The 72,089-nt window shown below is 36.2% G+C and overlaps 1 protein-coding gene across 1 annotated transcript; it reads right to left on the bottom strand.

Annotated features, from left to right (window-relative positions):
- Positions 1-20,066: 20,066 nt before the first annotated feature.
- On the bottom strand, positions 20,067-65,369 carry LOC149064803 (allatostatin-A receptor-like). Its single transcript, XM_089255200.1, has 2 exons — positions 65,159-65,369; positions 20,067-22,729 (listed from the first exon to the last, which is right to left on the bottom strand). Exons 1-2 carry the CDS (start codon positions 65,180-65,182, stop codon positions 21,494-21,496), a joined length of 1,260 nt encoding a protein of 419 aa, XP_089111326.1. The 5' UTR covers positions 65,183-65,369; the 3' UTR covers positions 20,067-21,493.
- Positions 65,370-72,089: the final 6,720 nt, after the last annotated feature.

Genomic DNA, 72,089 nt, shown 5'->3' with positions numbered 1-72,089 from the left:
AGTAAATTAAGAAGAAAATGATGCTGAATGAAAAATATAAATAATATGATAATAATAACTAATTATTATGTAAATTATTTTGTAGGTCATTTGAATTAAAGACGAAAAAGAAAAAATGCAGTTTTTAAACAATTAGTTATAGCATAACAAACTATCCAACTTGTTACTTCAAAGTACCGTCAGTAGATACAAATACAACGCTACAACAGGCAAAATGCCCAACGAGGTGGCTGATAAAATCAGCCTGATAAAGCTGATAAAGGATCCAGCTGTCCGTGACAAAATTCTAGACTATTTGAACTTTCCATGACACATTTTTATCACTCAAGTGACCCTTGGCATATTTTAAAGGCCACTCAAGTGGCTCATGGCACACTTCCAGATGCTTCAAGTGACACGAGACATATGTTCACATCACTCAAGCTGCCCGAGAAGCAATTCCAGATCACTCAAGTGAGTGGCGCGCGGAATTATTTACACGTATTAAAACGAGAGATTTATGTTAAAGAGGTCTACCCGCAGCCAAACTGAAATATTTATTCTGAATACTTCCTGACAAATGAGCTCTAAAGTTATTTCGTTACGTACGAAACATAGAGGACAAGAGCGACGAATAGTGGATGATTTCTTTTCTATGATTTCTTTTCTTGTAATGATTTCTTTTCTATTCACAGCCACTGCTTCCTTCAAAAGCGAAACGATTATTCAAAAACTGATACACAGGTATGTACCAGTGGGTTGTCGAAATAGGAAACAACCATTATAATTACCGAAGATTATATAAGTGGGTCCAGATCACTTTAGTGAAGTGTTTCTAAACCAATGAAGTAGTCCGCACTCTTCAAAATACAAATACAACGCCACAACAGGCAAATTGCCGAACGAGGTGGCTGACTTAAGAACATCATGGATCCCCGAGCCATCTTTTGGAGGCCCTACCTACTACTGCTACACCACAAATGCACCCTCCCCCCGCGGAACCCCCCAACGAATCAGTACATGCGGGAATGTGCGTGTACGTGTAGTGCAACCTGACGTAAAGTTTGTTTCTGTGTAATGTTTGTTATGTGTAGTGCTGCCATCTGCCACCAGTTGTTCTAACTATGAGTGAAGTGTTATGATTGAATGATTTATCGTTGTAGGACTGTTGCTCTCTGTGGCGAGACTTTTTAACGGGGAGATCGGCTCGCATTTGCGCCTTGAAGTTGGGAACCACAGAAAACCAACTTCAGCCGACCACCACTGTGGGGTTCGAACCCGGATCCCGGATGATGTACAGAAAATGTTTTCTGTACATCATTTATGCAACTATTATTTCTTTTTCAGTGTAAAAATCATGATAAAACTTATCGTATATCATCTCACAGTATCATATTACGATGTAACACAGTTTCCCAAACGTTTTGTTCGTCGTCCCGTTTTTCAGAAATTTTCTCTCACATCGCCCCCCCCCCCCACCGACTCAAGTGAAACCATAGGATCATCCTATGTTAAACCAGTAGCTTTTATCGCTACCCACTATCTATAGGCACTTAATAATCATAAAATTCTTGCAGTTTTGGGTGTTGAGGAGAGTTTTCCTGGATGTATAGCCTCACACACCCGTCATCTACATTTTCTAATGATAGATGTGCTAATGCTGCACACATACGCACATGTAATCTTAATTCATCATTGCTCTTGTAATAATTTACCAGCCCTAATGATTGCACGTGCCGCAATAAACATTGGCTGAAGTAGAAACTGCATCCGAAAATTTTGGTTAATGGGAAGAATCTGTCTAGAGCCTTTATTGATGCAATTTCAAAATCTGCAGTCACTGACTGAGGATTCCATCTGGCTCCTTTTAAAACAGAGTAAATAGCTTTGCATAAGTATCCTCAGTTTTTTTTTTGTTTTTTTTTTCAAGCAAAGCAAAAACTATAGGCATTATTGGGACTTCATCATTCATACATTTCCTTTATAATGAAATTTCGTTATAGCGAAGAGATTTCTCCCGTCTCTTGAAGTTCGTTATAACGGGATTCGACTGTACTACAATGTTCGATTTCAATCAAGTATTTTAACACTTTCTAGTAAAATGGACGGTATTTTTTTTTTAAATGCGAAATTTTTATATTTGAATAGTTTTATTTATTCGGGTTTTTTCCCCCCTTCTTTTCCTTGTGAACGAATGTGAAATTTTTTCATTTGGAATTCCTTATTGCGAATAAATGCGAAATTTCAGATTTTAAAACTTTTTTTTGTTGCCTTTTTTGAAATTGATAAAATAAAACAATGAAATTTGAGGAATTATCGAAAAAACCTCTTGAAACCACGCGTGAAAATAAAACGATAGAGGAAAAAACCACCGCTCAACTTCGCCAAATTTGAATGTCGCCCAGTATTTCACTATGAGTGACGTAATGGCACATCACTAACTTCGACCAATATCACGATGCTCAAAATTTCTATAATGTTGCTAGAAAAGAGTAGGATTTATTTATGCGCACCCTGGACCCTTCCATCGACCACCAGGGGGCGATATTGCCCACTTTGGGAAACACTGTTGTAACATAATAGCACTTGCAAAAAATTGTACTAAATCTATGTCTTCCAATTTTCTGAAATAAAGAATTGGTTGATTGGTTCATTCCCCGGTTCTAATTGATGATTTTCATATAAAAAATTAATATATTATACAAATGCAAAGGCCGCAGCAGACAAAGGGCCCAACCAGGAGGCTGAAAAAAATATGCACATAAAAAATATGGATGTCGAATAGTATATCTGAACTATATCAAAAATACCACAACCCAATAAGAGCAATAAAAAAAACCAATAATTATAATAAAATATAAATGTATTGCGCAGAAAAAATATGTTGTCACATAGATATTCTAGATTAACCTAGCATATATATTTACCGTATTTCTTTTTAAACGCGTCAATTGTTTAAGAATTTCCGACCCCCGGAGGTAAACTACTCCATTTATTCACAACCCTTTTATTACAGGAAAAACTCCCTGCGACACCACAACCTAGAATTGCCACTTACCAATCGATAGCGGTGTCCCCTTATCGAAGCAATTGATTGACGATGTATTAACATAGTAACTCATGGCCCATTTTATCCATCCCGTTGAAAATTTTGAACACTTCAATCATGTCCCCTCGACATCCGATGCGAAAATTTTCTAAAATTCTAGTCTATCTTCATAGCTTAGGCCCGTGTGCCATCAAGAGCACCCTTGGCTCTTCTCTGAACCCCCTCGACCAAGAAAATGTCCCCTCCGAACATGGTCTCCAAAACCTCACGGGATACTCCTATCCAGGACGAACTAAGCCACAGAAAAATGAAACGATCACTTTACAAGACGCGAGGAGACCTTTTACTCCTGTAAATCTGTGCGACTGGACCCAACAATTCATAATCACATTCCCTGAGGACGCTAGGATAGATACCATCTATAGACTTGTACTGTATGCTATCTGGGCCGTGCATGCCTGGTAAATATTCTCTACGGAGTTTCTGACGAATTGATTACATGCAGGAACGTGTTGTTGTGTGCATGCGCGAGGGCCTAACGTACTTATATTGTCAGAGTTATGTTTGAGCACATTTGTGCTGCCATCTGTTTTGAAATTAAAATAGCAACTGCCTGAATTTTCACGTTTTGTAAAAATAGGGATGACGGTCGACGCACTACAGTGACTAGTGTGTAGCTATGAGGGTGTCCTGCTCTCTGCGGCGATGATTAACGGCTATAAACTTTAGGAGTAGGTATGATCACAAGGATAGGGTCCAAAGGATTCATCTCAAAAAAGAAAAATTATGAGAAAATGTTCTACATTCATCTCACACCCATAAAAACAAAGATATTATCGGTGGAATGCAATTGTTAAGGACTCACTGAAAAAATTATTAAAAATGATTACAGTTGGCTACTTATCGCCTATCAAACTTCTTGGCGATGCCTATTAAAAAACTTTTTTTTCACATTATTTTCCTTTCTAGCCTCTAGCTTCTTGTTCTAGGGGAGAGAAAACTAGTAATATCTGTTTCTTTTTCCTGTATGTGCTGTACTTGATCATTTGATCATTTTTTCGCACCACTGTCGAGAACTAATTTTATACCGGGACCTACAATTCATTGCCGATTCCGAACGGCAGGCTTGTTCTTTATACTCATCGAGAGGTTGGTGCACTAAGCCCTCGATGGGGGACTCCCTGCTGTAGCAATTTTACTCCGTGGCCATGTCGCCGTTTTTGTTGTACCCCTGTGTCAGGAAAGTTTTCTGACAAGGACGAACCGGGTATCGAACTCACGACACCTCTAAATATCCTTTGGTACTTGAGGCGAGTATCTTATCGACCTGGGCTACCGCGCGCGCCCCTGCTGTACTTGATCACGTGTTGTTTGAATGGCGTAACTCTAACACTCTAGGGTTGCAGAATTTTTAATTCACTTAAGGCCTCTATATTGGTTCGCGCGTGTGTGGTGTTCAATATGTATTCACAAATTCTCCTGACTGAAACATGATCATTTCGTCGGATTTTTGTTGTTTTTTTTTTGTATTTTTTGTTGATATTTCAATGAGTAGAATCAGTGGTACTTCTTCCAAACTTTTTAAAGACGTCAGTCACCTTCGGGCCCTTTCTTTGTCACCCCTATTCGTATGAAATATATTTTTTCCAGAACTTGATGTGATAAAAATTATCAAGTCACTAAATGTTTGCAGTTTTGGTAATAAAGATATGCGTCAGAAACCTCTCTGCTGATCAGAAAGAAAACCACCAATAATAATTGGTTGGGAGAGACAACATCTAGGTTGCAAAATGCATCCAATTCTCTTCATAAACTCTCTCGACTTTTCAAACATGCAATATATTAGGATGTTTTAGGATGTGCATTTATAACAGACAGCTTATTCAAAAGTAGAAAAAATGGAACCATCTCAGTAGGTAATCTCGAATTTAAGGCACTATGTTTAGTTAAGACAAACGAGCCGACTCATTTAGGTATAATGTTCACTCATATCATTGGGTTTGGATATCGGATATCTTTGGCTGTAATAATATCAGTTATTCAAACCGAATTAGCATATTGAAGATGCGATCAACACGGATCACCGCGCCGTGTGTGTGCATATCAAACAACCTCAGTCAGCTCACAGATATTAGCGTAGATCGCGTCTTCGGTTTCTCTGAAAGACATTATTCTATTACCGTGGTCTCATCTGGATGGCGATATGAGCAGTTAAGATATAGCCGCTTAATATGGAAGTGTGGTCAAAAATAATTCAAGAGTTGAAATATTAATTCATTTCGTGGCTACTTCCGACGAACCATGACCAGAACAGAGAGAGAGAGAGAGAGTTGAGTCCTCTTCTCTTCTCTCTCTCTCTCTCTCTCTCTCTGTGGTTTTAATTTGTAATCAGATTGTATTTCTATCTTAAAACTTGATTTTATATTTAAAAATTACCTACAATTTAAATGAGATTTTGACATGTTTATACATATTGGGGAAACGCTGGTATCGGAGAATATGATCCAAGTGTTTAAAACTTTCAACGGGGTGGATAGGACGGTCCATGAGTTATTGATACGCTGTCAATCAACTTCTGCGATAAGGGCACACCAGTACCGTTTAGTAAGGGACAATTCCATTTTGTGGTGTCGCAGGGAATTATTCTCTAATAGGGTTGTCAGTAAATGAAATAGCGTACCTTCGGTGGTCGTAATTCTATCACTATTGACACGTTTAAAAGAACTGCGATAAACACAGCGGGATTAAAATCGAGAAGCTACCCATACTTAGAATTAAGACAACCATAATTTTTTTTATGGGCAGTGTATTATATAGTATTAATTATTAGTTTTTTTCTTTTGTATGATATATGCTTTCATATTGGGTTGCTGTATTTTGTTTCGTATTTGCCATCCATATTTTTTATGGGCATCTGTTTTCATCTCTTCGCTTGGCAATTTGCCTGTTGTGGCCTTTATGTTTGTATTTGAATGTAACGATTGAAAAAATATGAACGCGCACGCGTTCGAAACACAATGAAAAATATACTTAATTTTTGAAGACCTGCGAACTGATGGTAAGATGCAATTTCAAATTTTAAGAAGTTTCTCTTTTTTGAAGTCATTCGCCCGAAATATATGCTTTCAATACAATGTTGTATACCGAGTGTACCAGAACTCCGCCGCTTGAATGAGAAACTGATAGCACACGTCGGGGTAATTTTTACATTGGAACTCACAAGGAAAGGGTGAAAGTGTCATCCTGAAAAAATTCAAGTACATTCATCTCAAACAGAAAAATAAATAGCGGCGGAGTGGAATTGTTAAAGCCGCAGAAAATTATTAAAAATTACAACAGTTTGCTACTCATCGCTTCTCGCACTTGTCTTCTTGGCGGATATCTAATTTAATTCATTTGATTTTGGCTTTTGCGGCGCAAGGACCAATTTGGTCATGCAGCGCCAAAATTGGCGGATATCGATAAATAAAAATGTAGCTCTCACTTTTGCCTCTTCTCTTTGTTTGTTCTGTACCTAATCATGTGTTGTTTGGATGACGTCACTCTAAGGCTGTAGGGTTGCGGGATTCTTTAATCCATTTTTGGCGTGTATTTGAGTTCAAAATATTAATATTTACAATTTTTTTGAGTGACCCATATTAATTCCTCCGAATTTCTTTTTATATTTTTGTACGCATTCAACTGAATAGAATCAGTGATAATTTTTTCAAAACTTTTTGAAGGCGTCATCTTGGTGCACTTTCCTTGTAAGTCTAAACACGCTTATTCAGGTGATACGATCACACATCACCCCACTTCAGAAGGCACCAAAACATAGCAACCCGTGACACAAAGCAGTACTCACGTTATAAAGACCGACAGAAGAGCTTACACACGTTGCGACGAGGGAAAACAACAAAGCAGCAACTTGTTCTGCGCTTGTTGGAGTTAAATCTGATTACTCTCTACTAACGTGCAAATAAAACACTATACCTCCTGAGGAAATGACATATTTGGAAAGATGGAAAGTGTAAGCTGTTGACAGCATTGATTAGTTACGGTTTCTTAAGAGAGCACAAACGTTGCTGAAGATCGGACCGTTTCTTTCGTACCGATTACGCTGCTCAAAAAAAAAAATCATATTCCTAACGATATTTTAACGATTTTAGGGTTTATATGGGCTGCTCGTTTTGAAACTCATGTTGGTTTTTCTGAATTGGCTCTAATTTTTGAGACGTTCCATACTAATATTTGAGTTTTTCCATTCTAATATTTGAGAGTTTGCATGCTTCCAACATTTTAATGTAATCTGTTGCCACTAGTTTTTGCCTCGAATTTTTAATTTCAATTTTCTCATTCATTTTCATATTTTAATCAATATGTTATTGTATTTATATCGCGATCAGACATCAGCAGTCCTTATTTACGGATTGATTTTAAGTTTATTATTAATTTACATTTCGCACACTTCGAATGTGATTTGTATGCTACTTATGCATCATTATTTAAATTTAATACTCACTAAGGATGATTTTGGGGAGCCGAATCTGCATTGGTTCTGTCAGATTGGTTTCAGTTTTCTAGATAAAGTGTAAATTAAATTTCAATGTTAATACATGAGCAGCGTACAAATCACGTTGTTAAAAGTATGCATCATCTCATGAACTAGAGCAATTGGGCATAACCAATACCGGATTCGAAATCAACGCCTGAAAAGCACTGAAATATTTTCGCCAATGATTTACTGTAGTGATTTGTATTCTGTGTTTATGGTATTTCCATTGAAATTTAGCTTTCGCTTTATCTCAAAAACTAGAGCCAATCTGGAAAAACCGATGCAGATTCGGAATCGGCACCCAAAAATCATCCTAAACACATTGAAATATCTGTGAGAACAAAATCAGTGCTGAGCAGTGTTATTATTTCTGTTTTATGGAAGCAAATTGTAGTCAAAAGGTAGGTTCATCGCAAGTGAAAGAACCTGTTGAAGTACCATGTAATCACTCTTCAGTTTTCGACCATCGAAGTACACACAGTCCATGCTGATCATCTGTGGTAAGAGAAATTTCTCCACACCAAAATTATTCGCTGAGTGAAATTAATTCTTTAGCCACTAGCAACGCAAATATCGCGTTTCGCATATTCTATAAAATTTTGAGGGGTGCGTTATTGGGGCGTTCTCTTTACATAGCGGATAAAAATACCCCGTGATTTTGCACAGAAAAATTCAAAGAGTTAAAAAAATTCGTGCAGGTCTGCCAATTTTTTCTTTTAAAACTGGGAAAAAAATTAATCAGAGTGCAAATGTTGCTTTAGAAGAAGCACTTTGAACGCGATTTTCTCAGATTGCAGTTTTTAAGCGTATCCGTAACATTAAAAAGAAAAACACCTGCACCAAAATGAAATTTTGCACGAATATTTATTTATATAACATATGTAAGTAAAACAACCCTCGATTGTGGATATCTGAAGATGCGTCAGAATTTTATGAGTTATAAAAGTTTGAGGAAAAAGAGAAAAATTAATAAAATCTTGAATTCAACTTTTTTTTAAATACTTCCCAATGGTCAATTGATAAATCAGAGATTTATTTTACAAACACGTTTTCTAATGAACATTTCTACAAAATTTCAGAACTTTTGGAAATCAAGTTCAAAATTTATGTTCCTTGAATATTTTTACACTGCCATTCATTCATTCTTACTTTCATTTCGAAAGAACCAATTAATAGATTTACACGACTTTTTTTTGTGTTTAATTTGCAATTAAACGGAGCATTTTTCAAATTCGTTTCTGGAAAATAAGCATTTTGAAGCTTCAGAGATCATGATATCCCTCGAATTACGCTTCATCATCTATAAGTCATAGAAGTAATCATAGAAGATTAAATTAGTCATAGAAGTAATCTAAATCGATAAAATGTCGAGCAATCACTTGTGAACTCGCAATGAGTTATTTTGTTATTTTTTGTAACTTAAAACTTTATTTATATGATAAGTGATCAAAAACTCGCCGCACAAGCGTTTTACACAGCATAAAATCCACGGACAATTAATACTAATTCGCAACCAGAAAGAAAAACACTCGTCAGTCACGTGAAATGAGCAATAGACACACGAATCCCGACAGTGTTGGCGGATCATAAATAAAAGTCTTATTCTCGAAATGGTGTCAGTAATACAAACCATGGAGACTTCATTAAATGGTTTTTATTTTTCTGGAAAGGTTTCAACTGTTTTTTTTAAACAACATTTTCTTTTTCCCGAAAAAGGAAAGAAGAGTGGAAAGATATCGGAAAATATTTGTAAACTTTGGAATTAAACATAATTCCTTACTTTTTTTTTATTGCTTTCTCCCTGCGTTTGTCAGTCTTCCAATATCTTAGATACAAGACTCTCTGACAACATGTGTTTTTGACAGTTTCGTTAAATGTTGTGTGGTGTATCGATAAGAGATAGAAGGAATCAAATCTTTCAACTTCCAAAAAACTTATCCACTTTTTTTCAAAATAAAATATAGAAAACTAGATTTTTTTTGAAAATTTTGAAGGCTGATACGCCTTCTACGTTGATACATAGAGCATTTATTGACAGCGAAGTTGAAAGCTTCCATTTATGCTGTTTTGTCACGTTCTCAGTTAAGAATTCTTGTATCCTTTTTTTTCTTCGTGTAATCTACAAAATTTCCAGACGTTGAAAGAAACAGACGGAGAACAAGACAAGACAAAACTTCTCCCCATTTGCCAATGATCTTGAAACGTGAAGAAAAATGCGATAGAGTTTCTTCTAAGACTGGACTGGACTAGTTTCTTCTAAGGAAAAACAAATATAGAGTTTTTAATTTTCTACAAGTTGATTTCTAGAATGAGGGACTACTGTCGGAGCCGCTTAATCGGATATCAACGATTCTAGCACATAATATCCGATTATGCGGGGAACAATTCAATCACCATTTTACAACGTTAGTATAGTTTGTGGATTGAAAACTAATGAAGGATCAATATTAATAAAGCTTCTCGAATAAATCAGACATCAAAAATGAAATGAAAACTATGTTCAATTACAATCAACAATCAAAATACCCGATTTTTAATTTTCATAAGGAAAATTAACATCCTCTATTGGCTCAACAGAGGACAAAAATAAAATAATTGAATGAACGAGTCGAAGATAACTTAGTAGGCTAGTACCCACTCTGGAATGCACTTTGTTTTTATCTGAATTTATAAACATATTTTAAATTAATTGCAAATATTTCATTCAATAAAAAAAAAAATTATGTGTATAGTGGTTGATGTGTATTACACTTGACGTGTGAAGCTTAATATTCCATTTAGACTGTTGCGCCTTCTTCGTGGATACATAGAGCATTCATTGACAGCGAAGTTGAAAGTTTATGCTGTATTGTCACATTTTTCGTTAAGAATTCTGTTCCTTTTTTTTTTTCTTCGTGTTTAATTTTCAAAATTTCCAGACTTTGAAAGATACACATACAAGAACAAGACAACAAAACTTTTCTCTATTTGCCAACGATCTTCAAACGTGAAGAGAAAATACGATAGAGTTTCCTCTAACGGAAAGAAGACACCCCCCTCCAAGTTCAATTTCCTAAAAGTTCACTTCTAGAATTAGGGACTGTATGCTAAAAATGATCTGAATAATTTCCCTTTTGATTACGCTGCGCGTGAGTGAAGAAGCGAGCCCCCGCCCTTTACTGCAATGGCTATCAAAAATTTGTGCCATCAATTTTTAGTACGTTGTTGCAGTTATAATAGTTCGACGTTCTTGCATGCAGCCAATGCATTCTCAACCCACGGGCCAAATGCGGTCTTCCTAGTCATCTGATGCGGCTCGTGACTACAAATATAATTTTGTAAACTTGAACTAACACATTTCCTATGTACGGAGGTATATTACGGTCAACCTATGCACTATATCGTGCTGTATTCACTACTACTTTACCGTACACCAACTGTCGCTATACATCAATTTACTACCGATCCAGATGGTTCGGGTTTTAAAAGGGCCATCTATCAGTGGTCACCTCAGGATCGATAGGTGAAGAACTTGTTGTCTATGTTCTTCCCCAGGATCAATTACCATGTACCTACCAGTTTGCCTTCACGGTGATAGACGAGCATTTTACCACTGCACCACTCGAGCACTTCAATTTACACTGTCACGTTCCTTCAATTTTCACTGGTTCATGAAATATATCTGATACTCTCGGCAGTTTGAAAGGTTTAAACACTTGACGAACACCGTACTATGATATTACGCCCTCTGGACTTCAGATTCAGGTTAGCTTGTGCCGTATCTCTACTGTTTTCGAGCTTTACAATAGTGTCAGCAATACTCTCTTGGCATTTCAGACAGTAATTCTCGGCGCGCACGCGGGTGACGGCAGTGAAACCAAAATAATTAAACGGTATTGATCAATTTTAATATTTTATTGACATTAAAATCGGAGTCATCTTGAAATTCATTGTGCGTATTTCCAGTAGCAGGTCCACGTAATTTTTTTTTTCAGTTTTTCTTTTGAGAATCCAGGTATAAACCAGATCCTGGTTAACCAATCCTATTGCTATTCGCATCTATTTAACTTAGGAGAGCGGACTCGTTGTTTATCTTTGAGCGACTCAGAGTGATGTCTTGAAAATCGTTGAAAGAAAGCAGGATAGAAAACACTGATTTGATTGATATATAGCTATGGGCCGCTGCGTGCCGTGATCGGGGGCCCCCTCTGGGTGGATATTTATTTGAAGCCTATTGAGAGAGAGAGAAAGGGCGATTGTTATTAATGCAAAATAAATGTGTATTTTTGTGGTGCCCTGGTTGCCCAGCCTACTTACGGGCCTGTAATACACTGACGTCATACTTTTGTCCGGAGATGGTATGACTAACCCTGATATTTCACGGATCTCTACATTTAACTTCGACGTTATCGACGCCTACAAGGCACAACAATGCCGAAATTTCTGCACAAGTGCCAACACGTTTCATGTACCAGTGTTTTTTAACCCACTTTACAGCTGCGGACTAGTGAAAACAGTCGAACAAAACGTTTCCGCGTATCGGCTAAAATGTGAGAACTAATTTGCTAACCGTCAAGTAATAAATTGGAGAATGAGAATCAATTTGTGGGGCGGCAACAAATAAATAAATGAGAGAAATAATTTGCGGACCGGTAAAATAATGAATGGGAGAAACAGCTTGCGGGTTGGCAAACAGCAGGTAAGAGGGGGAAAAATTGCGAATCATAAGAAAATAAATGAATAGAAATAATTTGCGAGCCGTGCACAAAAATAAATAAATGTAAGAAATAATTTGTGGGGGTGAGAAATATGTAGATACAATAAAACCTCTCTTTTGCACTCACCAGCGGGTCAAAAAAAAATAGTCCGTAAAAGAGGGCTGACCGTTAATCAGGGGTTTGGAATGCATATTTATATTATACGTGGGGGAATCTTTATTTGGCCGTGAAAGAGGGGAATGACTGTTAAGAGGAGTTTCACTGTATAATCGCAGACTTGTTGGATGGCTATTGGTTTTACAAATAAAAACCAATATAGGAGACTTTACAGCAATGGAAATAAATCCAAGATTATTTAGCATCTTTTGAATTGGTCGTAATGTTTCGAAGACCGGCAAGAAATTTTCGTGAACCCCACAAGTTCGCGGACCAGCGGTTGAGAAAACACCGTTTTATACCATTTCTTAGCCTGTTCCGTGGTATCCTTGGTAGGATTGTAATCAGGAACTTACGCAGCGTGCTTTTCATGTACACGTATTTTCAGAGAAAAAAAACAATAAAATGTAATATATGCTTGTATATAACTATAAGCTCCATATATGTAATCATGGAGATAGGATTATCATTTTATATAGGAATCATATTCAACTAAAGTCTCTCATACCCTCATACGACGAACTCTTCTTTTTTCAAATAAAGGATGCAAGTTGAGTCTGTTCAGTTAATAGTTCGCCATATAGACTAGAATTCACGACATGGTATTCAAAATGGAGAAATCGATGAAATACCAATATTCTGATGTTCATTTCTGTATCTCATTCCTCCCTAAGTGTTTCAATCTTGTTCTAAAAATAGCTCGAATTTCAAGAAATGAGATATTTTCCGATAGGGATAATATTCAAGAGATATATTCAACGTATTCCTTTTTTGAATATACACATATGCACGTTTGATCTTTTTTTATACTATGAATAAACTTCGTTCAAATATTTTTACCGGTTTTTCCTGTCTTGTGTTAACTTTTGTCGTAATCTAATAGCTAAATCCTTAACCTAAAAAAATAGGTAATTCTAAACTACTAAAATGATTTGAAATGCTGTCAGACATGATCCTGAAGAAATGTTTTGTAATTTAAAATTGCATCTAAGTCTTACCGTCAAGGAATAAGCTAGTGAATAACAATAAGTAGTATATAAGACGGGATAAACAGTTGAAAAATAGTACTTAATTTTTCACGTATTTATTGAAATTAGAAAAAATATAATATTAACCCTTTACTTGGCAGTGTTGCTCTCGAGCAACGTTTTTCTAATATTTTTTAAGTAAAGACCATCTATATTTTGAAATCGTTTCAGCACTAATGTTTCTAAGCAATTCCTTAACGTTTGAGTTTTACTTGTGAACTGTGCGTTGAAGTTTCTGCAATCGCCAGTAGATGGCTCAAAAGTACACCCGTCTCCTACTTCTTGATAAGGCAATCGAGGACGATTGCTGACCTTAAGATTTAGGAATAGCATATGGGGAAAAGAAATATCGATGTGCATCATAGGAATACAAATACAAGGCCACAACAGGCGAAATGCACAACGGGGTGGCTGAGAAAAGATGCCCGTAACAAACATGGATGTCATAAACGTATTCCCGTTTTAACGAATGCCGTTATAGCGAAAAAATCTCGTTTTAATGAAAACTTTCCTAATTCCTCACGTAAGTTAACATGGAACAATGTAAAAATTTGAAATTCCTTTACAACGAAATTTCATTATTACGAAGTGATTTCTCCGGTCTTTTGGAGTTCCTTATAACGGATTCGACAGTATTTCTAAAATACAGCTACCCAATTAAAAATGAAATTATAAAAACAAAACAATATATATACATGATATTAACATGTATTACGATGGTATAAACAATTCTGAAATACGGATTGTCTTTATAAATGGAAATCCCCTGGATGTCTCCGCATGTCAGACGAAAATGTGGAGCGCATCTGACAGTTTCGCACGTAGTCCACAGAAATCTACTCCCAGTGGATGCAAACGTGCTCACAAAAGTTTGGGACGAAATATGCCGTGCATCCCAAGGCAGACATATTGAGCACCTTTGATTTGGTCTGTAAAAAAACTTTATGATTAGCCATGTCATATAAAATTAATCTTAAGTGTCTAATGTTTTATATTTTTCGTAATATACGCATTTAAAATCGGGTGATTCTTTTTGAAATACCTTGTATGTAATTCATATATATTTTATGTGTTGCCTGTATGCAAAATTGTCAGTTATGAGCGCTATAGAGAGTGGGGGAATATTGCAATGATGAAGAAATTTCGTACAATATTTTCTGCCAGTTTCACGGGTAAATATTAAACATTGTTTTATAAATTTATTAACGATAATATATATATATATATATAAATTTTCCAAATTTCACACTAAAAATATCTGTTTTTACAGAGAGAAATTGACCTAAAAGTGCTTTTATGGCACTTCTACTATTCAACCGTTTATGCACCTCATGATCATTCCCTGTAAAGAACTGCTATTGAATTGGTGCCCACTGGAACGTGTTCAGTTGTGCTTTTATACTACGTGTGAGCAGAACCACCGACTATAAGCTTGAAATTTTTTCATCAGGAAACTAATAAATACTTTTACAGTTCGAAAAGCTTTGAAATAACAGAAAGTAGTTCCTTATGGACATGCGCACCGACAAAGAGCACAAAAGAAGCAGGAACATCAGACATCTAAGTATCCATTTTTATAGGTCTATAAAATATTTACTGCATAAAAATTAGTTGAATTATTAAAAAAGGCCACAAAAAATTGTCGTTTGGCACTTATTTGTTTTTAGTACGTAATTATTGTTTTCTCTCACCTAAAACCATTCAACATACCTTAAAATGTTTTTTATTAAAATTTAGTTAAGTTATTAAAATAAATATGTTATTAAAAGTTATTAAAATTTTGTTCATAAATATTGTTACTCTAATTATATTGTTGATGTATATTTTCAATTAAACACATGCTTGTGTAGCACCAATTTATATCCGCTTTTGCGAAAAAGCAAACCTTCAATACGTTTTTATGGGAGTGAACCATAGAAGGTTGATGTCCATTTAACGTGCTCATGCATATTAAGAAATATCCAAATTTCAGATACTCACGGAGTAGGACTGATTTATTGGTATAAATCAAATTAAAAAAATACAAGCATTGATATATGTCATCGATTTTGCGCTGTTAAAAATCGGGAATCATCTATATTTATGGGACTTGATTATTCATACTCTATTATGCTGTGGATATTGTGCAAGATGCACTAACAGGGAAAGAAAAAACCGAATTCTGCATCACCTATCTTGTAGCTACTATGTGACTCATTTTGCTCGTACTTAAGGAGTAAAGCCTTAAATGAGCATGAAAATTGTCGTGGAAGAAAATCACATCACACACACGCTCATGATGAGTTACTTATTCCATTATTGAAGCTCGCCAAATGCGTGGTTGTAGAGTATCAACCAGGCTTACTTATCCTAAAAAGATTGTATGCCCCTTTTACTCCAGTACGTGGATGCGTGGTTTGATGCCTGCGGCGACTTCTACTGAACACTAACGCATTCTAGCTTTCATAGCCTATATGTCACAGGATAATTGAAAATTTCTAATAATTGTTAGGACAAAACCAGGTTGTTTGAGCAAACCATTGCACATTTTCTAATTAGGTCAAAGTTGTATATGGGTCCATTACAATAAGGCTCAAAACTTTCATTGGAAATTGTTTGATGATTTCTTAATTATCCCAAAAACATGCAAAACGACCAGGTGCCTGCAACTAGCCAGATTTGTCAATTGACCTACGACTAGGGACTTCAGCGCATGGTCCGCGGCAATATTTGGCCCTCAGCGTTTTTTGCCGTGGCCCGCCGATCATTTTCAGAAAATGGTTGAAAACATTAAAAAAAGATTGATTCAAGAATTAATGAAAGAAATAACTTCGTAACGTCTGAAAGAAATCATTCCACAATCAGTAAAAAAATAATTTCATATTAAAATTGAAAGAAATGATTTCAAGAGATATATTGTGAAATGAAAATATATTTTTTTTTTCGAATTTATCGAAATAAATAACTAAAGAATCATTCAAAGTGATTTCAGATTGAAGTTAATCTCAAAATTTATTAATTTAATCAGTGGAACTTTTAATCAAAAACTTTTTCAGAATTAATGAAAAGAAATTATTTCAGAACTAATCTCGAAATTAGTTACTGCTCACAAAACAAATTCGAAATTTTAAGGAAATTCTAGTGGTTTTAGGGTATGTTGGGGCTGCTGATTCCGAATCTGGCATTGGTTCTAGTTTTTGACATAAAGTGAAAATTAAATCTCAATTGTAACGCATAAACAGCGCACAAAGCGCATTGAAAATGTGCGTTAAAAATAAATACAGTAAATCAGTTGTCAATATGAATGCACATACATGATCAGGAGTCATTTAGATCCCATGATAGGGACCCCCCCCCCCCTGATTTTACTATTCTTTCTCTTCCTTGTATTTTAGAATTTTGTCCGGCATGACCCACACTCACCGGGGCAATGAGGTAAAATCGCGTAAGAAACAGACTGGTCGTGCTCGGCACGTTCTGTTTGTATCAGACTTCACGTGTTCTGTCGAGTTTTCAGTGATACAACGCCATCTGTGAGTCAAATTTTGAATTTTTTTTCATTATTAATCAAAACGTTCTACGTCATAACTGCAATGCCCTTTTTTATATCAATTGCTTGATTTTCTTTTAAAGTGTCATGGACGTTTCGTCCTCCCTAACGAGTTTCATCGGATCAACTAGTACAGTCGAATACCCCCCATCGAGGGGTTAGCGTACCAACCTCAGAATGAGTATAAAAAACAAGCCTGCCGTTCGGAATCGGCAATAAATTGTAGGTCCCGGTCTAATTAGCCCTCGTGTGCAGAAAATGACCGTGGTGCGACAAAAATGATCAATGATCAATGATGACAGTCGAATACCGTTATAACGAACTCTATGAGCCCGAGAAATCACTTCGTTATAGTGAAATTTCGTTATAAAGGAATTTCAGGTATTTGTATTGTTCCTGAGTATACTTATCAGGGGGATTAGAGAAACGTTCGTTGTACGACGACATTTTCTCTGTAACGGTATTCGTTGAAACGGGATCCGACTGTATTAAAGAAACCACATTGAAATAATAAATATATTTTATTGTAAATTCATCTCACATATATACAGACTTTTTTTACATAATATACATAATACAATCGAATTACGTAGATGAATGTGCATCAAAACTCATCGGGGTATTAAAAATTCAATGAACAACTTGATGAACTCGAAAAAAATAATAATTATGATGATATTTATAACAAGAAATTATTCGAAAATAAATTCCAAGTCAGCTTCCAACAGCATTTCGCGTAGAGCCCCATTATTACGCAAAATACAGTCAGTCGCTTAATATAAATAAAATCAACTAAAAATCCATCTTTGAAACAATATAGAATTCACAAGAGAATCTTTAACATCGCACATGGAATACCGACATCACAACTGAACAAACACGAACTTTGAACACTGGATACAAGCATGTTTTTAAGAGCATATATGCACATAAATAATGCATGCAAAGCGAATTGAGTGCCGTATAAATTTACTGCAATACCTACGATTAGTTCACGTAGCTTCCTGGTGTCATTAGGTTAAACAGTGCTGATTGGTCATTAGCCTAACATGATGAATACAAACAAGGATGAGTGTGGGTGTGTGTGTGTATATGGGATTATAGACTTTAAATAATTATATTCAAAGTATATGAATCATCGCTTATATATGATAAGCCATCAGTTTTACCTGATTTCGCCCTACTTTGTGTGCCCCGTAGAGTTTGGAATAATTAATGGGAATTAAGTAACTCGAATTCATATCACTATGCGGTTCTCCAAATACTAGTAACAATTAAATGGATAGTAGAGATGAACTTCGTGATAATTAACAGCAGAGGTAGAAGAGATTATCGCAATTATTAACCGAGTTCTCAAGGAAATTATTAAATGTACGTTGTATCTATCTTCTCGCGTTATAATGAGCAAAATCCTGCTATTGCTTTATATGTAGAAAACGAAATCCAATTATAAATTTAACGCTAAAACGTGGAGATTTTCATGAGGTGGGGAAGTAGCGATTATCTTTGTTTTGATATGTTTGCGTGTCAAATACGCTTCTGTTTCGAGAAATCGTGATGGAAGTTTCTAGAATAGTAGAGTAATATTGTAAAATGAGTTAAAGTGAGTGAAGCCAAAATATAAAGTGATTGAAACTAGATTTGAGAAGCTTTTCTATTTGGTATCCACTGATTTTTTATTGTTTTTCATTTTTATTTTATGAAAATAGGGTTCATATATAGAAATGTTGATAAATATTTACATATATACATTATACAGCTGTCCAGGAAATACTTATACCGATGACTTCTTTTCTTCTCAGCCATTGTTCGTAAACAAAAATTACTTCCAGTTACAAAAATGTTTTAAATTAGGTAGATATTCATATTCTGGCCGTTTTACGTAAACAAATTGCTTTTGTTTTTTAAAATTACGAAATTAACTTTTTTAAACGTTTCTTTAGTCCCTATAGACATACTTGGAAAAATGTATTCGACCAAATACAGTCAGTTCGCGATAAGTCGAAGTCCGATACCTCGAATAAAGTACTTGTACTTGTTTAAGTCGAAGTTTCCACTCAGCCTCAGAAATTTTCCTGTATTTTAGTGTTAAAATTTCTCCTTAACTCGATGTTTTGTTCCTTCAAGTTTAAGTTTTCGGGAATGAGAGAAATTTCAAAAACAGTATTCAGCAATATATATAGAATTTAGCATTTAGAAATAGACTTTATCATTTACCAATAGGATTTAGCATTTAGTAATAGACTTTATCATTTATTAATAGACTTTATCATTTACCAATTGGATTTAGCATTTGGCAACAGAGAATTCAGCATTCAGTAATAGACTTTATCATTTACCAATAGGATTTAGCAACAGAATTCTGCATTTAGCAATGGAATTCAGCATATTCATTTGTCTGCTTGCGAAAAGTGAATCACTTTCTCACGAAAGACAAAAAATAGAGAGATGTAAAAATCACTGCATTTTTCTTTTTGGCAGAAAATAATATGGTATATAATTTATTTTATTCGTTTCATTTATACGAGTATCATGTATGCATTCGTTTCTAGTATGAACGCCTAGTTTATTTTTAAATGTTCTCATTCAGTAATCAAATATGATTAAATTAAATAACTTATCTTTTCGAATTTCTTCATCTAAGGTAATTTGATATATTTTACTAATAAGGGTATTCGTAAATAGCACTGTAAAGGTTTCAAAATCTTACTTTACCACACTCTAAAATCGGAATTCCCGATACTATTCGAACTAACGATAACTCGAACTTTTTTGTCATCCGCTGCACATTCGACTTATCGAGATTTAGCTGTAATAAGAAATCGATCGTGTGTGAAACGTGTCGCTGATGTTGGTATTTTGAATGATTATGATTGATATTCCACTGTTTTGAAAAAGAGACAAAAATCAATATATAATCGATAAAGTACTAGTAGATACTTTTCATCATCGGATATACATAAGTAGTCAGTTTCATTCGTTAATTTCTTCACAAACGTGTTACCCTGAGTGACGTTAAAGGAGGAAAAATTAAACCTAATTTTATAAATATAATCTAATTTTTTAAATTTTATATTTTTGTACCTCTCAATGAAAGCTAAAAAATTGAATGAAAAAAATCCCAAACATTTAAATCAAATATTTCGCTCAATTTTTATTATTATGGCGATGAAACACCTTTTTTGTTTGCCAAAAATAGTACTTCAGCGAAAAACTTCTTGACCCTGCGGAAAAAAAAAGTTAATTTTGTCAATTTTTTTTCAAAATTAAAATCAGTTTTTTTATATGAAAGTGCAGTGAAACCTCGATACAACGATACTTTGCGCACAAAGAAAAATTATCGTTATGAAGAGGTTATTGTTACATTGAAGAGCACCATTCCCAACGGGGGTGCCGCAAAACTTGAGCTCTAGTTGGCATTTCTTCAAAACTGACATTGTTAGCACCACTATAAAATGCATTTTATTTATTTATTTATACAATAATGTTGGCCGAGGCCTAAACATGAGAATGCGGTTGATGGTGAGAGAAAAAAGTTTTAGTATGTTTTTTATGAATGTTTATTCACAGCAAAAAAAAACATAACTGATTAGTTGTATTCATTACTTGTTTAAATGATAAATTAAGTTAGAAAACTTAAAATTATATAGTTAAGTTAAAATTCATTTAGTTGTTTTACCCTGTAAAGCTATTTATACCGCACATCACTGAGGTGTACTTCACAGAAAGTAGCTTTATTAACGCTTCAAGAGGTGGGTAGTACGAAATATACCGATGTTATTAGACACCATCGAAAGAACAGAAACTGACGAGGAATTAAAGAAATATATTGAAGGTGGTTTTAAGTCGATATTATATAAAAAATATCGTTGCAGCAGTTTCGAAATCCCTCAGAAAATATCGTTATAGAAGGGTTTATTGTAGTAAAGCATATCGCTGTATCGAGAGGAGTTTAATATTAGACTACACGTAATTCTAAATGCAATTTGAAAGAGATCGTTATAGAGGGATTTATCGTTGTAGCGAGATTTCACTCTGGATCATTACACGAATATTTATTTCATTCGAAACATTTTTGCAACTAGAAGTTTTTGTGTGTCTACTACAAACTTTTGAGAACAAGAAGGTCTGGGTAAAGGCCTCCTGTACACGTTGTATGCTTCCATAGTCCATACTGAGCTGAATACATATTACAATAAGTTCATAGCTTATAGATATTATGTAAGAAATATCAGGTGCGAAAATAACATTACGTGATAAATGTCACTGTCGTATATATCTCTCGGTATATAAACTCCTCTCACATTTTTTTCCTGTCTCATTCAGAGTCGCTGTGGATCGTATCCACATAGAAAGCACCATTTTTATAGCACGTGAGTCTTGAATAACGTTCGTGAGAAATATCATTACCCTGTTTTAAGAAGAAATTGGGAAGAAACAAACGAGAAAAAAGAAGAGCTCGCTTTGTTCAGACGGAGGAATGTACAGATATAGTTTCCTACTTGTCACTTCAAGGTGAATTCAGAAGTTGGTTGAATTGACTTGTCTAGAAGTCCCGTTGTTGACCGTCGTCTCCCTCTCGGTCTTGTCGTTGTCAATGCGCCTCGAAATCTTGTCTGGTTTCTGGTTGCAGGCGATGAATTTGTGGAAAGCTTTCCTGAAATTTTCAGACAGGAACGCGTACAGTATAGGGTTGACGCAAGAATTCATGTAAGCCAGAACGTGGCTAACGACTTGGAAGATAACTTTACTCGTGCTCATCGAGTAAGAGTCGATGCTTTTTAGCACCAGGACGATCTGGATCGGGCACCAGCTAATGGCAAATATCAAGACTACGACAACCACCATTCTCGTGACTTTCTTTTTCGACCGCAGGCTCTCGGCGCTGACGCGACCGCCGGGCGCGACCCCGTACCAGAGTCTTTTCAACATGAACACGTACAGCCAGAAAATAAGTTTCAGCGGGACGATGTAAGAAAACATGAAGAAACTGATTTGGAAGGCGGCGTAATTGTAGCCTTCCCTGGAAAGAAAAATACAAACGGAATACTCTACAGTGTCGTAAGTGAATTTGACTTCGCCATGAGATAATAACGCGGGGATGCACACGATAAATATGACTGCCCACATGACGCATATCGCGATGACGGCGTTCCGGACAGTTCGTATCGACATCGATGTTATAGGGTGCACGACTGCTAGAAACCTGTCCAGTGACATCAGCACCAAGGTGTAGATGCTGGCGTAGGCGCATACGACGATCAGGTATTGCACTATCTTGCACCAAGCGTCCCCGAACGGCCAGAAAGGAAAGGCGTAGTCCCAAGCTGTGAAAGGCACGCAGAACATTATGAACAACAGATCTGCAACGGCCAAATTAATGATTAGGACGTTGGTCGTCGATCTCATCTGAGGGTTGCAAGAAACCACAATGACGACCAACGTGTTCCCTATCAGACCTACGACGACCACGAAACCGAACAGAATCGGCACCACGATGCTCAATATCTTCTCTATATTCTCGAAACCGTCGAAACCTTGGTCGAGATCGTCGGTGGAGTTGCAGCTGGTGATGTTGTCGGTCTTGTTGCAAAGCCTGGCGCTCTCGCTGGATGATGGGCCCGGTTTATAGGTTGTATACATCTGTAGGTTCGACTCACTGGGCTCGACGATCAACGTATCGATGTCGATGTAGTCTTCGGCATACATTCTCCCATTACCCAGAATGGCGTGCATCGTCAGCAGCATCAACACTATCTGAAATAGTAAACGATTTTTATTAAATCTCTGACATGTTACTCACAGTTTACATGAAATCACTGAAAATTACCAGCAAAGCTTATTTGACATTCAAAATCATGAATTCAACAGGATGATTCACAACTATGGTTCAAAGTTTTTGAGGAGAGTTACAAAGTGTCAAATCGAACCATATATTCCCTCTTATATGTAAACCATATTCTAACTTCAGAGCGTAACCAGAGATAGCCTTCACTTTAGTGAAATGTGTGTGAGTTATACCTCAACACTTAGTATGGGCAATTGGGACTTCTTTACTGTAGGGGGCTCTCAACGCTGTAATAATTATAGGCATTGACTATATAATGTCCTCGTAGAAAGAATTGATATATTTCACTATTGGCAATGATGCTTGCGTGACTCGGAGGATATAATACATTTCCCAGAATAATAATAGTTGTAGTTTTCGCAAAGTCAGTTTTGCCGCGAGACGGCAATTCATTGACAGCTTCAACCACTGACTGCTAACAACATTGGTCCGCAAACCAATGTGGATCTAAGGGAATTTCTTGCGGGTCCGCAAACATTTCATCCGAATCATGTGGCCAGTGCATAGTTTTAGGTTCAATAAATAAAATGTCTATATATATTGGTTTTTATTTCTATCTTATTTACCACTAGGTAATGCCTAGGTAATATCCTCCGATTAATTTTTTTATGCCGGCCCGTAAGTTTTTTTTCCTCCCATTTCCATCGATCCGCTGTGGTGAAAAATTAAGAATCCTCACTGAGACAGAGCGGCAGGACATGACCTGGTTAAGAGGAGGAAGAGGTCATGCTTCTGCATGTTAATTTGATTGGTTCATTTTGGTGTTACATAATGACTTTCGAAACTTCACGTGGAGTTTCGGACCATCCTGTACACATTAAATAAATTTATTTTATAAATTCCGAAAACATGTGCATGAAATACTCATGACTATTTCTTCGGGAAGAAGAATTTTCAGGCGTCAATCCTCTTCACGTATATTTTTCGTAACAAATTTGAATGATGTAACGATTTGATTTGCTTGGTAACATTTAGGAAATAAAAAGACAAACGATCATCTCACAAGGAAACGCTCCCAAGCTAAACTCATAGAATTCGACAAAAATTTTACAGGCGTTAGTAGATGGCTCAAAATATGTACTGTGAAAAACTCGCCTAACGCATAAAATGCAACACAAATAGTGTAGATGTCGCGACATACCAATCAGGAATACCCTGGCCAAAGGATTTGGACGAAATGGGGCCCTGCAAACACCATCAATAACAGGCGGCCTCCGCGCGAAGCTCGAGACGTCACTGAAGAAGGTCCTCTCACCTATAGCCATTGGACATACTAAAAAAAAGGGTTAAGATCGCGCATGCGTCTGCCTTCTATATTTAATCGCTACGGGTGACATTCTCCAGTGACTAATAATTTAATTATTAACCTTGCATCTGCTCTAGGTCGAGATATCTTATCCTTGTACGAGAAGAGGTAGGGGCAGAGGTTCTTAAACCCACTCTTGCAAATCACTGACCTTTTCCGCCAATAAGATGAAAGCAAGGGACCCCTCCCCCCACCTTCGCCAATAAAAAAGATCACGAGTACCTTTACAGAATAATATTCAACACAAAAATAGTTTTCTCATCCAAGAGCTCAAGTCCCCCCCCCCCAAGGGGCCCGTTGATTCCTGAATCAAGAACCTTGAATCAGTGAATGAAGTACTCTGATTAAAAAAAACTGAGTTTTAGCGTTAATGAGTGCACAGGTTTCCCCCTCTGAATTTTTGAAATAAAACCCCCAAACACAAAAAAAAAAATTGAATTTCTCAGCCAAAAAAGAAATTACCTACTCCACGTTCCGAAAATACCCTGGTAATTATTTGTGTTCTGGTTTTACTTCTCTCTTATCCTAATTCTTCTTCATTCAGTGTTTCGATGTAGAGGTAATTAATACTCGCCCTACACCAGAAAGAAAAAAAAAAAATTTCTTTTCCGAGATATAGGAGTGGGTAAAACATGGTTCTGTCCACTCAGATTTCGTGCTCGGATGAATCCCGAGAAAAACTTCTGGAAGTCTCTGGAGAGAGAGGAGCTGATCATTCATTTCTTTTTTCTCTCATCTGCTGGTTCTCTTTTCACCGCTCTCTGTATTTTTCTGTCCGCGATTGAAGTACTAGTACGTCGTCGACGAGATTGAGAAGGAGGGGCCTGAGAATTTCTCCGGACACACGTCGAACCTAGATATATCCACAAGTGCTTGTTATAGTTGACGTCGGAAGATTTCGCTCTTTCACATAAATCACGTGTAACTTTCACCTCACCTTCCGCCAGGACTACTACAACCTATTTCAGATCGCTTTCCGCCAACGAAGATAAATTACCCGCGATCGCGCTGTTTTATATAATGTTTACAGTACAGCTGTATGGATGCTCGAGACATTATGTTTCTGAGAAAACGACACATGCAGCAGGTGCGTTATGTATACGTATGAGTTAATTAGTGCCAGTCAAATGGTTTATGTACTACTACTTAACCGTCCATGCTCCTCGTACACATCCCCGTACTTTATGTGTACGGGAATTTCCTATTCAAGTAATTTTGTATAGTAAAATTTATGATCGCACGAAATACGAGTGCTTTGTCAAAAAATTTTTTTTTTAATTTTTTGACTTGAGCTTGCGGCATTTCGCAGCACTCCGCAGTGCGGTCGTGTGGGCATCTTGCTGGATCTCATCGCGAAGATGCCCCGTTGATGGCACAGTGGTGATCGGCTGAAGTATATAACCCACGGGTGGACTAATCACAGGCGCTAGGTCGCCATGGCGACTGAAAAATTGGTATTGGCGCCTGAAATTTTCTTTGCCTAGTTACTAAATTTCAGGCTGGGAGCAGTGCAAACTGTCCGGAATTTATAAAAGCATATCTGCCAACGTGAAAGAGCGTCACAAATATTATTTTGGACCTATTTCTTCCGGTAAAAAAATTTTTGGCGCCTTTCCTGGAGCCTAGATTTCTTTGCGATTTGCCCAGCCCTGATATAATCAATCAGCTGAAATTCATGTATTTCCTCTCCCCCCCCCCTTCTGTCGGTATTTTTGATTAGTTTTGCATAATTTTTGTGATTGCTGTTGTTTTGTATATACTTACTATTAAGGGTTTGTCTTATACTTCGTTGTATTGATGTCGTTTTGTGTTCTCCACACAGTGTCTCTTGTCTTGTTCATGTATTTAATATTCGTTTGAATGTCCCACATCGTCATGGCTTTTCATGATTTATTTTGTACAACACACCAACTCCGATCATATCGCTAACAACAAATTACTGCCGTTAACGAGTTGGGTTGAAATGAAGGCGCCATCTATCGGTAGTCTACCCAAGCTCGCTTGGAAAAATATCTTTTTGGCTATATTTTTCCATGGTTCGACATTATTACTTATTTCTTGCTTATTGTCTAACATTAGTATCGATTTTGTTTCTTGGTTTATTTCAAAGGGTTTGAAACAAATTTTTTTGTTGCCACATTGTATATTTGCTTTTGTATCAGGTTGAATGCTATGTTTACAGATTTTGTTTTTAAGCAAATAACTATTGATAGATTTTTGAAATTTTTTTGCCTAGTTTACTACCATTTATACATGACGCTCATTACACTGGGCAACAAAACTGCAAAAAATTTCTGCGTGCGAGATTAAAATAGTCATTTCCTAATCAATTCAACTTGATGAAAACAAATATGACAAAGTGCCAATGTGGCCTTTATCTCATCAACTGTCCCTGGTAGAAATGACTAAACGGCGTTCAAAAATTACCCTGGTCCAGTGTTGACAGTGAAAATACAGTGTGTAACAAAATAAAAAAATCTAAATGTTTATACATTCCCCTTGTTATCTAACTTTCAATTAGAAAGTTGTTGCCCCGTCTCTCTCGAAGCCAACAAAACAAATTCAAGTTTCTCAGTGCAATACCCCCTGAGATATTCGAATTCAAAAATCGGAGAAAAGTTGGGAAAGGACAGCATAGAAATGAGGAAAACGAGTGTTCTCCGTTAGTTTTTGATGTTCTTTCATTACTTTTCTCTCTACGATCCCTTCAATTCAAATATTTTGGCGAATATTGAACTTGACAACATGGAATGTTTTCTGTTGATCTCACAGCAAATATAAGGCAACAACTTTCTAATTGGAAGTTAGAGCACAAGTGGACCGTTTGAAAAATGTAGGTGTTTTGTTTTGTAACACATTGTATATTTTCACTCTGAAAACTGGTACAGGGTAATTTTGGAACTCCTTTTGAGTAGACAGATAGATAGAACCGCTCAACAACCCCGGATTGATGCAAAGCACCTTACTTCCGTTTCCTCAAAAGAGGCAGAGTTGTGTAAGATTTATAGTGATGGCTCCCCTGATGGCCCCCGTGCTCGCAAGTATCGAATGGTTCACGGGGAGAACGACGCGAGTGATTTGCCTTTTGATTATTTTTAAAATTGGAATCATACCTCTACGACGGACGGAGAAAAAGCCCACATTATCATTTACAGAGTGCACCACTGTGTATATTTAATGGTTTTTCTGCAATTTTCTAACTAAAAGCCTAAGATGGGTCTGAACGTATGCGTTCACCTAGGTATGGCCTAGAGGCCCAGGACGAAACAGTCACTCTCGTACAAATTATACTTAAAATGAAATTAAATTTCATAGCAGCAATACAAAATTTTAAACTATCGGTGAATGGGAATTAAAGTCTATTTAGAGATGATGCATGAACAGGAAACTTGGAAGCCTCTCACTGAGCGCTTTCAGAGCTATCTCAACGCATGACTTCTCCCTGATGCTCTAGTAAATATGTAGCCATCGAGATAATGAGATTAGGAGACCAGAGCTGTTGTGTACATTGTATGAAGAGTTTCCGATCTGTAATTTATGAAGATAACTTCCATTAATTAAAGCGAGCGGAGAGTGTGCAAACGCATATAATCAGGAGTTTAATAACATAAGAACGCCATGGAAGCCAATCTGGATTGCAATAAAGTGGCTCGGGAAGCGGAATGATCCGCTAATTAAACCTCTACAGGGTGTCCCATAAATCCGTTTTAAATAGGTAAAATAATTCGTTAATTTTCAAGGTATTGATATGTTTGAATGCAGTTTATACGGAAATGTTATTGTCAGGAAGAGGTGCTGTTGTTTTTTTTCCAGAGGAAAATTACTTAAATTTTTCGTCAATAGGGGGCACTCCATAATGTAAGTATGGAGTGCACTGGAAATATGCAAATCCGAGTCCTATAATATGTGTGCTGTGTACGTAAGCTCACATTTCTGAATTTCCCTTTTTCTGCCGCTTACATAAGGTTTTCATTACGATGTTGACATTGGTGGATAAAACACTATTGGTGAAGTTGTTTTATCTCAGGCACGAATCACCGGCTGAAGACCGTTTCGGACACAGAACAGATTGAACAGAGTGTTCAGGGCTGCACTTGCACTACATGGTCAAGTCCAGACACATCCGCAACGATTCCATCAAACTGCATCGATACCGGTATAGGAAGGAATTACTCCAAATTACTCAAATGGTTGCTTTTAACCCTTTGAGCGGTTTTTAAAGTTTTCCTGATCCGCATTAAAACTGCCACATACGAAAACCTTCACATTTGCAAAACCTCCACAAATTACCCCATATTTTTAAGATTTTTTTCCCCGATTACGGGCTGATAAAAATGCTTCCCCTCCCCCTCTCCCAACTAGAAACTTTAGTCCGACGATCGTCTTCATTTCCCTCACGATGATACAAAATCCCCCGCCATGACGTGTGTGGCTCTCTAGAAAGAGAATTACTTTTTTCAAAAAAATCTCTTTTGCGGGTATCTTTTTACAGTGCTGAAAGGTAGGAGGAGGGGGGGGGGTAGAAGTACACGAATCTTTCTTTCTCGATCTTTTCTTATCTAACCTTGGACAAGACCTGACATCACCCTCTGGCAGTAGATTGATTGGAGGGAAAATGGAAAAAACATGTTTTACTGTAAAAACAACTTCAACGCGGTTTCTAGATGCCAAAATATTTGGGAGTGGCTGAAATAAAGCACATTACGTTCGACGAGATACCTCGTTTGTCGCTGAAAGGGTCTAGCAACCATCTTAACGCGGACTGACTAACACATCTCTGGAATTTAGAGAAATCGCGAAGAAGACCAGAGCTCAAAGCTGAGTAATGCGCACCAACTAGCTACACCAATCTATACCACTCCATTAATTATAGCTCAAAACTTGAAACACGAGCTATAAATACAGTGTGTTCACTGTTCAGTTTGTTATCATGTGGAAAATCATCCCTGTGCATTCATAGCAAAGTTCAATACAATGTGTCAGACAGTGGGTGGTCAAACTCCGAGGGTCAATCTCGATCAAGCCTTACGGGGTGGGGCGCACAATGAATTTCTTAAAGGAAATTTTTGAGTTATTATCTTTCAAATAGTATTGAAATCAGCATATATTGACTATAACAATATATATATTTTTTTCAATATTTAAATTTTTTGGAAAATATTTTTTTGCATGAAAAATGATCGTCTTGGGGGGGGCACGATTCTCTATGCCCCTTCCCCGCGTACGCCTCTGATTCCAACATGCGGTGGGTGAATTGAATGGCTATGACGAAATTTTGCTCACAAGTGGGGGAAGAGGTCGTAGTTTTGCTGACAATGATAAGGGAGTCAAAAAATAGCTAGAAATCTGACGTGATACTTGAATATAGCCTCTAATCCCTACCCCTATTGTAAATGGGTAGCAGAGATAGATTCGCCAGCAATTCTAATATGATAAGACTCTGGTCCCTTATTTTAGAAGTGAAGAATGGAAATAGGATTTCTCTCGTTGCTCATAACATGACGATATTAATTAAAGATGGCTGATCACCATCTACGCATTTTCCAGGACGTCAGCAGTCATTCAGATTGAAATTTGAGAAATCTCGTTCACGATACGATCTTTTCTAAACATTTCGTGAACTTTGTAGGAAAACTCAAAAACAACTTTTAACAAACTCTCCTATACGATGAAGCTATGTTCAATCATCGACTTTTATCTGTTAGATCAATGATATCGCTTCAAAATTGATTTGAATAAAGTACGAACATCATACAAGTCATATTCCGGACAAGTGTTTTGTGAGTCTCAATCCAATTACTCGCTCGGAAGCACAAACGGAATTTGAATGAATGAGTTTAAAGGAACCTTACAATTCACGTGTCATATTAGCACGACACTGAAAATTAAATTTACAAAACGAGCTTTCAGTTTAATTAAAGTTTCCCATCCAATTAGAGGAAGAAAATTAAAAAAAAACAGGTTGAAATTACAAACAATACGTCAAGCTAATTCATCCGGGATGTTTCTCTTTCTCGTTGAAAATTATCTACTTCAATTTACTCCGATATTCTCCGAGATAACCCAAGCAGATTCTACTCAGCAGCTATTTATTCATTATAATAGTTTCATAGGAATTCACTGATCTTTTGGAGCTGATTTCGATCCATTATAGTGAATTTTCTCCTCTGAACTACATGCATAAAATGTATTACGACAGAACTTCTTAGCATATGGCTCGCGGCTCAAATGTAGATTCACAGGAACTTCTGACATGAGTAGTAAAGATCCATAAATACAATCCGATTCTAAATCCTTATGCTGTTCTACTGGTTCCGGGACCATCTTAACGTCTGAGGCCGGCCGCCCACTGAAAGCGACTAGAAGCGGCGAACAAGTCACGCGCAGTTGTCTAAATTCGCAAGACTGGTCCCATTGTATTGAAAAAAAGATCGTGGGCCACTAGAGATGATCTTTTCAGATGACAGCAGCGGGCGACCGACAAAATCCTAATGAAATGGAATCATACGCGTCTTTCCTTATTTGCGCAGGCGTAGTACGGTTGTTTACTTTTTTTCGCAATCGTTTTGTTTTTCTCCTTTGGCCAATCTCTCCCTTCCCCTCCTTTCTCACGGGAACATGGAAGCTGAAATTTCTTTCGTCCTCTACGACTACTACTAAACCACACATGCACCTCGTCTATATTCCTCTGCAACACGTCTAACGAATTGGTAAATGTTTAAATTTTACTGTGCGTGCACTACATGGTCAAGTCCAGACACATCCGCAATGATTCCATCAAACTGCATCGATACCGGTATAGGAAGGAATTACTCCAAATTACTCAAATGGTTGCTTTTAACCCTTTAAGTGGTTTTTAAAGTTTTCCTGATCCGCATTAAAACTGCCACATACGAAAACCTTCACATTTGCAAAACCTCCACAAATTACCCCATATTTTTAAGATTTTTTCCCCGATTACGGGCTGATAAAAATGCTTCCCCTCCCCCTCTCCCAACTAGAAACTTTAGTCCGACGATCGTCTTCATTTCCCTCACGATGATACAAAATCCCCCGCCATGACGTGTGTGGCTCTCTAGAAAGAGAATTACTTTTTCCAAAAAAATCTTTTTTTGTATTATTTATATACTGAGCGGGTATCTTCGTTGAACCTAACGTGAAGGTTGTTTCTATCTTATGCTTGTAATAGTGCTGCTATCTGCCATCTATTTTTCTAACTGTGGCTGAAGCGCAATTATTGAAAATTTGTACCTTTCAATCATTGGTGGAGTATTACCGGGCGTCCACTCTAGGCGACTTGAACAGATAAATAGGTTGCACGTAGTTTTCTGTATTCGCATGGCTGACCCTATTGTACAGAAAAGAGGAGACCGTCGGCCACTGGAAACGGTCTTTTCCGACGACAGCTGCAGGTTGCCGACCAAATCCGAATGGGATGGGATCATACGCGACTCGCCTTATCTGCACAGGTGGACTACGGTTGTTTACTTTTTTCCACTCCACTGCCTCCGTTGTTTTCCTCCTCTCTCCTCGCGTTTCTCTCTCTCTCTTCCTTCTTTCTCCGCCCGCATGAACATGGGAGCTGAAAACTGTGATAGGTAATTGACGTTTATGGATTGTGATTGTAAGCAGTAATCGATTATAAATTGATATTATTTATTTTTCCACAACACGAACGCTTTCTCCGAGTTTGGGTTGGATGTTGCCCCCCCCCCGAGCCCCGGATCCACGTATGTAGGGAGACCACTATAAATACAGTAAAGCCCTTTTTGCGGACACTCGGAGGACAAAAGAAACTCAGCCTAACATGCACTCATTGCAATTTTTATGGGATAAGCATCCTAAATCTTTGCATCTTGAAAAATCCAGACACTGATCTCGGAACTTAAATTTTGGTGCAAACAGCGCATAAGTCTTACGAGCGCGTAATCTGGAAAATTTTCCAATACTTCCCTGAACCAATTTTCCACCGAAATAAATTAGACACGAATTTTAATTAGCGTATAACTATGTTCATTTCCCCGCTTCTCTGATGATGATGATCAAAATAGCGGCAACGATTAACAAACCAGAGAGTGAAAATGGTTATCATCAAACACGATTTGGGCACTTACGTCGATAACAATTCCGCATTTTATCATACATCGGTACTCTCGTGTGATAGTTAACTTCGAGTAAATTAAAAGCAGAGAAATAAATCACATGATCTTAACGTGATAAATTACAGCCATTATCATTTTTTTTCCACTGCCCGTATTAATTATCATATAGTTTAAACATGAAGATAGTGATTCCGAAAAATGTGTGTAAATGTTTATTATTAATTTTTAAAGATAAGAACATTTTTAATGATGCATTAGTGAGTTCGTTAAACAAGTATTTTCCTCTAAACGAGAAATTTATGGGCAGAATCAGTCGTACAAGATGATGGTTGGCTCATTTTGATTATCGTCTACAGTGTGAAGTACTGCTAATTTTCTGTCGTAATGTGCTGAAAATATATGCAGATGATTGGTCGTGATTCTTCTATAAAAGGCTGCAAGCTTTACGGGAATGGACAAAATACCTTAATATCGAACTACAGTAGAACCTCATTATAACGGACAATCAAAAAAGTTTTAATAGAATAAAAGAAGGATTTTTATTTTCATATGGTCAGCTTAAAACTTATTATTTAACACTTTTAGCCAGAGGTCTTTTTCTAGTCGCGAGCACTGCCTGTACCGCCCTAATAAAAAAAAGAGCACTCTTACGGCAAGTTTCACGTAGAAATGCATGAAATCAGGGCGATTTCAGTTCTTGTATGTAATTTGTACAAGGTGGTTTAGTGGGAACCTTGATCAAGTACTCGGGAGCACGAAATCGAACGTGAGCATCGAGCACTCCAGGTGATTCAGGGAGCACCATGGTGCTCGCGAGCAACGGGTTGAAGATGCCTGCTTCAAGCGGCAATGACGAGCTATCTCGCCTCGATAAAAGCCTCTTATTTTATAGCATTGACAAAGCCCAGGTATTTAGTAAAGACGATTTCTCAACGGAAAACTTTTCTATGTACCCATTGGTTTACGTCGTCGAAAAATCGGAAGAATGCCGAGCTCATTTGAAAAGATATGGCATTTGGAGTGGGGGGGGGGGGGAGGTAGTGATTTCTAATAACTGCTTAAAAGGTTAAAATAGTATTAAAAAAGTATTGACTCGTTCTAAGAGCAAGAAAACGATTATATTTCGATAGTGATTTTTTTTTTGCGTAAACATGGATGCTCTGCATAACTCCTACCGCTCACCAGCTAGAAAAATTAAGATCAATACAGTGTATACGTATGTGAAGGCTGTTTGTTATTTGTTTGATATACAGGGTATATATATATAGTCTTTATTCGGCTTTTATTTCATCAACTGTTCGTCATACAGGCAGGGCCGTCTTAAGAGTATCATGGGCCCCCGGGCCAATTGATTTTTCAGAGGCCCTAGCAAACAAATTCTCGAAAATTTCAACCAGATCTCATTTTTGTGAGGCCCCTTTTCGCTTGAGGCCCCGGGCCGTGCCCGGGTGGGCCCATGCCTTAAGACGGCACTGCATACAGGTATGGTTCCAATTTGAAAAAATGCTGAAACTGTATTCAGAAATGTTATAGAATAAAAATAGCTGGATTTTTGTACGGTCTCCCTGTTCTCCAACATCCAGAGCTGCCCAGCATTTCCCGAGGCTAAACTTCTTTCTAAAGGCAATATTTACTGATATTTGAATTCAAAACTTGAGAAAAGTTAGGAATGAACTCTATAATTGAGGGGAAAAAGCGTTCTCCGTTAGTTTCTCTTTTGGTTCTTTCCCAACTTTTCTCTGATATTCGAATTAAATCCTCGAATCTTGCTTTTAGAAACATGGAATTTTTTTGTTGGCCTCTTGAGAGACAGGGCAACAGCTTTCTAATTGAAAAATTGAAAGATAGAGGATAGGAAAGCCGTATAAAAATTTAGATTTTTTTAAATATGTTTTATGGTATAGACTATTTTACTCTCGAAACTGGTGCAGAGTGATTTCTGGTTACATTTTGAGTATTTTTCAAATTATAACCGTAATTCTGGGATGAATGGTCGATGAGATAAAGGCCGAATTAAGACTTACAGGACACCTGTATAACAGATTTTTTATATCTAACTACTTTACTTCTACTGATTTGCACCCTGTTGCTTTGCACCCGCCATAATAATTATTTGTTATAAACCGGACAACCGTTAGCTTCCATTATTCCGTTATAATGAGGTTCGACTGTATATTCACATACAAACGCATGACCAAAAACGCTCCTTTAAGGTGATGTGAGGCGCGTTTTCCGTGTTTTCTCGTCAGAAACAAGTACAAATCTGAATGCCCTAAGGTTTGGGAAACCATGTCTACACTGGGACATAGAATGGGTGAAAAGGTGCAGAGAAAAGCCACGCGTGCTCTTGTTGGCTCACAAGGCTTGAGAAATGCAAACACCAAACATGGCACACAAACACAAGGCTTGAGAAATGAAGATAGGCTTGATTTTTCTTGAGTAATTTTACATTGAAGGAACACAGGTGTCGGGGGATATGATCTAAGTGTTTGAAATTTTCAACGGGGGGGGGGGGGATAGGATGGACCATGAATTATTAATACAACGTCAATCAACTGCGTCGACAAGGGCGTACCAGTATCGTTTAGTAAGGGACAAATCCTTACTAAGGGACAATAATTAATTATTTTTTTTTCTTTCGTGATATGTGCTTTGTACTGTGTTGCTGTGTTTTGGTAATATGTAGCATCCATATTTTTATGGGCATCTTTTTTTTCGGCCACCTCGTTGGCAATTTGCCTGTTGTGGCCTTTGTATTTGTATTTGAATTCTTCATTGAAGTACAGAATTTTTCCTGGAAGCGACAATTATTATTACGTTATCCACACGATTTAAAGAAGTTTGGGATTTTCACGCTGGAAACTAAATTTCTTTTTTAAACGTCTTTCAGAGTGAGATCGTGTTTCTAGTTATGACATTTGAAGAAATGCATATGTTATTTTCATTTGAAAAATTGCAATGGCATGTTCGAGACAGCGTTCGAAAGGCCCCGAATGGAAATTGCGGCGCATTTATATGCGAATGGAATTCTAATCCAGTTTCAACAAGTACGAGGTTCCACTGAAATTACCTCTAGTATCCGGTGATTGTTTTACGTTCCGTCAGTTCCAAATGGTCCCAAAACAATTTGAGCTTCCGAAGTTCATTTTACAGCAGCTTAAATAGGGGGGAAGGGGGGAGAATTGTTTGAGAAATCTGATCACAAAAGCAATTCCCTTGTTCTCTATCTCGAATTTACTCGGGAGAAATACTTTTTCCACGCTCCTCTTTTACACTTCTTATCAAACCCATGATAATAATTCTCTTTGAAATTGAATGGAAACCAACTTCTTAACGCTATAACGTTTTTATAGGACTTGGAATAAGAAAAACGCAGATGGCATCGTTAGCCGTAAAATTACAAAGCGTTCATAGTCACGCAACCTGATATTTATTCCGATGTTTCTGTAAGAGACATGCTCATGTATGACGACGTTTCTTGACCTAACTTGTAGTCATTGAGAAATCAGCATGATACTTACATGACATGAAAAAATTTAGGCATGTGTCATTTTCACTTCGTGGAATGACATTTAACACAGATGGCGGCTCCAGTTGAACAAAAAAAGGACATAAATATACGTGTGATCAGACGATATTAAGAGAACATTACACCATATAGTTTTGGAAAATTTTAAAGAAACAGTCACGATTGGTGCACAAATAAAGTCTTATTTCACTAAGACAATGCTCCATCCCACAGATCCATCATTGCAATGGCGAAATTGCATGAATTACACTTTGCACCCATCTCTCATTCACTGAATTCTAGGAATTGCGATTTTTTTATACATATTTATACAACAGATATTTTTTTACGAAGGTTTTAACAACTGGCTGTTGCGAAGATATATTTCGGAAAAAGGGAAAATTCAACTGCCCCTGCGGGGAATCGAACCCACGTCCTTTCACTTTCCGGGTGAACGCCCTAGACCACGAGACTACAGAGGCACAGAATCTCTCAATCTTTCCTTGGAGCTCGTGTACACTGAAAGGGACCGTACATGGACGGCCGGACCAGACTCAGGCCAAGCTCACAACTGCTGACGCTGCCACCAGATGGCGACTTATACAAAGATGACGTCACTCTCCGCTACCATACGAAGGTATATGGAGCGGAGAGTGACGTCATCCTTGTAGATATTTTTTTGTCCAAAAATAAAATGATAAGCATCCTTTTTTACCTTATTTATGAAACGACCCTCGCACATTAGGGCAAAACACAGGCACACGCAATACGTTTCTTCATGTAATCAATTCATTATGAATATTGTATGGTTAAGAAGAGTCATTGGGAAATCGCTATTAAAGAAGCATAATTGCCATATTCCATTCTTGATGTGATTTTCCCCTCATTGATGTGATTGTGATCTCAATATAAAAAGAAAAGAAATCTAGAACCCAATCTTCAGTAATCATAATTATTGTTTCCTATTTCGACAGCCCGCTGGTACACGCCTGTCTATTAGTTTTTCAATGATCGTTTCACGTTTGAAAGGAAAGCAGTGATTGCGAACAGAAAAAGAAATCGTCCACTATTTTTCGCATGCTCTCTATGTTTTGCAGGGTTCTTTTTCATGTAAATACGTCTTTTGAAGCATCTGAAGGTACATGATGCATTCTCAAAAGGTTGCGCAATGAAATCGCTAAAACGTTCGTATCTCAGGAAGTATTCAGAATCTGCGTTTTTCGCTGTGAAAATGAGTTTAGGAAACACCACTCTGAAATCTGTAGGTATTATGACTCGAGCTAGAGACGCGATTGGTGAATTCGCATCCTCTAAATGACTCGAATCATCAGAGCACTGCAAATATTCAATCTACTTATTCTGCCGTGTTGTTAAGTTATTGATTATCAATTTTTTTTTCAGTATACTACGACCTTGAAGATGACTGTAAGGACCGATCTTATCTAACAATATAATTTTGAAGGGTTATTTCACTCCTCTTCAAATTTTAAGGGACATTTTTTTATTAGTGAGAAATAACTTGATCAAAATAAATTAGTGCCTAAACTTTTCAGGAGTATTTTCAATTCCTAACAAAATTTGAAGGAGTAAAATTGAATTTTTGATGCGTGCTTCACACACACACACACACGCACGCACGCATCTAGATCGGTACTGGCGAGCACTGGTAAGGACTCCAGAACGAAATTAAAAGTAAGTACTGTAAGGTAAGTTCTTAAACCGTCTGACATGAATTATCTCGAAATTTTTAATTATCTCGAAAAGTAGCTTTCAGGTCATCTTTGTCTTGTTTGACAAAGCAAAATTGTATTGTACCCGGAATCTCCCATCGCTAAACAGCAATTATAGCGCCTTTCTAGATTCAAATAATCCCTATGGGGGTGTGTGTGGGATCACACATACACGCACGCAATGTAACCGATATGCTTTCATGAACGGAAAGCAGAACGAATATCGAAATGTAGTTCTACAAGGCACTCTAGTCGTGACGGTGACATAACACTGAAGCTAGCGGCCCTAGAATTTCGTGAAGCAACTGTGACCTCTCCACCTCATTTGGAGGCCATCCCGCCACTGATTGTTTGCGCTACAACGGGCACTGAATATCCCTTATATTATGCTCTTCAAATAACTCCATTTTCAAAGTAGTTTTGCAGTTGCATGCAAACTCGGTTCAAATTTATATTTTTAACAGCGCAGATCACAAAATATTTTCTATAAATCTATTAACTCAATGGAACGAAATGATGTGAACCTGTCCACTGTGCTTCGTATTAACTTGTGGCGACAGTGTCCACCACTGGATGGCGCTGTCCACGTTAATAGGGAAAAGAGCACGCCTACGCGATGTTGGAACTGAACTGGGATTTTGCCGCTCAAACGAGACAGGCACGCGGTACACTCATTCTTGTAAGTTCTGTTTATTTGTGTTTAATTGTTTAATAAATGTTCAATTATATCTTTGAATCGTAGAAGGAATTGTTTGTCGTCAACCGCCTTATGCCTTCTACGACAAGTGGTGGCCCGGCCGATCCCGAACGCTCTTCTGCTCGATTTCCATTCCGCCTCCGCCGTTACCTACTGTCATGGCGACGAATGTGGAACTGCCACCTTTCTAGAGCCACGAACCTGAACTCTTCTTCAGCAGCGCAGAGGCATTGTTTTTCATTCACAAGATCGAAGATGATCTCACGAAGTTCCACCTCATCATCAGCGCGCTTGGCCCAGACGAACTGAAAATTACGAAACCGCTACTTCAATCCACGAACGCAACAGAACGCACCTACAAGAACCTCACGGATTCTTTACTTTCCGAATACGGCCAATCGAAGCAAGGCAAAACCAGGCTCCTGCTACAGCTCTCTCTCGGAAGTCAACGTCCTACAGCCCTTCTACGAAGCATGCGAGAACTTTCTGAAAATTCACTCGCCGACGATTTCCTGAAATCACTGTTCCTGAACCTACACCCGCCGCACGTGCAGAGCGTCCTGTGCATTTCGGAACAGCCTCTCGACGCCTTAGCGAAACAAAACCTACAAGAGCTAGCGTGCCGCGTGACTCTCTCATTTGAGGGGCAAAATCCCAGTTCAGTTCCAACATCGCGCAGGTGCACTCTTTTACCTATTACGTGGACAGCGCTGGTGGTGGACGCTGTCGCCACAAACTCAATACCATGGATCAATTAGTAACTGATGTATTCCTCATTTGATCATTTTTGTCGCACCACGGTCATTTTCTGCACACAGGGGCTAATTAGACCGGGACCAACAATTTATTGCAGATTCCGAACGTCAGGCTTGTTTTTTATACTCGTCGAGGGGTTGGTGCGCTAACCCCTCGATGGGGGACTCCCTGCGGTAGCAATTTTTTCTGTGGTCATGTCACCGTTTCTGTTGTACCACCGTGTCAGGAAATTTTCTGACATGGACGAACCGGGAATCGAACTCGCGACACCTCTAAACATCCTCTGGTACTTTAGGCGAGCATCTTATCGACCTGGGCTACCGCGCCTACTGATGTAATAGATAGCATACTTTTCCACCTTATGCTGAAAAATAATATAAAATATTCTAATCACTACTTTTAGTTTTGTTTGTTATAGAATATTCTCATTTAAATCCTAACTTACTTATCTCATTATACTTCTGGAGGGGCAGCAATGCGCCCAAGGGGCGTGGTGGTAAGATGCTCGTCTCCCATCGTGAAGGTTGTCATGAGGTCCCAGGTTCTTTATCCGGGGGAAGAATATATACAATATTTTTTTCCCCAACGAGCTTTAGATTGGCGTGTTTGAGCTTGATAGATGGTGCTTCCATTTGCAACTCCCACTCGCTAACGGCAGTTATAATTGCGAACAGCGATATCACAAGAGTTGTTGTGTGTGGGGGGAAGTATATGTATACACGCATGTGAAAATCGAGGATCTATCAACTGGACTCCAACCTGGTACAAATATAAAATACAGTACTCATATTCCATTATAAATGACAAAAAAAAAAAAAATCAACTCCTGGGTATTGAGAAGTTTGCTCTTGTTTCATTTTATTTTGACTGACATTTGAAGTTATTCAAATATCTAGATTTTTAGACGATGGCGCGATGTTTCGGGTTTAGCGCAAGCTATTTGCGAATATATTTTCGCGCGGAATGCTACTACGAAGATAGAAACCACAAGTATATAAATATTTTACGTCGTTGGCTGACAACTAGCCTAAATGGCCAAGCCTAATGAATGAATTATGTCCAACGTCAAAAATATTTCATTTGTATTAAGCGAAAAATTATGTTGAGCAAGTTTGTCTTGATAGCTGTTCGACTATACTCCCATTTTAGCATTAAGTTTGTGAATAAATTTGTATTTTTACGCCCCCCCCCCTCCTACACATTGGATATGATTTTACGTACTAAACCTCCAGTTTGGTACAGAAACCAAAATAATTTTTAAGAAAATTATGTGTCACGCTGATTGTATGAGAGACTATAACATTTGGCAGTTGGCAAATTTAAGAATTTCACCTGAAGATCTAAACTGATGATCTAAAGTAATTTTAATTGCATTAATATTCATTATTGATACATCACTTCACTAAAATGAGCTGTATCGGAAATTAGAAGAGAGAAACTTTTAGGTAATTTTTCTTGTTTTATAGAGCATATTTTTAGTTTTCTCAGAGCAAAAATTCATTTTTTATGGAACATTTCCAAGCAGTTTTTAAGTCATAAAAATCCTAGCCCTATTTACTTAAATAAGAGAGCTAGTCACTTAAATAATACAAGAGCTAACTTTTTATACGGACACCCTGTGGTCAAAAACCTAAATAGAAAATTGTTTGTCCTGTATCTTTCGAGGGAAACGAAAAATTTATAAGCGAAATATATTATTTGGGTACTTTTTTTCCAATTGGAAGTATGCTTCTAGGATCAATGGTTCGCCACTAATACGTGGCCTAGGGGCTAAACTGTACTCATACCAGCAAAAGAAAAAGAAAACGTCTCCTCTATATAATATCAGTGGAGAGATATAAGAGAAAATAACGGAAAGACTGGGTCAGGAATAAGAGGCAATGAAACCACGAAAATTTCTTAGACGTGAGTCGCGATAAGCGACCTCCTCCAAAGAAAAGGTTATATAAAGAGAGAGATAATTAAGTTCCCTTATATATATAAGGCTGTGACAGAATGTTTCTTTGCCACGAGATGAGATTAAGAAAGGAATATGTGACATCTTTTCTCTTTTCTTTCTGAGTTAAGGAATGGCGTGACGAGCATTGTCAATGTAAAGCAAATGAGAAACACCTTCTTTAAGCCGGTTCCACATACGCAGCGCCACGCCGCTTCCAGTGGCACGAAAACCGGTTTTCGAGGGCGAAATCGGACATAATCACCTCAGAAACACCTCAAAACAGGTTTTTTAGTGGCTCGTAGTGGTAATATGTTTTGGAATAAAGTACAGGGTGTTTCAAAAAGAATCATCCGATTTAAAAAAGTAATAACTATTCAGCTTTAAATCCGTTTTGATCGAACAATGTATAGGTAGAAATAGAGAAGTCTCGTGTTTCACGCAGCTGCCGACAGGCAGCGCTAACGCTCTTCTTTCGACCGCCACTTCAGTGTTTGTCAAGATTGGCTTTTCCCACAGTTAGAAACCGATTCGGGTGACTTCATTTTCCAGCAGGACGGGGCACCACCACCACATCTGAGCTTGGCCCTTCGAGAATTTTTGAACAATCGCATTCCTAAACGATGGATCGGCCATACGGGACCTGAGGAATCAGTTAAACATCACTGGCTTTCAAGATACAGTGTGCGATTTCTTCTTGTGTGGGTTTATAAAAGACTACGTTTATGTGCCTCCCCTTCCAGCTACATTAGCCGAACTGAAGATACGCATAACAGCAGCCGTGGAAGCAGTGGATGCAAACATGCTCGAAAAAGTTTGAGGCGAATATGACTACCGTATAGACATATGCATCCCAAGGTGGACGTATTGAGCACCTGTAATTTGTTTTGTAAAAAACTTTATGATTAGCCATGTAATATAAAATAAATCTTAAGTGTCCATGTTCAATATTTTTCGTAATTTACGCATTTCAAATCAGGTGATTCCTTTTGAAACACTCTATATTTCAAACGAAGTACATTCAAACGAGGTTGTAACGACACATGTCTCCCAGCTGTAACGTCGATAATTGATGGTCCCGTCTGATTCCCATTATATATCAATACATAGATAAGGGGGAACATGGGCAGGTGCACAGACGCACATTCCCTGCAGGCAAAGAGTGAGGCGCACAAAAAACTAGTTGTACACGTTGTACTGTATATACACATATGAGCATATAGACAACAATGAAATTATGAAAAGATACAAAAGAATTGCGAATGGTACATGATGATTATAGATGCATAAAACACAACATACAAAATCAAAAATGAAAAAAAAGTGTCTAAATAAAAGTCGAAAACACAATTTGATGTGTGCAAACAAAAATACAAATATGACGAAGGGTCGACCGAACATCAATATACGCTTAAAACTGTGTATACAAAATTCGGTCTAAAATTCGAGAACTTCACTTTCTGCATGATCACATCCGAATCACTTTCCAATAAAACTTTGACAAAGGTTACTCGTGATATAACTACAGATCACTGGCACAACGGAAATGTTTGTAAACTAATATATCGAAATATATGTTCAAAATAAGAATCATTCCGCAGAACATTTGAGAGATCGACGAAACGTAAATGTGGGACAAAAACTCCGTATATAAGATTCGGTTGACAATTCAGAAATTACATATTCGAACAAGGAAGGGTATGGGACAAAGAATAGATTTGCCAATATTCATGACAAATTACATACAGCATATAGCGACGGAAATCAGTCAGTGTTCGTGTGGGTACCGAGTGTTTATGGCAAAAAATCTTCATCGGAATTTGACGAGGGGTCAGCATCCCGATATGTCAGCTCAGATGTGTGGGAATTATGATTGTCTTAAATGAAACGAACCAGTTTGGCAATTTGCTGACAGCGGGACTTCTTCTGAAGAAGATGTCTCCATAGAGTTTTGTTTGCATCAGAGAACTATATGGATGGCTGGTTTGTAATTATAGATATACTCGGTTTGCTGGTCTTGGATGGCGTTGGATTTTTCCACCGTGGCCCACGTCTCCAAAGACGGACCAGCTTATAACCCCAGAGGGACAGAGAGCGGGGGTCACGGTTCGTCTGTTGGCTGATTCCCATTAATGAACCTTGTCTATAATGTTCATGACGATTGAACGACCGTGGATATAACGACACTTTTCGAACATCTGGCTTTCAGTTTTTATGGCGTTTCCCCCACAAATTCCTAGAACTGATCTCATCGCTTTCAAGTAATGCTCTGCTGGTATTTCAATCGGCATTGACGATATATCTTGCCTCTTTAGAAGCCTGTTATTTTAGCACTGAAAATCCCAGATATTTTGTAAAGTTGTTTCTCAATGAAAAACGTTTCCCTACACGCTGTAAGTGCTCCTTGTTGACAATCGGAAGAAAGTCACGCTCGTTAAAAGATGAATGACATTTTGAAGGCGGTTTAGTGATTTCTGCTGTGCGCTTAAAGGGTGAAAAATAGCAAATTCAGGTATATGCCATTTTCACTTAAAAATATGGAAGGCAGGTGGCAGCACCATGTTTTCACGATACAATCGTAACTCTGTCAAAAAAAAAATAGGTTAGGGCCTCACATACAACCCGTTTCGTGCATGTAACCGATTCGTTAAGAAAACTCCACAGAGTAATGTGTACGGCAGAGGTCTTCATTGCATGGCCACATGTGGTCAGGTGGCCCGCCTAGGAATACATACTGCGGTGGTAGATTTCCCAGAAAGGCTGAAAAAAACCTCAACGAAGAGATGTATTCCGGAATTGCTAAGAAGTAATGCGAAAATTACTTTTCAAAAGCATTTCAGAGTTAATGAAAGAAATAATTTCAAAATTAGAGAGAAACAATTTCAGAATTATTGAGAAGTAATTCGTTATTTTATCATTCATAATTTTTGAAAGAAATATTTTGACATATATAATGAAGATTTTAACTTAATGGAAAAATAATTTCCGAATTCATGAAAAGTCATATTTAATGGGAAAAATAATTTGCGCATTGATGGACATTCATATTTAATATAAAACAATATCAGATTAAATATAACTGTCCAATAATATAGAGACTCCTTGTTTGACTCGAAGGTCTGAGTCCAACCGTTAAGACGGCACTATGTGCCTATCGATACTACAATATGAATATTGGCCCTCGGGCTTCATGGAAATTTCTATTTGGCCGGCAATGTCTAAAGTGTCATTATGTGATGTAGGTACGAGCTGCATGTACGATTAAATAACTGTTGTTCTGCTATTGATGTCTAACGATGAAAAGAGATTTATCACATAACTTACGCCCTCTTTGCTTATTAGTATAACGGGACATTCCCGTAATCACCGTAATTTCTCCCGAACTTTTGTCCTTTTTCTATAAAAATACCCAAGCGCGAATCTTGCTTTAATTCACAATCTTTCTCTAAACTCGGGGATGAAGATAATTTGCATAATTCATCAATTGCATTGTAAATGAATTACATACGACTATAAATATGTTAATCTGACATTTTTGTCACGTTCCACTTTCCTTTTTTTCGTCAAACACATTTGCATTCACCTCAGAGTTGCTGTAGAACTTTATTTCTCTCTACCCAAGGGTTATTTATTCGCACTATAATTGGCAATTCCGCCGACAATTTTTGCAAAAATTGGTGATATCCCGTATTTATGATCCTCATTTCAGTATATTTCTCGATTAAATACTGTCACCTATTCATAAAAAATTAATTTTATTACTTCATGCATCTGATTTCATTTTATATTTAAAAGGTTCTTAAAACTTCAACCTTGGTTGTAACGAGGCGTTTGAAAATAAATTATCACTTTTCGAAAAATGAAAAAAGGATTACTTCAAGAATCTGTAGTGATGTGGGCTTATTATTATTTTTAATATACAGTGCACCGCAAAAGTCTAAAGTCTCACTCCAGTTGAGGTCACACATTATGTAAAAAATACTAATTGCGAAATCACAAATTGGTTATCACTTATTACGGAGAGCATGTACTTTATTTTCAAAGCAATAAAATTGGACTACACAATTTATAGACAACATATTCACGAAATAAACAAAAATTGTAAATAAACAATTGACGCAAAAGTTTGGACAAAGTCAGCAAAATGAAAATTATTAAAAATCTGGTCCGATGTCAATTTGTCTCTTAATCAGTGCGTTAATTCGGGTTTCTATCAACGAAATTAGTTAATTAAGTATTTGTGGTTCAAAATTATGCCAATAACCCTCAATGGACGCTCCAAGATATTTTACAGACGAATAGTATCGATTATTACTATAAATCCCTCTATAAAATGCCTCAAAGTTCCAAAATAGATTTCAGATCGGAGTGCACATGCTGCCCAGTCGGGAACTTCAATATTTTGCGCATTAAACCAGACTTTTGCACGACCTGCTGGGTGCACAATCTGCCTACGACTACGACTTTTTCCTGCAGTACCTTGCTGAAACTCGCACTGAAGACCGGATATAGAGGTTTACCAGATAGTAAGGAATCAGGCTCTATTATCTGTATTTAATGCTGAGCAATTTGGCGGCCTCTAAAAGAGGCTATTGGTACCTGCCATTGCAGCAGAATGCAGCCGAAACCATCTGTAAACAACCACCTTAACTATGGCTAGAATTAGTCTGTGGTTTCTTGTTTAAACCGTGAAAATATTACTCTCATCTATCTGAACCCATCCAGGTTTCACTTCTCATCACTGAAAATAACTGAATACCATTTTGGCTCATATGACACACACTTGCGAACTCACTGTAATCTTTGTGTTTTGTGCTAAAGTTGAAACCTAAGCGCAAAAAAACTGGTTTTCCCATACTTTTCTCGAAAAATTATCATACTTGTTTCTCGTGTACGTTTACGCATCGTATCCATTCACACTGATAGTCCAGACGAGCTTTTAAATTACAGTGCAGACATCTTCTGCATAGATGTCAGTCTTTGGATTCTTCTGTCATCTCTTTTATCTGTAATGTACAGCCTTCCTGATCATTGTCACCTGAAACCCGTTGCTCACCCTTCTTACTTTATGTAGTTTCGAGACTCTCACGAGTACGTGTCTTGTATTCTCTCCTGTAACGGTATCATGAGATCACAATATTCACACCCCACTTATTCCTCTATAATTACTAATGGAGTAGGAAGTGCATAACGTTTCCTCTAGCTGTTTGCGTATTACATATAGTTTGTAGCTATTATTTATTCATCTATTCTAATGTAAAAAAAGTGTATTGTTAGATACAGAGTCGAATCCTGTTGTAACGAACTCTAGAAGAAATCTCTACGTTATAATGAAATTTCGTTATAAAAGGAATTCCAGGTATTTGCATTGTTCCTATGTGAACTTATCTAAGGGATTAGAAAAGTGTTCGTTAAAACGAGGTATTCGCTATAACGGTGTTCGTTAAAATGGGATTCAACTGTATTTGGAATGCAACAGACTTGCATGTGTACTCTTCTTCAGGCCGCTAATTCTGTATTCCTTCCGCACGCGCACAATTGCATCTTTTCTCAATGTGGTTTTTATATTCAGTATGTCATGCATGCAATTTTTCTCCCTTTTCAGTAGTGTCATTTCATGCATACCCAATTTTGTAAGCAATACCATTTTTTTCTGCAGCTCTTGCTCGTAACTTTACACGCATTTTTCGACACTTCGATCCTAACACATTGTCTTGACACTCTCTGCTCCGTCTTACTTTTTTTTTTACCTCGGCGGTTGAACTGTCGGTTAGAAATTATTCGGAATGGGGAATGGGTTACCGTTTCGGTTAGTAAGGAAGATCTTCCTGATCGGTATTGGGCACTAAATGTACCACCTCCAGATAACATTTGGTAGATAGACAAACGTTGTGAGAGAACTGCAATTCCCGAAACAGTCTTCCTTTCAGATTTAAATTTCCTTATTCTATTTATACTCTCCAGAACTGCTCGATGTAGCTCGCAGCACCTCAAACAACTGATGCTATCGCGTGGAGAACATAAATACTGAACGGGGTGACGCCATTAGCGGTGAATCCGCATATTTCCACGATCAATCGTGAAAACTTTTTTATTGTGTCTAAACTTTGGCAAACACGAATTTCACTCTTTTCCCAAAAACTTATTTCAATTACGAATTACCACACTGTTTTTGGTGTTCAAATGTTCGAATAACATTTTTAAAGAGAGATGTACCGATAATATTTATTATTCAATAATTCGGCTTCTTTTTAGTTTACGAGCCAATTTCATGTGCCTAAACCTTTTGTGGTGAACTGTATATAAATGTCTTATGTGATCTGCAATTAAGTGGGGAATTGATAACCTTTGCTGACGACACGGTGCTTTTCTCAGAAGATACAGATGGAATAAATTGAGTAAAAGAGTAGATGACCTAACAAAAATTAACATCTGTCTAATAGAACATAAACTAATACTTAACATACAAAAAACAAACCACATTCACATCAAAACAAGAAACATAAATTATAATTAAAACAAACACCTAAAAATACATAATACATAATAAAAATACATAATCACTTTCATTGCCGAGATAATAGTGAATGTTACTGCCAAGAAGTAGAAAATGTATATGAGTATAATTATATATATATCCGAGTATAACATTGCAATATGACCTTAAATGGATCTAGATTATGACTGATATGGAAACGATTATGACAAATGCATTGCAATTAAATAAAAAAGTACAAAAAAGTAAGAATTTAATGAATGGATGTGTATATGTGAATTATATAAGATAAAACTATATATATGTTTGTATGTAAATATATGTGTAATGTTTATATTGCATTGTACTGATGTTCACAATAGGTAATTTGATTATACAGCAATATGAACTTTACAATGAGTAATTTAACTATATGCAATATTCTGAAATCGTAAATACTTGCACAAATATACAATATGACGAATTTAGTGTTTATATAAGCTGTTGCTTGAGGAACATATCCGAAATTCTAACCCTGTAGACCTGCTAGAAGGATCTTCGGGTCCCTTGAATTTACAAAGTGGCATGTTTTTTACATTTATATGTTTGTATCTATGTGCATGTTTGTGTTTGTTACATAAAAAAAAAACCCTTCAGTTAATAACGAGACAAAATTTTATGTAATCTTCGATGTCTCAGCCACCTCGTTGGGCATTTTGCTTGTTGTGGCGTTGTATTTGTATTAGTAATAACGACACAAATACAAATACAACGCCACAACAGACCCAACGTATTTGTATGATGTTATTACTGAGTTTCGTCTATATTTAGTTTTGTTTCAGACAGAATGCAAACCCATCGAAAAAAGCAATACCTAATCGACTTAATACCATTATCCCTGATAGCTCAATGTAAAATGCCGATATCATTACTGCTATGCGGAGTGTAAGTGTTAAAGCTTATCGGAGATGATCAGACGTGCATTCAATAGAGCAAAGCAGGGAGCGAAAAAAAAAATCAATTGGAATTGCCTCTGGGTAACGATATGCCAGAGAAGATCAGAAGCAAAGTGTAATTTGGGCGCTGGCATGTCCTTGACCGCTTCATTCCGAATCATTTGTTCACGCGAAGGCTATTCGATTCATTAGAATAATGCCTGAACGTAATTTTCCTCTCCGTTTTAACGGAATAGTTTTTTTTTTAAATATTTCCATGTTGATTCATTTACAGGACTTCAAAGATTATTCATGCGGCTGTGCTAAAGATAATTATTACTTAAGTACTATACACGACAATGTTTTAACTTCCTAGACATGCTTAGATCTTTTGCTTTTTCCTCTAGTTCTAATTTTAAAAAGGGCGGCTTATCATTGATCATTTTTGTCGTACCACGGCCATTTTCTGCACACGAGGGCTAATTATACTGGGACTTACATTTTATTGCCGATCCCGAACGGCAGGCTTGTTTTTATACTCATCGAGAGGTTGTTACGCCAAACCTCGATGGGGGGAGGGGACTCCCTGCAGTAGCAATTTCTTCTTGGATCATGTCGCCGTTTCTGTTGTACTCCCTGTGTCAGGAAAGTTTTCTGACAAGGACGAACAGGGTATCGAACTCGCGACACTTCTAAACATCCTTTAGTACTTTATTGGAGTATCTTATTGACCTGGGCTACCGCGCCCAAAAAGGGCGGCTTATAAAAAAAAGGAAAATGTTTGCATTTATTGAATAAGCACTTGTAAAAAAAAAATTCGGACATTTCTTGCAAATGTTTTTTTTAAATACAAGATAGATCAATATCTTCAATCAATCAATCTTTATTTTAATCTCTGTTCAGGAGATTGCCCTTTACAGGAGAAAGTTAGCACTAGTTAATGGTATGTTAGTTAATAAGTTAGCACTAGAACGACGGATGGGCCGCTCCAACGACCGATGGGCCGATTCATTTCGACCGCAAACCTACTTTGGCATGCGATTACACTAGAACGGTTTATCTCAAGTACTTGAAATTTCATGGCTTTTCTCATCTTGTTGAGGCTCTTAAATTCCTAAGGTATGAATATTATAGGTTTCTTAATTTAGTGATAAAATGAAGTTCTACATAGAATGATGGTAGCGGTCATTTTTGACAGCTATATTTTAACCAGTATGACTACTACTACTAATCCACACATGCGCCTCGTCCATATACCTCTGCGGAACCTCTAACGAATTGTTACATGTGGTAATGTACGTGTAGTGAAACCTGACATGAAGTTTGCTTCTGTGTAATGCTTGTTATGTGTAGTGCTGCCATCTGCCACCAGTTAACCAATATGACTGCGAAACATGGACAGCGTTCTAACACGAACATCAATATTGGGAGAACAGATATATTATCATGGTATATGCTTTTCTCCAGTACCTATTTTGTACCCATTTGGTACCATTCAAAGGTACACTTTTGAAGAAGCTCGTCGTCATAAGTTATTCGATTTATTTAACATTTTTATGCACTTTTACTGCATTGCATTCACTGGTACAATGTCACACGTCGAAAAGAATCTTTATTTTTCACGATTTTACCCATGGACAGAACTCCAGCACGGGAGCAAATTTTGTGTGTGTGTGTGCATGTGTTTTTCACACTATAAATTCACTATAGAAGGGGACCCAGCTGGATCCCAGCTTAGGAAGCCCCCTTTTGGATGATGTGGGGACCAATCATTCTACCATATACCACACTTTAGACTCAGCAAAAAAATAATTTCACAGTCGGTAAGCAGTGGAAAGTGAGATCTTAAGTGTATCTCTCTCTCTCTCTAGCGCACGCTAAATTAAAATCGCGGACAAAGGAAATTTCTGACAGAAGTTATGAATTTTTATTATTCTACTAAGGGGACGTTCAAGTATTACGTCATCATCGATGGGGGGGTTTCCTGATTTTCTGACTTTTGAGACGTGACGTCCACTTTTGAAAGTAATAGTAATTCGTATTACAGTATATAATGAAATTTTGTGGATGAGATTTCTAAAAATGCCCCAAACCCCACTTCCGAGAATCTGCTTGGCTATACTAAGTAAAACGTGTGATACAGCTTCTGATCATTCCCGGAACTGGGCGGCACACCTAAATGTTACGTTATCTAAATGCGGTTTCCCATTTCTTGTTAATTGTAATGTGTGATCGCCGGACCATTTCCTAGATCTCTTCCCAGTTTACTTAAAGCAGCTTTTAATATTGGATCTCAAACTGATGTTAACGAAATTCACAACTCTACCTTCCTCATTTAAAATTTTCCTCATTGTATTAATTTCCGTTTCTCCATTTTACCAGCAGAATACCTTTTCATCAACCTCCCGATTAACGTAATAAGGTTTTTATGAACTTAAGATTAACCATGACACATACCGACATCCTACCGGCAGGACCTTGAACCTTGTTTCTCAGAAATAACTCGGAGTGCAATGTTTGTAACAGACATGAGGCTTGTCTTTCATTCGCCTGATGGATACCCATGTTTCTGATCGACCTTTTATATATATCTACAGATTATTTAATTTCTTTCGACATGTGGCACTGTTCTTAGATATGCTGTGGGAATTTATGAATGAAGTGTATCGTGCGATAAATTTTTGTGCTGTTTCCTCCCCTTCATCTTGTGGATTGTTATGCGTACTTAATTTTCCCCCAATGTTCATTTTGTATTTATTGATGTAAATGTGTAATTCTTTAAATATCGTATCACCTATTGTAATAGGCCGACGGCTCTTAATACAATTAATAAATCTAATCTAGTACTCATATATGTGATTGATATTGCAAGGGATTGTAAAATAAATTAACTTTTCATACATTCCCCGTGCGTCTCTAAACCCAATTAGAACGTGGTTTCCCCGTCTCACCGATTCCCGAAAAAAAAAAGAGTAAAAAAAAAGAATTCCACGTTTCGAAGTGCAATATTCACTGAGATATTCGAATTCGAAAAACGAAGGAAAGTTTGGGAAAAAACAACATAAAAAATGCGAGAAAAACGGTTTATCCATATTTAACGCTGTTTTTCGCCAATTTTCCTCCGTTTGTTAAATTTGAATATTTCAGTGCATATTGCACTTAGAAACTTGAATTTTTTTTTGTCATCGGGAGAAACGGAGCAATAACTTTGTAGTTGAGTTCTTGAGCAAAAGTTCTTGGGGGTCTGTATAAAAAGTTAACTTAACATTTTTATATTCATAACTACACGATCCCTTGCAACTTGAACGACATATCTGATTAATACACATTAATTGGATACTTTTCCTACATAGAGTTATGTCTCTATGATCAACGGTTGGCCAGTGAAATGTCATAAGCCGTGTTATCTATGCACCCCTGTAATTATATGGCTCTATTATATGCATAAACATCCTGCGATTGATTCTAAAATTTCAAAAAAATATTTATATCACCTTTCTCTACTAGACAAAAATATGTAAAAAATACAAGATTTTTGATGCCACCTATCGAATTAAAGCTGAATTATATGTTATCATTTTTCAAGTGAAGTTAGTTGTTAGTTTTAAACCGGTATATAGCAAGAAAAAAAATGTTATAATTCAATATAGTTTATGTTTTTATTCTGCATACCGGTGTAAAGTTTATGTGCTAAAAACCGGTTAGTAGGTTTTGGTTTAAATTATTTTTTGTAATTTTAAATATTATTTATTATTATTCTAGTTCTTGACACATCAAATTCGTTGGAGATTTTGTAATCCGGTTCCTGAGCACAGGGTGTCCGTATAAAAGGCTAAAACTTTGATTTTCATATCTACTCAACTCTTTGCAACATGAACAATATATCTGATTAATGAGATTACTTTTCCTAATTGGAAGTACAGTCGAATCCTGTTTTAACGAATACCGTTATAACGAAAAAACTCGTTTTAACGAATACTTTTCTATTCTCTCACATAAGTTTACATAGGAACAATGCGAAAACCTGGAATCCCTTTATAACGAAATTTCGTTATAACGAAGTGATTTACCCGGTCTCTTGGAGTTCGTTATAACGGAATTCGACTGTGTCTCTAGGATCAACAGTTCGCCAGGCAAATGGCATCCGCCCTGTTACCTATGCACCCTGTATATGCTAAAATCCAGTCAGTTCCCCTCGGTGTCTGATAGAAATCCTATTTGAAACCACTGCAGCAGAATATTTTTGAATTTGGAGCTGAAATACAAGCTTTTTGCCCCGCTAAAAATACATCATGATCGATAATTTTCTATCAGCAAGATTTCCAGCTCCACAAAACGCACGTAAAAAAAAAAAAAAGTTGGAAAAACTCCAAACGTGTGAATATTAAAACGGACACGTATTATTTCCAACTTTCAGACAAACTACCATTAAATTTCGATTTTCTAAGAGAAGGATGTAGATGGTTGTTGTCATTCTTCAATTTGCCTGATGAAGCTTTGACGAGGGTGATTTTTTTTTTTCTGTTTTTAATGGACTTTTATCTTTAAGAAGTGTTTTATCACGCACAAACCCTTGAAAAAAGAATGGGGGAAGGGTCTACTATCATGCAAATGGAGACAAAAGGCGAGCAATATCACTTAGCTGAAGGAAAGTGCGGTGAGCTTGATTCTTTTGGCATTCCTCCATTATGTAGAATGAAGAGGGATATATTGTTTTGCGAAAGAGAAATTTTTGAGATTAGAGAGTAATTATTTCTTTGTTTTCACGCCCTTCATTTAAGTCATAGTTCCCCAAACTTTTTTGTTCCATCGCCTTCCTTTTCCAGAATTCTATTTCTCCCATCGCTCTTCCCCTCCCCCGACTAAAGTGAGCCCATATGATCCTATGTTATACTAGTAGTTTCTATCATTCTATCGCCCCCACCACAGGCCGTTCCACCGTCCACCATAAGTAATTGATCATTTTTGTCGCACCACGGTCATTTTCTGCACACGAGGGCTAATTAGACCGGGACCTACAATTTATTGCCGATTCCGAACGGCAGGCTTGTTTTTTATACTCATCGAGAGGTTGGTGCGCTAACCCCTCGATGGGGACTCCCTGCGGTAGCAATTTTTTTGCTGCTGTCAAGTCGCCGTTTTTTGTTGTACCCCTGTGTCAGGAAAGTTTTCTGACACGGACGAACCGGGTATCGAACTCGTGACACCTCTAAATATCCTTTGGTACTTTAGGCGAGCATCTTATCGACCGGTCTACCGCGCCCTCTATCGTCCACCAGGGGACGGTATTGCCCATTTTGAGTAACATTGATTTGAAGGGGGGGGTGTAACATATCCTTTAACATGGAGAAAAATCAAAATATCATTAAACGTTGATTTATTTAAAACATAATGATGCAGGTTCAAACCCCAGAGAAGGCACAGCCGAAATTTGTTTCCTGTTGTCCCCAACGTAGATGTACAAACGCGAGGACATCTCCCCGACAAAAAAGTGTCTCACCACAGAAATTAAGCCACACGGTATAAATACTTAATCATTATCCTTCACTCACACTTTGAGAAATAGATAGTGACACTCTAAAATTTCACGCAAAATATTACAGATACGCACTCAAACTGTTAAGTGCACATGCGCACTTCCTGCCAAATTCCATTCATTGTAAATTGCCCATGACAATAGACCGGAGTTGCGTTCGGTTTGAAAAACAAAAGCGGGAGAGAGAGGAGAGAAAGCGGGACCCCGCCTGTTTCAGGATAAATGTGAAGATACGTAACATTAAATAATTTATGGTAGATAATAATTTATACGCTTTAATCCTTATTACACTTAATTTAATTTAATTTTCATTGCAAAATATGTAGTGCACCCATCATATGTATAGGAGAAACTGATAAGCGGATGCGAATTCAAGTGATATTTTTCCGCAGGATTTCTTACATATTTATTAACTTACACGCTTCATTCGGGAATTCCACATAATCACCAGTGAAAGTGGTAAATGTAGGAAAATTTATCAAATTTACCGAAATGATTGGTATTTATGCATAATTACTGGGATGTTTTTTTACTGTGACATACATACTAGAACAAACTCGATCCAAAATAAGCTGTTATATGCAGTTTCTTCCTCAGTTTCAGTGTCTTTTGAAGTCAAATACAGTCAAACCTCGTTAATGAGTCACTCTTGGGAGAGCAAAAATATGACTTAGTAGCGGAGTGACTCGTTGAACGGAGTAAGCCATAGCTTGCCAATGCCTGCCTGACGACAATTGGGACTTCCAAAAAGTGATCCGGTGAGCGGAGTGACGTGTTATTCGGGTGACGTACTAACGAGGTTTGACTGTATTTCGGCTAATATCACGCTCATCAACATGGGGAGACGGGGTAAAACTTTTTTGATTGGTCGTTGGATGGCAGTTGGACCGCATGAAAATAAATATATAAATTTTGTATCAAATACACAGTACCTAATAAAATTAATGACATTTCTAGAATTTTGTTTTTCCAATTGAATACTTTTATTTTGAATACTTTTTCATTGTAATGCTTTTTCCAATTGGAAGTATGTTTCTATAACCAACGTTCACGAGTCATTTGAGCTGAAACAGACTGGAGTTTTTTCCTTGTATATTGATAGCAATATGGCAGGGAAAAGCGTGTCCGCATTTAAAAGGCTCAGGGGAATTTCTACATTAGAAGATTTGAAAAATCTTTGGCTTGGGCCCTGCCAGCCTGTTTTTTTGAAGGCCATGGATTAATTAATTAAGTGGGATTTCGAATTAATTCTGATTAAGGAGAGGGAGATTCCCAAATTCCCAATTGCAATTATCATGAGAAATGTATTCGCACGGAAATCTTTCATCAGTAGCATATTCAGGTTAAAAACACTCAGTCTTTTTTTTCCGATATGGTTTCCATTATTCACACGAAAATGATTTTAATGATATTTTAATTTATTGTACTGTGATACTCAAGAACCTTAAAAAACAAATCTCACAAGTGGTTTCTTAACGATTTGTTCAATTTTCATTAAATATCGAATATAATGATCATTATTCAATAGGGACGAAAAAATTTTGCTTTGTTTTTTTCTCCTCCTTGAAGATTTCTAACAATAACGCAGAAAATTGATTATTTATATGAAGCGAGTTTACATAAAGTCCTTTCACCTCCGAACATAATCACATTTATTATACAAATGGATTCCAGATGACGATTTCATTATTGGAGTATATGCACCGGATGAGAATTTCTAAATTCATGGTTCGAACTTTAAGAGGTGATATAACACACATGAACGAACATTTTTGATCGCAGAATGCACTGCCGAATCACAATAGCAAAGGTGATAAAGGGTGTTTGTAGAGAGTGCTCAACACAGCACTTCGCCGAAAATAAATATCAAATTTTTTCGATGTATTTGCTGTGATTTTGCTACCGACCATCCGGATTGGATTGGAGTGCTTTTTATTGGTGCAAGAGAACCATCAAGGTTATGCTGCGCCAAACAATGATCAAGCGGTGTAATGACTTGTGGTAAAAGTAGCGTTACACCAATGTTGCACCATGTGTGAGAAGGCCTACCATATTACAACAATCTGCATCCTTGAATGGTTCATTGCACTTATTGCAGCAAATATGATAAAAAAAAGTATGATATTCGCTCTATTGAAGTGCTCTTGAGCATTCTCATAAAAACACCCTATACCGCCTTTGATATTACGATTCGATCTCACATTTTATGATCAAAAATGCTTGTTTAGGTGTCTTTTATCCCCTCATAAATTTCGTCCCATGAGTTTAGAATCACCCCGTGTTTCATAATTGGAATTTTTTTATCGATCTAGTTCATGAATTCTTTTATTATTCCTATTGAATCAGGAGAAATGGTTACAAGATAGTTTGTTTTTTATTTGTAGGGTACTGATAGAAATATGGCAAGGGGAGAATGTGTCTTCATTAACCCTTTCAACGGCAATCCCGAGATATCTCGTCAATCCTGATCTGCTTTATTTCCGTCACCCCAAAATAACTCGTCTTCTAAAAAACCGTTGAAGGTATTCTTACCGTAAAACGCGTTTTCCCTTCCCCCCCCCCCCACCAACAAATCAACTGCCAGTGGGCGGATTAAGCTCATATTCAAGGTTAGATAAGAGCAAACCCGAAAAAACTAGAGTATGTGTGTGTGTGTGTTTTTCTCTCCCAACACCATCTATAGCACAAAAACCTCCGCGAAAAGCTCGTGACGTCACTGAAGAAGATTATCTCACCTATACCCATTGGATATATTACAAAAAAGGGTAAAAATGGCACATGCGTTTTATTTAACTGTCGTGTTGTAGGTCTGCCCACTGAGAGAGATCGGTTCACGTTCACGCCTTGAAATCGGAAAACAGCAGAAAACCCACTTCAGCCGACCATCACTTACCGTCAACGCGGTTTGAACTTAGATCCTCACAATGGGAGTCCAGCACGACGCCCACACGACCGCACAGCGGCAAAACCTTTGTCTAGAACCCCGTCGGCCTGTTGCTTTGAAGGTCATCGATTAATTAATTCTGTCGGATTACTAATTGGTTCTAAACGGAAAAGGGGGGAATTCCCAATTGCAATTATCATGGAAAATGACTTTCCATGAAAATATTTCATCAGTGAACTATTCAGATTAGAAACGCCCCAACTCTTTTTCTATTATGAGTTTCCACGGAAATTATTTTAATAATATTATTTTAGTGTACTGATGCAAAAGCAAAAAAAAAACGATACAATTCATCAGGGGTTTCGCGTTGAATTCTCAAAATTTCATTGAATATCGAACAGAATGACCATTATTCAATTGAATATAAAGTTCAGTTTCCTATTTTAAAGAAAATTCCAACTATTCAAACACGGGAAATTGAATATTTATATGAAAGAAGTTTCGTAAAGCTCTAGTCTAGTTTTTTCATCCGCATATAATCACATTTATTAAAAGGAAAATATTAATTGAAATATTATAATAAATATTATAATAAATATTATTAATAAATATTGTTATATTTTAATTAATATTGCGGTATAAAATATAATGTAAAATGTAACTTATTAAAAACAGTTTTTAATTTTTCAGTTTTAAAATACTATGAAATTTTCTGCATCTGTGTTCAAGTTTTTTGGTTTACCTGTACTAGAAATATTTTTAAAATATATTAATATAAACTGCTGGCAGCCATTTTACATGCTAATGTTTTCAACTAAAATGCTCTTTTATCGAAACCAAGTTTTGAGTTAGATAAAGAACATTTTTTAAACATTTTTTCTTTCAAATATCTTGAAACTTTGCGTATATCTCAATACTATAGATCTAAATATTTTAACACGAAGATTTTTTATTAAAATTATTTTTAAAAAATTTATGGCACTAAAATATGGGTAAATTTTTGTGATTTTTGAAAAAGTTGCGTGTGTGTGAAAATAAAATTCGATAAAAACCAACAATTAAAATCCTAAATGTTTCAGTGCCTAAAGTAGAAGGAAAATTTTTAAATGTTCCTTAATTAAAGGAAGGAGATTTTTCTCATAGGAAAGCATGGGAAGCCATGATTCCTACACCAACCCCATTTTAATGTATGTAGATAGAAATATGACATGGAAAATCATTTTCACATTTATGTTCTAGGTTGAAGCTGAGGGGGAGAATGTACAGCAGTTTTTGAAAAATCCTTGGCTACACAGCCATATCAGCCTGCTCTTTTGGATTCCATGTATTAATTAAATTCAATCGGATTTCGAAGTAGTTCTAAACGGGATGTGGGGTATTCCCAATTGCAATTATCATGGGAAAATGACCTTTCATGAAAATCTTTCATTAGTGAACTATTCAGATTAAAAGCGCTCCGAATCTTTTCTCTCTGATATGAGTTATAATATTATACCATTATTCACGAAAATGATTTTAATAATATTTTAAATTAATGTACTGATACCGAAACCAAAAAAAAATCTCACGAGCGATTTCTTAAAGATTCGTTCGGTTTTCATTAAATGTCGAATACAATGATGATTATTCAATTAAAAACAAAATTGAGTTCCCCCCCCCCTCTTATTAAAGTTTTTAACTATTCAAACAACGCCGAAAATTGAATATTTATATGAAGCGAGTTTCGCAAAGCTTTTCTCTAAAGTTCTTTCATCCGCATACAATTGCATTTATTATATAAAGGGATTCCAGATGCATTTTATTATTGGAGCTTACTTTTTAATCATTTCATTTCATAAATTCCTTTATTATTAACGAAAAAAAACGAGAGTGTAGTAATAAATGTGGAGTTTTTAATAATAAAAAAGTATACACCTAGTTCAAGGCTAATTGCGCTTGTTTTAGTAAAGCATTTACATATTTAGTAATATTTACATAGAATAATATTTACTTGAAGAATGAAAACGTAAAATAATAAAGTATATATATTATGTCGACATCTATTTCGTTAGCCATGGTATGTAATAAGCTGGACGAGACAGTTTATTAGCTTTTCTGTTGACAAGGAGGAATAGAATTAATAATTGAAATTCTCCAACGATGTCAAGTTCAATTTGTTTCCATGAGTTGCTACATATAATTGGAATACTTTTATGTATAAATAAAAAGTATTTTGAGAATTTAATATAAGTTGGAGGTTTTTTTTTACTCTTATGAATGTACACACACCCCGCGCGAGGGAATGATAATTATTATAGTATATACATTCGTATTTTTTTGTGGCTAGTTTCAATCTATTATAAAGTAGAGTGTGTATCAGAGAGAAATTTCAAAAATGCTGATGGAAAATTTTGTTTTTAGAATTTCTGTTTGATAATTACAATGAAATTATTTTATCTCTCTCTCTTAAAGCAGTGTTTCTAAACATTCTTGTCCTTGCGGAACTCTCGAGATAAAATACAGGGTGGCCCATAAATTAGTAAAAAGTTTAAAAATTTGTAAAAATTGAAGGAATTTATAAATTTGAATGCGGTTTTTTTTTTTTTTTTTGCAAAAAAAAGTTATTCTCACGTAGAAGAAATTTAGTTCAATTTTTTGTCGATAGAGAGCACTGCACGTAAGCAACTGGAAATATGCAAATCAGAGCCCTATAAAACGCAACAGCTCATTTCTGAATTTCCCTGTTACTGGTGCGCTTACGTTAGGTTTTCATCGTGATGTTGGCATTCGTGAATTTGAGAAGTTCAAGTCCAATCACCTCTATTGGATTTTCATGCAGCTTAATCTATTGACGAAAATTTGAATTAATTATTTTCCGGCAAGGCCATCTACCATCTAGACACGTGTACCCTCTGGACACATCCCGAGGAACTCATGTCCTTGAGAGACTAACTACATGATGAGATCTGGCATAGAGATTCTCGGAGTAAGTAGTAAACATATGTAAGCCATTACTTCCAGCTAAGACTTCCAAAACGCCCTTTTTGCCCAGGGAAAATCCAGTGATAAAACCTAAGCTCTGGATAAAACCTATACAAGAAAGAAACTGAAATCTAGCCTACAGTGGTTCGAAGATCGATATTGTTTTGGTTTTTTTTTTTTTTTAATTTTTCTCCCACAATAAATATAATGAAAAAAATCAACCACAATTCTTACAAAATGGATCTCAGTCCCGGGTGAGGAGGGGTGGAGACCCTTTCTTTCGAACACAACTCAGGTCTATCGCCATTGACAATTTACTACCTATTGAGTTGGGCGGGAAGTGTGTGTACCTAACAGTCTGAGTGCGTATCTAGTGTTGTGTCTGATTTTTCAGTGTTGCTATCTATATTTCAGAAGTGAAGTGTAATGATTGAATATTTTTACTGTTTGTAGGCTTGTTGCTCTCTGTGGCGAAACTTTTTTTAACGGCGAGAACGGCTCGCATTCGCGCTTCGAAGTTGGGAATCACAGAGAACCAACTTCAGCCGACCACCACTGTGGCGACGATGGGTGTGGGACTCTGGGTAAGGCATGGATTGTACATATACGAGGAGAAAAAAAATTGGTCCGAACCAGACCATGGACAAATAAGGTTAAGAACTGCTGCATTCGTTTTCCGAGATAGCCTAATGGGGAAAAACATTTCTGGAGTTTATGAGTGAGATTTACGTCTTGGACTCTCAACCAGGAGGCTCCATGACTGATTTGCGGCACTGGAATATTCAACTGAAAATCGACTGAAAAGGAAACCGTGGCAAATGATGGAGATCCGATGTAAAAAAACACAGATATAACCCTTTCAGACCCTGATGCCAATGTGTGGGTCGCTTTTTCTCGCTGTAGAATTTTTTCTTCTGACCCTGACTTAAAGGATTGTGTAAGTTAGGAGTTAGAAATATGGTGAATATGAAGTTTAGAGGCTTTCACCAGAGAGGGCAGCACTTAAACTTTCAGGGAGGGGGGTTTGAGATGGCTTTCGGGAAAAGTGTTTTTTATTACATAAAATTCAGTAATAAAATCGGAAAAAAATTGTATGTGAAGACGAATACATTCTGCATCATTTTGGCTAAAAAATATTTGAGTGAAGTGAATTATTTCTTCACAAAAAAGTGAAAATTTGAAAAAATGAAAATTTTCTGACGTTCATTTTTTTAATTCATTTATTTTTTTAGTATCAAAAATGCGACAACAGGAATGCTCGGGTCTAAAAGAGATAAAGAATTTAAGTTAAACATTGGTTGGCAAAAGTATGAATAATTTCAGTACTTATAGAACTTCAATAAGAGAGCTGAGACTGTATCGGGTACAGAGATCCATTTTATCTATGAAATTCCTATATGAAGGGAGGTGGATAGCTAATACAGTGAGCCAGAAAAGAAAAATATTCTCTTCACACGCAGATCAATCACTTTTCTCAACAAGATACGGCAATAGTGAACAATTTTTTCAGCATCATCAGTACTAGTCAAATTACTTCTACAGTACATAAAATGATTTTGCTGTGACCGAATGTAGAGAAATCTTACCTACATAGTTTCGGGCTCTTAAAACATCGGTAAGATTTGCTTCTTCTGAATAAACGAGTACAAAATATTCATATGATTAAAATTTTTTTAGACCAAATTGTATACAGTCCATTCCTGTTTAAACGAATGCCATCATAGCGAAAACCTCGTTTGAACGAAAACTTTTTTCTGATCCACCAGATAACTTTACATAAGGACAATATAAAAAATTGGAATTCCTTTATAATGAAATTATTTTGTTATCGGTCTTTTGGAGTTCGTTATAACGAGATTCGACTGTATTTATGTTTTTTACACTGAAATACACAACAACAATCTTTTGTCAGATTTCTTTTAACTGAAACGCAAGAGTTTGAGGATTTCGTGTCTGTACTCATTTTGTAAAAATGTGATACGTAGAAAATTAATTAATTAATTTATGAACATGAGTGCTATAGACACTTTCACCAAAAATGAATTAAGCAAATAGACTAATTAAGATAATCGCGTTTTTTGAAAATATACTGTAACAATAATATAAATCACACATCCAATCCAAATTGAGAAACTCTACAAATGAGTCATTACGTCTTGAGGAAACGAGACGTAATGACTCTTTTGTCAATTAGACATAATTCTGGGTTATAAGAATTTGTTATCAATTGTATTCATTTTATTAAGGAAAAACAATTTTGTTCAATTATTTCAATGAATTATTATATGAATTTATTTTGTTCTAAATTCTGTTTATTCAGAATCTGAAAATATTTATATTATTGATTCGAGATAAGGACATTATTTTTACTCAGGTCCCACATTGGACTCTTAATCCAGATCCTCTACCCGTATTTACCACTTTCGGAAAAAGAATTTTAATCACCGTCATTTATCAGTAGAACTCGGTTTTTTATGACGTAAAAATTTTAGGAAATGTAAGCATTTATTACATGAAAAACAGAAATGTGACGCTAAAATATGAAAATATGTCATCATAATTTTATTCATAATTTCATCTATTATTTTTCAGTTATTGATGCTTATCCTAACAAACTGAAATAAAAACAGCAAACGCATCGATTTACATGATTAGAAATTTTAAGTTAATCTTTTAATTCAAACAGTCTTACCAAATTAAAGTGGGAAAATGCCTAATTTAAGCACTATTACTTTTCTTCCAGAAAGTTGTAAGACTGCACTCACTGAATTACGAGATGCATTTTCAAATGCTCAAAAAAGAGGGATATGGCTGCTATAAAAAAGTCCTAAGAAATTTGTGAAGAAGTGATTTCTGCAAAAATATTACCAGATTGAACAATATTTGAAGAAGCCTTTCATAGAGCAGACACTTGTTGGTTTTCGTAGTCTCGCTGATTGTTTCTTTACCTGAATAGCAATGTTGCTGCACTTTAAGATGCTCTTGTGCGTAACTTTAGCATATTTTACAAAGTAAAATAGTGCCAAAGGTGCCAAAAATATTTTCACCGAGCTCATGTAAAAAATTCCTTGTCTTTTTTCACTCCGAACACAAATTTAGTCAGGACCATGTTTGGAGGGGGGGGGGAATATATTCCGAGGGGCAACTCTCTTTAAAGGGCGATATATTTTAAGGCTAAAAAAATTTAAAAAAAAAAGGATTTTACTTCAAAATACAGTGGAGACTTGCTGTAATGTCCCAACGTTATAGGATTGATCGCCATCGTTCCATTACAATTACCGGTAGGATTAATTTCAAATGTTTCAAATAACGCGACTATCCTATATGTCAAAAATTATCGTTCTAAAGCGTTATCCTTTCGAGGTAACTATCGCCCGAAATAAGGTTCGTCTTCGATAGCGCGATGAGGGTCGTTATAACGAGCGTCGGCTGTATAATACAAAAACACTGCTACGGAGCTTTCGAGATTAACAGTGACGTGACGGAGGCAGACGAAAATTCGTGCCATGGCCCTGGCTTTAGCCATGATAAAAACGCGTTCAACATGAAGATTTCGTGCGTCGAAATGAATATCTTTTGAGAGTGTTTGGTGTGCCATTCTTGGTTTCCCCTTTAGAAACAGTGTGGAAACAAACTAGTAATAGTTTGTTTAACTAGTAATAGTAACTAGTAATAAACACAAGTTTATCTTTCAAAAAAGAAACAAAAAGATATGGATATCGTAATATAACATGTTGTTACCCTGAAGAAAATGCCTTCAGATTAAAATTTTCGCTGACGAAATGACCGATTGCTCAAAAATGCTTAAAATATAATAAATAGCTATAAAATGACTAAAATATGACTTGACATAAAAAAATATGGCATACCATAAAAATCCGAGCCCTACTTGTAAGTCGATTATTAAAAAATAATTTAATTAATATTACAAAATTAACCCTTCAAGACATGATTTTTTCATAACTTGGAATTAGCCAATTTACCATCATTTCCGATCATTTTCTCAATTTAAAATTTACTATTCGATTTCAAAGAATACATAACAAAACAGTTAAAAATGCTTTATGATGCTAATTAAGTAGAGTAATTAGTTAGACGAGCATTTGAGAGAAGAGCATTAACTCTCTTTCGTTACCACTGGGACATAATATTTTATTATCTTTCGCAAAATTGATTTGAACAAAAATAACTTAGTTCAAATTACATTTTAATCATCATTATTGCAATACCACAGAGACGTGTTCCGCTAAAAAACATCGATGGGACACGTATTTTGTCCCCCTTTGGTCCCTCTTCCTTGTGGGTTTTTTTCATCATTTGAGCATATTATCGATATTTGTATTCTAGTTTATTTTTTCATTAATGGCAATGAAAGAGTTACTAGAGCTATTAAGTTCATTAAAGACATAAAAATACCAATATCTATTACTGGAAGTTAATGTCATGGAACAATAATGGAATTTTCGCCGACGATTCAGAACATAGGAACAAAAGTTGTTATTGAATGTTCATGATTTAAGCGGGAAAACATTCAAAAGTTTTATTAATCATAATTGAAGCTTTGTATTTCGAGTTGTTGTTTCAATTAAATTAGTATATATAGTTAAGAACATTCAACATATATATAACTGGTATGATTTGCGGTATTATTATGAAATGATCCGTAAAGTTCTTTAAAAAGACGCCAGAAATAATTAATAATCTATTTTCATAACTTTCATATCAATTAAAAAAAGTTAATCGTGTATGGTCCATTGTGTATATGAATATGCATTGCGAATTTATGGTCCAAAAACCCAATTTCATTTCTATTTTTATTTGGTATTTTAGAAAGTAAATATTTAATTAATTTATTTAATTTAATGTCATCATCACATATTCCCAAGAGATCTTTACGATCTGTCCAGGGAATTTGTTAGAGTTAGTAGGCATCCATGCTCGAACCGGGATTCGAACCCAGATCTGAACAGTCAGAAGCCAGTTTCCTAACCACTCGACTGCCAGGCGGCCTACAATGTAAGTACAACACGTTTTTATTCAGAAAAACTTGATTCTTTGCCGTTTTGTTTGTTTTTTTTTTGAGTGCTGCTGAAATTTTTAGCTTTCAAAGATTGATAAAATCGAACCAAATTGAGGGGAATTTGAAATAAAATTGAAGGTAACAATTTAATTTTGATAATGAAGAATTCATCACTTTATAGATAACAGTAAAATAAAAACAAACTGTATATTTTATCCTTAATTAACCATTTCCATTAATTAAAATGCCTCTCTAATTAATTAAATTGCTTTGGTGATGTATTTTTCCAATTAAAAACACGCTAACAACACACATTTACATACTTTTTTTCAGTTCAATCCGTAGTTATAGGGGGGTGAATTATGCAGGGTCACCTTCTTCGAAGAAATGAACTTAATTCGTAATAGATGAGATATTGTAATGAGATCAATTGCTCAATTAGTAATATTAATATGAAATTCGAATACTAGAATACTGTTTCGATCAACTTACCGGTATATAATATTTGCCTGCCATATTTACCGATCAAGTTTTTGTTATTTTTCATTCACAAACACGTTCATTGTACATCGCGAAACTCCAGTTTACTCGATGTGTCACGTCTGAACATTCACTCGCACGAGAACATTCAAGAAGAACAAGCTGAGCGGTGCGTTGTTACATGCCGAAAAGTTGCGAACATGTTGGTCGGAGAGCATGCAGTCTATTTCTACCAACTTCACGGCAGTGGATATGAATTGAGGAAAAATGTGCGATCCTTTTCCCATTCCGGGGGAGGTAACAGCGCCCCCTTCGATGGGAGCAACAGTGGTAAGAAAATTTCAGCCAATAACTTTAGTTACATTCAAGCCGCATGCGTTATCTTCTTATTCATAGAAGAAGCTCAAGAATTCTCAAACTTTCACATCTCTTATTACCTACGTCGGTTGGCTGTTTTTTCCACAAGTCGTGTGCTGTTGCCAAGTAAACAACTTGCGTGAATTTTTTTTTAATCATCACCGCATAAAAACGTTGATTTTTTTTTTTCTTTTTACAAAAACGGATGTAAATTTGTGTTATTACCATATCTTTAATTGATAAAATACATCAGCACAGCAATTTAATTAATTATAGTGGATTTTTTTAATAGCTAAAATGATTATTTAAGGGTAAAATATAGTTTGTCTTTATTTTAATGTTTCTTTTAAACTGATAAAATCTTGTTCAGCAAAGTTGAACAGTTCTGATTTCGAATTTTATTTCTAATTCCCTCAATTTGATGAAATTTTATAAATCTCTGAACACGTAAACTTTCATCAGTTCGCAAAAAATTACACCGACAGGAAATCAAATCTATCTAGATAAAGAAGTATTTTACTTATATATCTGTATTTTTTACTGAAATAACACTAAAAGATGTTTTTTCTAAAAAAAAAATGAGAAAAGGAATTGGCATAATGAATTTTTCATCACGTATTTGCCATGCATATTCAAATATACTAGAGTTGAACAGACCTCCAAAACTGTACATGCTAGGTCGGCTATGTAACGTAAAACAATAGATGCCGGAATCAACATTTACATGGCCGAAAATATTATCATTGGATTTACTTCTAAATTTGTTTTAAACAAATTGATTAATTTGCATAAAAATATTGAAAATGATTTAATTTTTTTAAACTGAAATTCTGAAAGAAATGGGAAAATTCAAAACGTAAATGCGGTCACCAATTGAAAATTGAAAATTATTCAATTCACTAATTATAATCTTCCGCCCTGTTGGATTTGGGAAGGGTATCAAATTACAATTCACTTTGCTTTTAGTAGAATCATATCGGTATGGGACCGGATATCGGAAACGGGCCAAGAATAGGGTAGCCAGATTATGCAATCGAGGAACCGGGACATGACGCAAACTGATAAAAACAGAGATATCATGAAAAAAAAAAATTCAAAAAGGCATTATACACTGCTTGAATCAAAAAATCAGGAATTTTTAGTGGAAAATAGCTAACTCCGAAATCGGGGCATAACTGCACTATTCTCTGGTATCTTGAGAGAGAATTCAGTGTTAAATTATTTTTCTATCCAATATTTGTTTCATAAAGATTCATTTGGAACTATTAGCACAAACCTCTCAATGTGAAGGTCAATAAATCATCTAAAATATCAAAAAAAAACTATAACAATAATTTAAAAAAAAATTAAATTATCGAAAATTATATTATGGCTTGCAATTAAAAATATTCTGAAAGTAAACTTGCTTTATTGCAGAATCGAGCCTATATTTAAATTTTAAAGAAAAACGTGAATTATCATCTGCAGCCGATAAATATCTCAAAGGGTCATGTGATAAATATGGTGAATCATTTTTGTTATTGAAATAGGTCAAATAATTTGTATAGTGATATTTTTGATGTCATTATCAATATATATATATATATAGTCAATAAATTCTGCAGTGGCATTACACAAACTTCTTGCACAACCCAATCGGGAGTAAATTGCCCACGGCGATAGACCAGAATTGTGCTCGATTTGAAAGAAAGCAAAATAGTCACAGGGAGTCTTATCATTTGAAATGTATTCAATCATTTGAAGCCATAAATTTTATTCAACCAATCGGAATCTATGAAATCTATTGAATCATTTGAAATCTTGCAATCACATTTTATTCATCCATTTGAAATCTTGCAATCACATTTTATTCATCCATTTGAAATCTTGCAATCACATTTTATTCATCCATTTGAAAAAAACTCAATCATTCGAAATATATTTATTCATTGAATGTCTATCCATTTATTAATTTTATTCAATTGTATATTTGAAATCAAAAATCATTACTGTTTTTTCTTTTGGCGATATTGTTGTTTCGAATTTTAAGTTTCAAATTATAAGATTCAATATGACTACATAGAAACTTATTTACTATACGTTGATGACGACAAAAAAACTATTATAAAAATTTTTGGCCATGAAGACAATAGTTATACAGCATATATATAAGAGAATAAGATAAATAACAGAGACAAAAATAACAAAGAATGAAGCAATTTACTCACTTTTCGGCATCATGATTGAACACGGGCATTTAACTTACAACCGTGACTATCACGGATATCACTTATCACTAACATGGCACGACAGGAAAAATATCGCATCATTTACTTTAGCTTTATAGGGTAAAAAAGAAACCACACACATTTAGTATTTTATATACAATACGTTTACTCAAGCATTCATGCTTAAGAAGTCAAAACCATTCGGAATTGAATATTTTCACATCGGACGCAATCTGATTGTCTTTCAAAGATTATTTTTCCACAAAAGATGGCAATAAGCGATAGCTATACAGTGTGTATTGAAGAATAAGGAAAGTAATAGATGAAAATAATGAATAATGGACCAATTCAATAATTTTTCGATACTATCACTAAACAGGGACATCTAATCAGCAAGTATCTCAACCGAGTATGACAGCAAAAATATTGCCTCATTTACTTTAGATTTAGAGGGGAGAAAAACCATTCAGTACTTTATACACAATATTTTCACTCGAGTATAAAAACTTCTTTTCTTAATGCACAGTGCCATATAAATATTCTAATATTCACAACCTTTTTTTCAGCTTTTTTTCGTGATGTTTGAAAACGCCATTAAGGTATTTGCTAGAAGCATGAAGAAATCCATAATTTTGTTTATTTTTTTTTTTGGTTTTTTCGACACACACAGATAACATAAAGTTTTGTTTCTCCATTTCTTCTTTTAAGTGGAACGAAAAACTAAAAGATTACGTAAGGCAGAAACACATTTCCATCTTTCTTATCAACACTTAAAGAAGGATTCCAAGTAAAGAATGAAAGGAAAAATAATAAACAAATAACAGCAAAACGCATTGTGCAATCAATTTTTCGGTCAAGTTTTTTGAATCGATTCCCTACAGAATAAAAACTTTTAAAATAGTTCTTTTTTATATATTACTCCAAGAACATCTACGTCTGACTAAAAACTCTCTTCTTATGTAGTTCATTCACTATTCTCTGGTATCGTGGATTTGAATCAGAGCAGAAAGAACTCGGTAATCGATTATACGGTCGTATTGTTTTATATATGTTTTCGCTTTTACTCCGAGAAAAAAAAAAAAGATTTTGATTGTTTTTTTCCCTTATATATAGAAATTCTAATACTTTTTTCCCCCTTTTCAACCACGTTTTTCTCTTTTCCCTGGAGGTGAGAAAAATTTCGTTCATTATCGAAGCTTCGCCATTCAGTGTAATTCCCACTTTACTAGACAGACCAAAGACTGGCCGGGGTTATTATTATCGAAGGAAGTTTATACTCAAGCGCATTGAAGAAGAGCAAAAAAAAAGTTTAACTCTGCCAATTTTATGTGAAGAAAATTTCTTCAGAAATGGCCAAGTAAACTTGATTCTTTTTTTTTAATTATTATATATTTTTCTTCGTTAATTTCATTTTATACAAATACAAATACAAATACAAATACAAATACAACGCCACAACAGGCAAATTGCCCAACGAGGTGGCTGACTTAAGAACATCATGGATCCCCGAGCCATTTTTTGGAGGCCTTACCTACTACTACTACACCACACATGCACCCCCCCCGCGGAACCCCCAACGAATCGGTACATGTGGGAATGTGCGTGTACGCGTAGTGAAACCTGACGTGAAGTTTTCTGTTTCTCTGTAATGCTTGTTATGTGTAGTGCTGCCATCTGCCACCAGTTTTTCTAACTATGAGTGAAGTGTTATGATTGAATGATTTATCGTTGTAGGACTGTTGCTCTTTGTGGCGAGACTTTTAACGGGGAGATCGGCTCGCATTTGCGCCTTGAAGTTGGGAACCACAGAAAACCAACTTCAGCCGACCACTGAACGAGGTATCATATATTGAGATACTTGCATTAGCTACCATTGAATTCAAACGTGTGTCCAATCAAAAGCCTATAGAATTTACAAATACAATTATGGCGAGTATTTTTCGTTATAAATAGTTGAACTTCCTACTATTTTTGAATAGCTTAGAAAATGAGAAGTAATAAAAGTTGTTTTAACTTCTGCAAATTGTTGAGAATCTAAATCAATATATTAATATTGTATTGTGGTAGTGAGAATATTTTATGTATAAAGGGTTTTATATAATATTAAAAAATATCACCGATGGTTGTTTTTAAGCAATGATTTTGCCATTGACTGTTCAATATCTCTACCTAAGTGGAGAAACCACCACTGAGAAGACGAGAGCTCGGTGCTCGGTATTTCCCATCAACTAGCAACGGTATGAATAAACTTCGAAGCGTCTCAATTATTAGAAATCTTTACTCTTCGGCCAGATCTGGAAACATACTGATTTCTTAAAGTGTTACACAAAATATTATTTCACACAAAACATATTTTAAGGTGATCAATGGATACATTTTTATGATTACCGTTGATGTTCAATATAAAATACTTATCAGTTCTCGGAATAACTTCAAATGGTCGCGAGTATAATTGCTGTAGAGGTTTGCGTACACTATTTTGCCGGACGAACGTTGATAGAGCTGTTAGCAAGTCTTTCGACACAAATGGTTTGGATGAATTGTGATGAGAAGTTGGTACGGGTCTGACATGGAAGAAACGGTCTCTCAGTCACTGCAGGAATTCGTATTGAGGTGGGATGTCTCTTCCATCAATGTTCCGGAAGAGTTCCCCAGGAAGACGTAGAGTTGTGCCGTATACCAGCTCAGCGGTTGATAATTGGAGTCTTCTTTGATACTGGAACGTAATCCCAACAGGACTGTCGGTAGAACCTCTGTTCACTGCCTTTGAAGACGCACATGAGGGAGGCTTTGATAGCACGTCCGAGTCATCGTTTATACTGACGCTGAATGTAGTCAGCATATTAAAAACATGACATTAAAAAAAACATTATTAAAAACATGACATTAAAAAAAACATTATTAAAAACATGACATTAAAAAAAACATTATTAAAAACATGACATTAAAAAAAACATTATTTAAAACATGACAATTTAATTAGCTAAGAGTACAACGACATACTTCCATATCAGTAGTACAAGTTAAACTAAACTTGCAAACAAAGTACGCACAAGAAGACACTTGAGGAGGGTGCTCGAACTACAAGAATTAAGACGCACTACAAAAACAATCATGCGTACAAGAAGCGTGAGGAGGGTGCGCCATCTATATACACTAAGATACACTACAGCTTCATCTATTTCAAATATACAAATACAAATACAAATACAACACCACAACAGGCAAAATGCCCAACGAGGTGGCTGATAAAAAGATGCCCATAAAAATATGGTTGTCATATGTTTCAAAAATACAGCAACCCAATTAAAAATGCAATTAACACAAATTACAAACAATATATACACATGATAAAATATTATACAATGCCCATAAAGAATACTTATGGTTGTCTTATTCTAAGAATAGATAGCTTCCCGATTTACCCCAACATGTTTATCGTATTTCTTTTTAAACGTGTCAATTGTGTTACAATTTACTACCTCCGGGGGTAAGCTATTCCATTTATTAACAACCCTATTGGAGAAAAATTCCCTGCGACACCATAACCTTGCATTGTCCCTCACCAATCGATACTGGTGTCCCCTTGTAAAAGCAGTCGATTGGCGGTGCACTAAAAGTTCATGGTCCATCCTATCCATCCCATTGAAAATTTTGAACACTTCGATCATATCTCCTCGACACCTGCGTTCATCCAATGTAAACATATTCAAAAAATGAAGTCTTTCTTCATAACTCAAGCCCTGTGTGCCAATAAGGACACGCGTAGCTCTTCTCTGCACCCCTTCAACCAAGTCTATGTCCCTCTGTAGGTATGGTCTCCAAAACCTTACAGCATACTCCAGTCCAGGACGAACTAAGCCTCGAAAAAGCGGAAGAATGACTTTAGGAGAACGCGAAGAGACCTTTTTGAAAATGAGACCAAGCATTCTATTCGATTTTTTGACAACCGCTGAACAATGTTCAGAAAACTTAAGTCGCTCGTCAATGAGAATTCCCAAATCGGTGACTCTAGTTGCATCCGGGATAGTGACACCATTCAACTCGTAAGAGAACCGTGGGTTGTTCGAACCAAAATGAGCGACCATGCACTTATCTACGCTAAACGTCATGCTCCATTCATTTGCCCATGCTGCAATCTTGTTTAAGTTGGTCTGGAGTTGGTCTGGATATCTTCATTTATAAATTTTATTCATTGATGTCGAAACCTATTCATTTATAAATTTTATTCAATCACTTTTGAAATCTATTTATTTATCAATTTTGTTTAATTATATTTAAAATCTATTTTTTTATAAATTTTATTTAATTATTTAAATTGTTATATATCTTATATATAAATGTGAAAGTATGTATGTATGTATGTATGTATGTATGTA

The sequence above is a fragment of the Pholcus phalangioides genome, unplaced genomic scaffold, assembly GCF_987345545.1.
Source record: "Pholcus phalangioides strain wild (caught in Gottingen) unplaced genomic scaffold, Ppha-v1.0 ptg000042l_1, whole genome shotgun sequence".
Taxonomy (NCBI): domain Eukaryota; kingdom Metazoa; phylum Arthropoda; class Arachnida; order Araneae; family Pholcidae; genus Pholcus; species Pholcus phalangioides.
This window is presented reverse-complemented; position numbering and strand designations above follow the sequence as displayed.

Excerpts from the sequence above, each read along its gene's own strand:
- LOC149064803 (XM_089255200.1), bottom strand. The coding sequence starts at position 65,182 with ATGGCAGGCAAATATTATATACCG. Across the intron at positions 22,730-65,158 it reads CAGGCAAATATTATATACCG|ATAGTGTTGATGCTGCTGAC; the intron begins GTAAGTTGATCG and ends TTACTATTTCAG.